The sequence below is a fragment of the Haliotis rufescens genome, unplaced genomic scaffold (assembly GCF_023055435.1).
Source record: "Haliotis rufescens isolate VD_foot unplaced genomic scaffold, xgHalRufe1.0.p SCAF_16, whole genome shotgun sequence".
Lineage (NCBI taxonomy): Eukaryota > Metazoa > Mollusca > Gastropoda > Lepetellida > Haliotidae > Haliotis > Haliotis rufescens.
Window position 1 is genome coordinate 33,820,813 of NW_025963846.1, and position 72,089 is coordinate 33,892,901.

The 72,089-nt window shown below is 41.9% G+C and overlaps 1 protein-coding gene and 1 long non-coding RNA gene across 2 annotated transcripts; both read right to left on the bottom strand.

Moving 5' to 3' along the window:
• Positions 1–4,996: 4,996 nt before the first annotated feature.
• Positions 4,997–19,155, bottom strand: LOC124133861 (prostaglandin reductase 1-like). The gene is made up of 9 exons (XM_046498449.2): positions 18,942–19,155; positions 13,574–13,619; positions 11,585–11,641; positions 10,554–10,733; positions 9,574–9,691; positions 8,260–8,412; positions 7,297–7,402; positions 6,911–7,029; positions 4,997–6,072 (listed from the first exon to the last, which is right to left on the bottom strand). The coding sequence occupies exons 1-9, from the start codon at positions 19,045–19,047 to the stop codon at positions 5,962–5,964; spliced, it is 996 nt and encodes a 331-aa protein (XP_046354405.2). The 5' UTR covers positions 19,048–19,155; the 3' UTR covers positions 4,997–5,961.
• A 29,045-nt stretch (positions 19,156–48,200) lies between these two features.
• LOC124133864 lies at positions 48,201–54,979 on the bottom strand. The gene is made up of 3 exons (XR_006860994.2): positions 54,918–54,979; positions 54,114–54,215; positions 48,201–48,273 (listed from the first exon to the last, which is right to left on the bottom strand). It is a non-coding gene; the product is annotated as an uncharacterized LOC124133864 (long non-coding RNA).
• Between the last annotated feature and the right edge of the window lie 17,110 nt (positions 54,980–72,089).

Below are 72,089 nucleotides of genomic sequence, written 5' to 3' on the forward strand. Positions count from 1 at the left end.
ACAAAATGATGATAAAAATATAAAGTTAGTGAGTGAGTTTAAATACCGATTTGAACAACATTCCATTTATATTTAATCAGGACTGGTGTATATAACAGTATTCCCGTTATATCACGGCGTGTCAGCTTAATGTGGGAGGATAGCCCGAAGTGATGCAGGTCTCAGACGTTTACCACTTCAGTGAAACCAACGAGCACGGGGATGGTGCTGACAAACCTAGAAACAATCGATTCGAACCCACAATCATAGATTTCTGGCGTGCCAAAGGGACGCAACTTTGCACAGCAAATCGCGGCGCCTTAGACGACTGGGCCACCCGTGCCCCCGGTAGCCTAGTGGTTAAAGCATTCGCTCGTTACGCCGATACAACTGGAATAATGTTAAAAGCGGTGTTAAACCCACTCACTCACTCTAAATAACACCAATATTACAATTTACTTCAGTAGAATTCTTATATTTTCAGCATCAAAGAGTTTTCACAAAGAGTATATCATATTAAGTAGTTATCCAAACCTGGCTCCCACAGGAGATATCGCTTGGGTGAGATCAAGCGATATCTACATTGTAGATATCGCTGCAATGAAATTTCATCACAATGCTTTGCAGACCATTGTGACGTCATGGTAACCAACCAAATGACATCACTAATTGCTCTGCTGCTGAAGCTATTAGCGGCACTTTTTACACTTTAAGACATTGCTTATTACTGTCTACAAACTGCAAAAGTTGGAAGAATGATGTTGGATGATAAATAAAATCTTAGGAGTGTTGATATATTTGATATCAAAAGACACGAGGGCGAAATTTCTCTATATACATACGTCAAGGGGGGATTGCTTATTGAATTTATAGGGTAAGTTCTTGGGTAGTTTTACAAATTCAAATTCACATTCCCCGTATTTTCAAACATATTTCGACTACAGAACGTCCTAATTTAAGCTAATATTAACTGAGGGGCAAAACAAAGTATACCGACTTTTATGTAATTAAAAATTGAATGAAATCGTTCAATTTGATTGTGTCTGTATAACAACCACTCTTTCTGCAACAAAATGAAAAAATAATCTGTGACTGGGCAATTTTGTGTCAAAATAAATTGGTTCAATGTAGACTGGCGTATTAAATGAATTTGCAACCATGACAAAAGCAAAGTGTTTGTTTTTCTGTTTGCTGTGAAAAAAACCTTTTCTTTATGAAAACCGACAGACAATGACGAAATATGAACTAATTTCTAAAGCAACGATGAACGATTTGTTTTCATTTTTAGAAAAGCAAACCACATTGCCTTTGCTACTTCGGTTTTAGAACAACTGTAACTAACAAAAGACCAGTGGAGTTTGAAAAGGCGTATAATAGTAGTGTTGGGTAGTATCGGGGGAGCAAAGCCAGTAGGAGTTATCTCCTCCTACCGTCAGAGTGCCCCAGCTACATCCACCAGAGGATAGGCTCCCCGTCGTCAACACCTGACCACCAAGGCTGCTCGTAAGAGCACCCAGCTACATCCATCAGAGGATAGGCTCCCCGTCGTCAACACCTGACCACCAAGAGGAAAGGCTACATGTGGTGGTGTTAAGATTCGTATAATGACCTACCCACCCAGTGAAGAATCAGAGACGATGTTTTCACCATCAGAGTGGCTCGAATCGTTGAACAACGAGATCAACCCAGAACCCCAGCCTTTGGTTGTTGGCCACCAAGGCTGCTCGTAAGAGCACCCCAGCTACATCCACCAGAGGATAGGTTCCCCGTCGTCAACACCTGACCACCAAGAGGAAAGGCTACATGTTGTGGTGTTAAGATTCGTATAATGACCTACCCACCCAGTGAAGAATCAGAGACGATGTTTTCACCATCAGAGTGGCTCGAATCGTTGAACAACGAGATCAACCCAGAACCCAAGCCTTTGGTTGTTGGCCACCATGCTGCTCCTACTACACTTTGTTTCGTTTCCAACGGTCCTAGGAAGCTAGGATGAAATCCCAGTTCCCTTTACCGTTACAGTTCCCGTTGCAGTTTTGGTACTTTTTTCCTCAACGGCCCTTTTCAGGGCTACCCAACTCTCCCGAAAGAAACACTTTGATCACTGCCAAACACAAACAAACCAACCCCAAAAGAACCCCTCACACCCACACCCTCCCAGCCGCCATCTTGGATGCGCACGCCCACCCGGAACCGGAAGTGACGCCATCTTGGATACACACGCCTCCCGGAAGTGGCGCCCTCTTCCGGTAGGATGAGAACACACTTCCGGTAGGGGGAGAAAACTCCTACTGGCTTTGCGCCCCCAGTACTACCCTATACTACTTATAAACATTTCGGCGCATGCGTAGATTAATTCACTTACTACGCATGCGCACCCTGAATCGAAAAGGGCGGCAATGCGAGAAGATATTTTATTGAAAACATTTGAGATAAAACGCATTATTACTGGCAATTTAAAGAAACTTAAAGAGGGATAACTCTAAAGTGTTCGGATGGGTTATTCAGGTTATCGTAACGCGTTGTCCTTTCCTGTCTAACTTTTAAAGCGAGCAGCACGTGAGTAACATTCTCGCTCGCGCAACAGTCCATATCGCCGCGTAACAGTAGCAGCATTACCAATAAAAGGAAGAGTGGGGTCTGTGAGGCGAGGCGTGACAGTAATCGGGGACCGCAGACAACTGAGCAAGCCGCCGCCGCCGCAGACATCCAGTGCAAGCCGTCCGCTCCCGTCCAAGATGGCGCCATATCGGGTGAGGTTATTCGTAACATAGTTTCAATTACTCCTCCCGAAACCCTAGGTATGTCTCAGGCCCATCTAACAACCCTCAGAACTTTCCTATATCTTTCGAAAGGTAGGTACCAGTCGCTCTTCCTTCCCGGCTCGTCGAACAACACGTCCAATGCAGCACTTATATGTTACGCTCCCCCGTCCATAGCGACATCCACCCAGCACACTGTCTCTGATATCAGCCAAATGTGTATTCCATTGGCTCAGGATGATTTGGGGGATATTGTCCCACAGAATATTAAAGAAAAGAATTGGAATCATTAGTATGCTGATTTAGCCATAATGCTCAAAACAACTTAGGGATCATCATAATTGTTATAGTGGTTTAGTAGGTGTAACGGGCCTAAATAATCGAGGCACTCTGCCCGCAGTCCAAAATTTACAATGTCAAAGAGTGGACATCAGCCTTTTTGGTTTTTACTAGCATTTATATTGAGAAATCTCCTGCTAGAGCTCAACAGTTGTTGAAGTACATGGACATCATATCACAGGCTAAAGGGGCGTGGCTGGAAACACTATGATCAGCAATTTATACTGCGGCTGTCGCGTTACCAACTAACGCCTTGGTCCAAGATTAACCAGGAATTATAGTTGTTATTCATGACCCCACAATCGTAAAACTCAGGCATGCCATATGAGCAGCATTCAGCTTACAAACCAAGATCTTCTGCACTCACAAGCATTTGGCACACGTCAAACCGGTACATGCTTTGACCAGCTAAGGTTTGCAAGGCACAATTGTCACAGCAAGCAAAAAACAAATCCCCAAACTGATTGAACCAGTAACTATCCAAAATAAAGGGACTTAACCAATAAATTTGCAAGTGTGAAAGTCCAATCTATCAGAATATCCTAGGTATAAGGAGGCATCCTACCTGTGGCAAGGTTTTAATGTTGGATTTAGCTTAGGCTGTACTGGAGTTTACACACCTTGCCCTGCAAAAAAACTGCCTGCCAATATTCACAACAGAAAGTAGACAAAGAGATAAGTTTAGGCCGGATGGCAGGACCCTATCTTAAAGCCCCATTTCAAGAATTTAGAATATCTCCCATAGGGCTGGTTCCCAAAAAAAACCCTGGCGAGTTCAGTTCACCACTTATCATATCCAGAAGGTTCATCCATAAATGACAATATTGATGACAATGTTGCCTCTGTCACATACACCCGCTTTGATGATGCGATCATTGGTACAGGGTTCAGGCAAAAAAGCACTTTGGGCCAAGGCAGATATATAAACATTTTCCCGAGGCAAGAGAGTTAACTGACTTTAAAAGTCCAGTTTCCACCCTTGCCGAACTAGGCTGGAATTACTGGGCTCGATCGTAGCGCCACCAGTGGCTATTACCAGTTATGTCCCTTCTAAGCCTCTCCTATTGACCAATCAGATTCCACTTCTCGTATCACTTGCGTTTGCTTCACACAAAATGATGGCGCCCAGTCAGGACGATCTGATCAATAATAAAGATCTATATTGTGATAAACCGGTTTTACATCGCGAAATGCATCAAATCACGTGAGCACCTTGATTAAAAACATGAAAATATTTGGAAAATATCTGCTGACAACGAGTTGGCGGTGCACATGCTTTGCAAATCCTGCAATCGACCGAAATCTCCACGATAGTTTACGAACCGGATTTCGATTTCAGTGCGCGATTTTGATTGGACTATGCATAGACTCGTTAGCCCAGCCAAAATGTAACTCCATAATTCTAGCCTAGTTCGGCAAGGGTTGAAACTGGTCTTTTATGGTCAGTTAACTCTCTTGCTTCGGGAAGATGTCCAAAGAAAGGTATATCAGAGTAAACGATCTGATTATTGTGAGACTGAAGCTAATATTAGACCATGATTTGGTGTGAACCATAAAGAGGCATGAAAGATATCTGCCGACGCCCAGTTGACGGTACACATCCTTTGCAAACCCTACAGTCGACCGACATCGGCACGTTGAAATCCATGTTGTTTGCGAGCCGGGTGTCTAATTCGTCACGCGATTTTGATGAGACTATGCATAGACTTCTTAGACCATCCAAAATGTAACTCCGAAATTGCAGCCTAGTTCGGCAAAGGTAGAAACTGGACTTTTTATAGTCAGTTAACGCCCTTGATTCGGGAATATGTGTATTGCTTTTAAAATCCCGTGTGTGACACGAGCGTACCGATTACCCTTGTCGAAACTTTATGTGTTCAATGTACTGCTTTTGCAATAATGACTTGATGTCCGGATCGGAAAACACATTTTATTGTATAAAGATATAATTCATTTGACAAATAATCCATTCTAATTTCTGATTGGCATCACAACAGATTGAATACAATAGCATACAAACTTATTCTGAAAACAATAACATAGAACGTGAGATACTCACAACAGATAGTGTACAATGACATACAAATATACTTCTGAAAACAACTTTGATAAACCATGTGAGATACTCACACATTAACACAAAAGATACTCTGAGAGTCTGGTCTGCCGTTTCTGGACCAGGCAATCCAGTGACTGACATTATGAGCAACGATACACACCGCCGGGTTACGGTGACACCAAGTCAACGATGTCACCGAGCATGACCACCCGATCCATTCGGTCGCCTCTTACAACCAGCATGGGTTGCTGGGACGTAATTCTAACCGTGAATACCCATGGGCTTCCGAGATACGAGGAATAACGCATTATGTGTACCAAGTGGATCATCTGAGTCTTGAATTCCAGTCTTGAACCTCGGAACATTAATTCATTGGAGACAGATTCTTAGTAAAATAGGGTGTATCATATTTACTACTTAACAGAAGTTACAGAACACTCATTTTTTTCTTATGACTCTAATTAATTTGTAATGGCCTGTAATATTTACTACTTTAAAGAAGTTAAAGAAGAACCGATTTTTTTCCATATGGCTATAGTCAGGCATGGCCTTTGTAAAGAAACACAGCAAAATATAACAACCTACAAGTATGTTCTTATTACATAATCGCTAGAATGGACAAGCAAGCAGTTACTTTGCAATAAGCATAAATCAGAACGGAATATATTTTCTCAGTGAAATCACTGAAGTACGCCACGTATTGCAATATTCCAGCAATTTCACGGGGTGGGTGGGGGGTGGGGGTGGGGTTGGACACTAGAAATGGGCTACACCATCGCACCCGTGCACATATTGGCAATGCTTATGCTGGGGTAGATAGGGCTAAACCTTCACGATCATCTTGCCGGTGTTAGCTCCTGAGAACAGGGACACGAATGCCTTTGGCATGTTGTCAAATCCGTTATGAACCGTCTCCCTGTACTTGAGCTTGCCCTGCAGCAGAAGAATGCATTTCAATATACATCAAGCTAGGATCCGAATCCATTAACTTCGTGGCCTTATGTGACATGATTGCAAAGGCCACCCTGACAGTAAACTTTCCAAGTGCTTTTCGCTAAGGGAAAAGTGATGAATAACTGCAACACTTAGAATCATGAACCCTGTGTTGACGTACATAAAGGGAGTCATGATAATTTGAACCCTGACGATCTGTTGCAATTTACTATGGTCTATGACTGCTATGTATAACAATGTGTCTATGACTGCTATGTATAACAATGTGTCTACGACTGCTATGTATAACAATGTGTCCATGACAGCTATGTATAACAATGTGTCCATAACTGCTATATATAACAGTATCTGTATGACTGCTTTGTATAACAATGTGTCCATGACTGCTATGTATAACAATGTGTCCATGACTGCTATGTATATCAATGTGTCTACGACTGCTATGTATAACAATGTGTCCATGACTGCTATGTATAACAATGTGTCCATGTTTGCTATGTATAACAATGTGTCTACGACTGCTATATACAACAATGTGTCTACGACTGCTATATACAACAATGTGTCTATGACTGCTATATATAAGAATGTGTCCATGCCTGCTATGTATAACAATGTGTCTATGACTGCTATGTATAACAATGTGCCTACGACTGCTATGTATAACAATGTGTCTACGACTGCTATGTATAACAATGTGTCTACGACTGCTATGTATAACAATGTGTCTACGACTGCTATGTATAACAATGTGTCTACGACTGCTATGTATAACAATGTGTCTACGACTGCTATGTATAACAATGTCAACACTTACCTCGTTTACCCATTTAAGAAGCTGGGTTCTGCTCTCCTGAAATTTGGAGTCCCAGTCGAATATGACGAATCCCTGTACTTTTAGTCTCTTTATGAGGATGGTGAGGAATGGTGACGGCACTGTAAAACATAGAGTAAATGAGTCAGAACTCCATATTAGAAGATTACATGTTACATAACACATTCATGCATGCATTAAAATGTTTTACTTCATTCACAGAGCGGTGTCTAAACTGCACATGACAAGCAAGCCGACCTGCGCTGATACGAGCGTCATCGTAGTTTGAAAGTTCGTTTTGGAGAAGCAGGTAAGAGTTACCTGCCCCTGTCCATGTATTGGGGAGGGTTTATCATGGACGTCATGTGTTCTATCTGTGCTAAACGTACCCAATGGTTCCTTGCCGGTGTTATAGGTGGAAATGGCCCCACCCACACACATCCGTCCGTAGTTGTTCATGTGCTCCAGCACGCGGTAGGCGTTTTCACCGCCGACCTGCAAAGACATGGCTATCATCATTGCGTTTCCCCCGTGAAGATTCCGGGAGAAAATATAGGTCCGAAGCAACATTTGCTTTTCATTTTGTTTGTTTGTTTGTTTGTTTGTTTGTTTGTTTAAAAGAAAACGTTTTACTCTGATACCTCCGAAAACATGTAAACACCATGATTAATATATATTTATTTTATTGTTGTTTAACGCGGTCTTTAAATAATCGAGTCTGGACCAGACAATCCAGTGATTGACATCATGAGCATCGATTTACGCAATCGGGATACGATGACATACATCAACCAAGCGAGCGAGCCTGACGACCCGCCTCTTACGACAAGCATAGTCACTTTTTACGACAAGCATGGGTTGCTGAAGACCTATTCTACCCCGGATCTTCACGGGTATTGCTTTTCGTACGAGGCGACTAAATGGCTCGGGTGGTCCGGTTAACTTGGTTAATTGCATTTCATCTTTACCTTCGAAAGATTGGGATACTAGTGAATCACTTGCTTATCTCGTCCAGACTCGAATACTTATATACTGTCATCATATAGCTGGCACATTGTTGATTTAAGACTTTAAACAAAACAATACACCACCATCATCATCACCATCATCATCATCATCCCCGACATCATACTGTTTTCCACAGCGTGGAACAGTGACACTCATTTCAATTAACATAAGATCACAGCTCATATCATTACTTCTCTGTATTAATGTTGCGTCCAAAATTAATATAGGCTTTAAAACTAATGAAGGATACACGGTATGTATTTATAGAACAGCGTTATACATGTAACCTGACAACTAATTAAAAACATTAGGCGTGTAAATGTAAATATTAACGTGTTACACACGTTGTCATAGAAACAGTCGATGCCCTTTGGTGCAGCAGCCTTGAGTGCGTCGTCCAGTTTCACTTCCTTATAGTTGAACACGTAGTCAAACCCAAGACTCTTCAGCCAATCACACTTCTGCTTGGATCCGGCAGACCCAATCACCCTGCAACCCTGCAAACAATTAAGAGTGAGTGAGTGAGTTGTGTTTAACGCCGCTTTTAACAGTTTTCCAGTCATATCACGGCGTGTCAGCTCAATGTGGGAGGAAAGCCCCAAGTGATGCAGGTGTCAGACGTTTACCACTTCGGTGAAACCCAAGAGCACGGATATGGTGCTGACAAACCTAGAAACATAATTCGAACCCACAATCATAGGTTTCTGGCGTGCCCAAGGGACGCAACTCTGCACAGCGAATTGCGGCGCCTTAGACGACTGGGCCATCCGTGACCCAGAATCTATTAGATTTTTGGTGACCTACAACAGAGTGTTGAGTGCTGAAAGAGATTCTCTTACTTTTAGGGTCGATTATATGACCCATCATATGAGAAGGGGCGGTTTGGTAGCCTAGTGGTTAAATCGTTTGCTCGTCACGCCGAAGACCCGGAGTCGATTCCTCAAAGGATGCAATGTGAGGTGAGGTGAAATTGGGTTTAACGTCGCGTCCAAGATTATTGCACTTATATAGCGACGTGCATGCACGTGTGTGTGTGTGGCTGCTTGTACTAGTCCGGACTGATGCCGATTTATAGTGCTAGTCCACTGAAATACCATGCCGCAGTTTAACATGAATACCCCACTCGGACACAGTATACAGACTCCGAGCCGACCAGTCCTTGTTTTAGCCCTTTATGCCGAGCTAGACAGGGTAACAACAAGTACCATCTTTTAACGTAATTTGGAATGACGCGGCCGGGGATCGAACCCCGCTCTCCGGGCGGACGCTCTACCACTAGACCACGGAGGCGGTCAAAGGGTGCAATGTGTGAAGCCCATTTGTGGTGTCCCCCGCCCCGATATTGCTTGAATATTGCTAAAAGCGACTTAAAACAATACAAACTCATGTAAGATAAAGATAATTCATATCATATATCGAACGCCGATGTGGTGTAGTTGATAGCGCGTCATTCTAAAACACTTTAAAAGATGGTACTTGTTCTGATGACAAAACAAGGACTGGTCAGCTCGGAGTCAGTATACTGTGTATGATCGGGGTATCCATGTCAAACTGCGGCATGGTATCTCAGTGGTCTAACACTGGAAAACCGACACTATTCCGGATTAGAACAAGCAGACACTGACAAGTATTCCCTGAATTGTGTTTCTCTATCCTACCTTGATCTTGGCGATCTGTCCAACCACACTGCCCACTGCCCCTGCTGCCCCGCTGACCAGCACCGTGTCCCCAGCTTTGGGCTGACACACCTCCAGGAAACCTAGATACGCCGTCACTCTGAAACAATGGCACCAGGACAATCTCATTAAAATCGGAACATTTACTCCGATATTATAACTCTCTGCGTGAATATCTGAGGGTGAGCCTTCTAACCAGCCAAACAGTGACCAGGCTTCTAAGCTCCCAGAACGGGTGAGCGAAGTATTCAGACAAGCATATTGGATTTTTGTATCTTGAAATTGAATATAATCGGCAAAGTGCGAATGCAAAACGATAAAGCAGCGCGAGTATTTTGTTGTGGACATTATATACATCGTATCTGAGCGCCATATCATCTGCACGAAAAGGGATATATTATAAGAGGGGATATTTGTGTTCGTTGCAAGGCTCGAAACTCTCAAATCGAGATTAGAATCTTGATTGTCTCCAGAACCCATCCTATATTTAGACCTGGGGATCAAAGTTAACTCAAGGATCACCTGACGCGACCGTCTGTATGTGGGTGTGGTCAGAATGTGACGGAGAGAGGAGTAAAAATCTGATTTTAGTGAGACCGGCACAAGAATGGTCTGGATACACAAAGTCGTGGAACACAACCAGGACTGCACAAAATAGCGCATCTATATAAAATGTCTGAATTAACTGACCGAACGGGCGCCCCGTAACCTAAGGCGCTACAATTCGCTATCAAGCGTTGCGTCCTTAGCCATGTAAGGATCAGCTGGTCCCGAGTTCGAATCCTGAATTCGCACAAATGACAATCTTTGGTCTGTCAGTTATAAACGTGTACGACTTGCGTCACTTTGGGCCCGTTACATCAGAACCTACAGGAAGACGTCGACATCAAATTGAATAAGAAAATACACTAAATTCTTGGTTACTTACATTAAAAGAGATATATTTTTTCACTCGCTCTTACCCTGTCATCCCAATGACTCCAAGAGCTATCGACGGGTCTTTGCCACCGAGGTTGGGCACTTTAAGAAGCTTGAGAGCCTCGGGGTTTTCTTTGGGGTTGACCAACGACCTGCTCCGCCACCCACTGTAACACTGGACGAGTGCTCCAACAGGGTACTCGCTGTTCTTGCTCTCAGTCACTCTGAAGGTTGAAGCAGCAATGGTTTCAAGACAATCATATACAGGCCACAATTAAAGGAGTTAGAAACGTGGTAATAGTTATTCAATCAGAATGTGTCATGTACTGCAGCCCGTGCCTTCCAGCACTGAACCATTTACTGACAGTTAAAATTATTCCCAGTCATCTTTGACTATCCAAGGCATAATATCTACAAATACTCTGGGCCTATTCTTTGTTTGTTTGTTTTGTTTGCTTCACGCCGCACTCAGCAATATTCCAGCTATATGACGGCGGTCTGTATATAATCGAGTCTGGACCAGACAATCCAGTGACTGACATCATGAGCATCGATCCACGCGATTGGGATAACATGACATGCATCAACCAAGTCAGCGAGTCTGACCACCCGATCCCGTTCGTCACCTTTTACGGCAAGCATGGGTTGCTGAAGACCTATTCCACCCCGGATCTTCACGGGCCTATTCACTATCATTAGATACATGTGGCTTGAATATTGAGACCAATTTGAAAGACACCACAAGAGGGTAACGGATCAGAGAAATACAACTGCAACGTCACTTCTTAAACAACGTTAACGTCATGGCAGTGATTATAGAAAATTTCGACACGGTGAACAATATTTATATACATATGTTGTTATATGTAGTTGTATTTATTGTATAATTCTTATTTGTTGTCGTTTTAAATGATGTGTTTTTAAACTGTTTTTGTTGTGTTTAATGTTGTGGTTATTTTTGTGTTATGTGGTGATTAACGGTGTGTTCACTGACGTGCTAATTATGATAAGTGTCATAACTATTGTTGTTAATGTGTTTAATGGTGTTTATTTTTGTGTTAATAATGTGTCCTACCTTGAGACTTGTTCTCCCATCAGCACTTTCCCTACAGCCAACCCAGCCATGCCAGTTCTTGACAACACAGAGATCATGAGTACATGTTACATAGAGAATCTCACCTGAGTGTCTTTTGATATCAAATATATCATCACGAGTTGTTAAAAGTGTAAAATCTCAGAGGTTTTGAAAGACCCGAGGGTGAAATTTTATTTTTCATCCAACATCATTCTTCCAACTTTTTCAGTCTGTAGACAGTAATAGCCAGTGTCCTTGGTTTAAAAAGTACTGCTAACAGCCTCAGTAGCAGAGCCATTAGTGATGTCATTTGACTGTGACGTCATGGTTACCAATGGTCTTGAAAGCATTGTGATGCAATTTCATTGCAGCGATAACTACAGTGTAGGTGTCGCTTGATCTCACCCAGTTTGGGATGACAAATTCTAATTAGTGAACCGTTCTATTGAATGAATTACCTGTATTTCAGAACAAATGTTCGAGAGAGTAGTGAGTGAGTTTGATTTAACGCCGCTTTGAACAGTGTTCAAGTTATTTGAGGGCGTGTCAGATTGATGTTCGAGGAAAGCCCGATGTGACGCAGGTCTTAGACGTTTACCACTTTCGTGAAACCCACGAGCGCTGATATGGTGCCAAGAAACCAACAAATATAATCGGGGTGAAGCATGATTCGAAACCATGAGACGCAACTCTGCACTGCGAATTGCGGCGCCTCCGGGAGAGTAAAAACTCCTGACAATGTATATGATTCAGTCGGCCATTTCCCCTCACTTATGAACTTAATCAGCAGTGTAACATGGATATGGTAGCTAATTACTTCACAACTTCGTTTTCAAACTATTAATAATTACCATTTAATAATTCGAAAGTATATTAATCTTATATATGTACTTCTACGCGTGCATGCACACTGACGCAAATATACAAATGCACGTGACTGACATTTTCTAATATACACGTGCATGTGACATGGACATTGTCTAATATACACTTGTACGTGAGATAGACATTGCCATATATACACCTGCATGTGACATATATTGTCAAAGTATACACGTGCATGTGACACGGACATAGTCAAAGTATACACGTGCATGTGAGATAGACATGGTCATATATACACGTGCATGTGAGATAGACATTGTCACATGTACACCTGCATGTGACAGATAGTGTCAATGTATGCACGTGGATGTTAGGTAGACATGGTCATATATACACGTGCATGTGAGATGGACATTGTCACATGTACACCTGCATGTGACAGATAGTGCCAAAGTATGCACGTGGATGTAAGGTAGACATGGTCATATATACACGTGCATGTGAGATAGACATTGTCACATACACACCTGCATGTGACAGATGTTGTCAAAGTTTTCACGTGCATGTGACATGGACATAGTCAGAGTGTACACGTGCATGTGACATGGACATGGTCAAATATGCACGCGCAAAACACATAGACGTCACGTGCATGTTTCATGTAAACTGTCAAACATCAACGTATATGTGACATGAAACACTGATATCCCTACTATGTGCACGTGTTATGAAACACTGTCAAACGCACACGTGCATGTGATATGGAACACTGTCAAACACACACGTGCATGTGAAATGAAATATTGTCAAACACATATGTGCATGTAATATGGAACACTGTCATACACACACGTGCATGTGAAATGAAATACTGTCAAACACACACGTGCATGTGATATGGAACACTGTCAAACACACACCTGCATGTGATATGAAATACTGTCAAACACCCACGTGCATGTGATATGGAACACTGCTAAACTCACACGTGCATGTGATACGGAACACTGTCAAACACACGTGCATGTGAAATGAAATAGTGACAAACACACACGTGCATGTGATATGAAACACTGTCAAACACACGCGTGCATATGATATGGAACACTGACGAATTAACAGGTGCATTTAGGTGCATATACAGAACAAAAAATAAACACAAACCTCATATATGGATCAACAGTCAGACATACTGCCTCAGTCACAAACTCTGAAACAAATTGTTAAATGTACGTGGTCGTGTGCGGTACACGAGCGATGGAACACATGTCCACGGGCACAACATGCAGGGAAACGGGAACGTAGAAATGGCTTGTCACAAACAAATATTATATCAAGCGTAGGAGGGATGCACTGAATTACAGATAAACCAGATATAATAAAATTATATTGTGGTCTCTGGATAAACTGATCAAAAATATTATTTCTTTCCGTAAACACGATGCAATGTACATTCATTTATCATACACGAAAGGCGGAGATTTTTAAAATTTGGAAAAGTGATATTTTCACAGCAGCGACAGAAAAGTACGGAAGCGTAGTAGGGCAACGGTGACATTTTTGTTGTCTAAGTAACTCGCACTGATCGGCTGATCGGGGAGTCACTCGGTGCAACGGAATAGCCTCGTTCACAGCCGTGAGTAACGAAGTTACCCGCCCGTGTGCCTGTTGCATAAGGCAGGATAGTCATATTGTTGAAACGCCGGACCCATATATACAAATACACAATGTACGTCACTCGCCATCTCGCCGAAGTTGAAATCTGCTGCATCGTTTGAATTCAATGGAAATGAACATATGTCATGTTCACAATACCTCCCCAACACAGATAAAATATATGTATACATTTATAAATACACTTAAAATCTGATAGTTTACCATTGCAATGTAACCATTCATAATATTATGACGAGCAAATTTTATCAATCATTGAATATTTCATTTATACATATTACATTTGTTAAAGACACGGGGGCACGGGTGGCCCTGCGGTCTAAGGCGCCGCGGTTCGCTGTGCAGAGTTGCGTCCCTTGGGCACGCCAGAAACCTTTGATTGTGGGTTGAAATCCCGGTTCGCATCGATTATGTTTCTAGGTTTGTCAGCACCATACCCGTGCTCGTTGATTTCACCGAAGTGGTAAACGTCTGAGACCTGCATCACTTCGGGCTTTCCTCCCACATTAAGCTGACACGCCGCGATATAACTGGAATACTGTTAAACTCACTCACTCACTGTTAAAGGCAACACGGCACGCATTCACGCACACGCATAGATACCCATGAAGCAATATGCTATTCGTCGTGCTAGTGACATTAATTTGCTATGAAGCATATGTGTCTGAAAAATAATTGGTTTGTAAATTTGTACCCATTTGCACTGATTAGTTACAGGCTGGACAAAAATTAAAAACGAGAAATGAATGAAATAACAACAGGCTTTTAGCATTATTTTTTATAACTTTTTAGCCACTTGCATTTTAATTTCACAGCTGCGCATATTACTTTCGCAAGGAAAAATGTTTCCTATAAAAAACCAAGGGGGGCAACTGCCCCCCCCCCCCCCCCCCCCCCCCCCCCTTTCCCCGGCTGGCTACGGCACTGTAGGTATGGTATGAAAATACCCATATAATAACCTTTTTATCATTTTTTACCCTAACATCAAATTGTAAAATGAATCCATTCAAAAATCATCTCTCAATTTCAGATGTGTCCGTAAAATCAACCTTGGTTGGAAGACATTGTCACCGGAAAATCAGCCGAGCAGACGACGCACCAAGGGACGTAACTCTAATTTCTTACGGCTGACATCGATCACCCATTCAAAATGCAACCCGTATTACGCCCCCTGCCGGGCTGATATGGCTTGATACGAATCTGTAATACAGGTCTGGTTATTACACCCCTGTGATATGACCGTCTCAATGTTGGCTCTATCGCACATGCAGTACCTCGTGTCATTGATGGGCATCTGATAAACATGCGTGTAGTGTATGTGGTTACTGGTTAGTACATATTATTGAATCAACTCCCGTTGAATTTCCTGGAATGTTACCACATTGTGTTGAATTCTTTTGTTAATTAAAAATGATTTCAGTACCAATATTAACTAGACCCGTGAAGATCCGGGGTAGAATAGGTCTTCAGCAACCCATGCTTGCCGTAAAAGGTGACTATGCTTGTCGTAAAAGGCGACTTACGGGATCGGGTGGTCAGGCTCGCTGACTTGGTTGATGCATGTCATCGTATCCCAATTGCGTGGATCGATGCTCATGATGTCAATCACTGATTCGATTATTTACAGACCGCCGCCATACAGCTTGAATATTGCTGAGTGCGGCATAAAAACAACAAATAAACAAAACAAAAAATGATAGAAAAAAACGTTTTCCCCTTTAAAACAAGATGGGATGTTTCACAGGCTGCTGCTATTGAAATATCGAGAAACTACCGATGTACCTACCTGTGGTTGATGCATGTCACCGATCCCAATTGCGTGGATCGATGCTCATGATATTGATCACTGGATTGTCTGGTCCAGACTCGATTATTTACAGACCGCGTTAAACAACAATAAAAAAATATATATATTAATTATGGTGTTTACATGATTGTTTTCGGGGGTATCAGAGTAAAACGTTTTCTTTTGAAATATGAATGTTTATTTGCCCTTTACTAAGAATCCAGAATTGAATATTCGGCCAGACCACATTTTGTACGCGGGTAATGGTTGATCATCATTAAAAACATACAGTAAACTACGGTTATAACGAACTCAAAGGGACTACTAATTTTAGTTCGTTATAACCGTAATTCGTTATAAGCATATATACAGCATAACCACAGCATATAGTCGGGACTAAAAAGTTCGTTCGTTATATCCGTTAGTTCGTTATAAGCGTGTTCGTTATAACCGTAGTTTACTGTACATGGCTGTGGAGAATACCGTATTGAGCGCAGACCTGGTCTCTACTTGCTTGGCAGACAGCCGCGGTTGAGCCAATATGTCGATCAAATCACCAGATATTAATAAATAAATTGCAAAATTGATGGTATGTGACACGCGTATGTGGAGGGAGGTGGGGAAGTATTGTAAACATGGCATGCGTCATTTCCATTTAATTTAAACGATAAAGCAAGATGGCGAGTGACCTTGTCTATGTGACGTCACGAGTTTGGCTTCCGCAGAAAGCCCGGCTTCAGGGGCGTGTCCTTCCGAACACTTGCATTTCTGTGTGGACGGTGAAACTTCACAACCAGTGACTGATTCACTGGATAACAATTGTTCCTGTAATTTGTTTGAAACTCATCTTATTTTAAAAGCTATGATTCAAATGTCGATATTTAATTCGATTCAAATTGCTTAGCGATCTCGCCTCCCTGCTTTTGTTCGGCGCCATGTTTGTTGTCTCAAAGTTGATGTTTTAATGGGCTTGTAGATCAGATTGAATAGAAGGCCTCGTCTGCGAGTTTGTTATTATATAATTTTTGTATTTTATTAGTTACATGATCCTGTGATTGAATACCTCAGGGCGTGAAATAAAATTAAAATAGTCAATTCAAATATTTTACGTAGTTTATTAATATTTTCAAATTAGCACTATATCTTGTTTGCGTGCAGGAAGCCATGTGTGAAAAGGTTCATGTGTACAGTAGGGAGAATTTAGATTTGCATTTTACTTGTTTTGGGTAATTTGTTGTTAAAAAGTCTGTCAACTACAAATGGAGTACATAAATAGGATATTGCATGTGAAATGTGATGTATCTCTCATCTAGTGACGCGGAAAGGGACATATCTTCACGAGTGGCGCACGTCACTGGATGTGAGATATATCATATTCTTAAAAGACATGACATATACTCAATATATTCTTTGTATAAACATGGACTTTTGACGTTGTTTCTTTGAAAATACCCCAAGGCAAAATTATAGTTGCAATGATCGTATAAGATTCTTCATAACTAAATTAAATAAATATTTGTCATGACAATGATTTGTTATCTCTTAACACTTAAAAAGACAGTGCAGGAGTTTGATGGGATGTTAATGTGGGGTAACAATAATTAAGTCATACCACAAAATGTACAGTTCTAATTTGGAGGACAATAACCAGACATTTCACCATGTAATGTAGGTCGTGCAAGGAAGACAAGTGCAGCACACGTGAGTGTATGCGTACGCGAGTACGTGCGTGCGTGAGCCACATTTGAGCATCTCCGCCGCCCCTCCTCACCCACTAGAAGCGAATACATGAACTTACATTTACAAGTGAGTATAGCCTGGGTTGCATACTCCCAAGGGAGCTGAGAATGATGAGTGCGCACTGATCCATCGACCGGGGTAATACTGTCTAAGCGCTTAGATCATGCTTGTGCATGGAGTACAGCGCAATACCATGAACTGATTTTCATTTGGTAGGTGACAAACTATGAAAACATACATGTAATTAGGGCGAACCGACATTTTAGCCATGGTCACAGATTTCGATGAGTGAGTGAGCGAGTTGGGTTTACCGCCGCTTTTAACATTAATATTCAAGTTACATTGCGGCGTGTCAGCTTAATGTGGGAGGAAAGCCCGAAGTGATGCAGGTCTCAGACGTTTACCACTTCGGTGAAACCCACGAGCATGGATATGGTGCTGACAAATCTAGAAACATAATCGGGGCGAACCGGGATTCCAACCCAGAATCATAGGCTTCTGGCCATAGACTGGGCCACCCGTGCCCCCAGATTTCGATCACGCCAATGGGACGAAACTGTTCAAATATTCAGTTAGCGTGCCATGGGTAAAGAGGGCAAAGCCGGGATTCAAACCTTCTTACATAAAAGAATTTAAACCTCATCCGGTACACTAGAGGGCACTGGTGGCCCAAATGACTAAGGCGCCCCAATACACGGTCCAAAGTTGCGTCCCACGGCTGTGTCAGGATCTGCTAATCGTGGGCTCGAATCTCAGATTCAACCCTGAGTATAATCTTTGGTTTGTCCTCACCATTTGCATGCTCGTGGGCGAACCAAATAGCTCAACGGACCTTCATTTCGAAATTGGGGGCACGGGTGGCCCAGTCGTCTAAGGCGCTGCGATTCGCTGTGCAGAGTTGCGTCCCTTGGGCACGCCAGAAACCTATGATTCTGGGTTCGAATCCCGGTTCGCCCCAATTATGTTTCTAGGTTTGTCAGCACCACACCCGTGCTCGTGCGTTTCACCGAAGTGGTAAACGTCTGAGACGTGCATCACTTCGGGCTTTCCTCCCACATAAAGCTGACACGCCGTGATATAACTGGAATACTGTTAAAAGCGGCGTTAAAAACCCAACTCACTCACACTCATTTCGAAATGTCATCTATGACTCGAAATAACTGTTAAAAGAAGTAAACCATGCAAGCTCACTCATCCCTGAACACACAATAAGCAATACTGCTGGGCGATATTAACTGCGCGGTCTCCATGACCAAGCCAGGTCTACAATCTCGACGACAACTGCATTAAGCATTATGTAAGTGCATCAAGCTGACTCCTAGCTCTCCCTACCTCCCTGCTTGGGGGCCGGAATCTCTTCCTCGATGAGGCGGAAATTGGCCTCCGTGGGCTCCCCCTCGAAATCCTTCGCCAACACCCATGCCTTTCCCTTCACCATGGTCGTGTATATCTTTACCCGGGGTAGATCTCCTGTGTTACCTTGGACTGCGCTGTCTCTCGATGTGGCAGATCTGCACGCCCGGAGACTTTATACAGACCGTTTCCCGTGAGTCAGCAAAATTCAGAGCGATTACGTTATGTGCGATGTGCATGTCATTGTTGACCTAATGCAGTGTTGATGTCGATTTGACTTATTACGCGTCATGATGACAGATCAGTTTTTAATTTATGGCAATCGGTTCTATCAAACACCCACAAGTTTGGCTCAGGTAAAGACAACAAAAATGTTAGCTGGACAAGCTGGAATTCCTGACAAAATGGTATTGACCTGAAACTGTGACCGTAAACATATTATGTCAGCTCATATGACCACCATAATTTTACACAAAAAAACAAAAAAATTGTTTGTGTATTTATGTGTGTGTATCAGTGCGTGCGTGCGTGCGTGCGTGCGTGCGTGCGTGCGTGCGTGCGTGCGAGCGAGCGAGTTACGTTTACACTTTGACTGCATCGTGTGCATATGTTAGGGTCAAATATGTAAGTTGACTCAGTTTTTACTTCGGCAATTTACAAAACGCCTAAATATTTCAATTATTTTTCGAATTGACTAGAAATCTGTTAATTTAGCTTATTATGGTAACGGATTCCAAACATTTTGATGTATAATTTCATTACCCAGTATCTGAAAATGTTACGATTAAAAGAGAACGAAAGTCAATGGATATTTTATATATTAGTATTCTTGGCTTCTTATCCTTGCATAATGAGTCTATTTTGATGTTTTTAAGCCATTTTAAAGTTCTTAATCAGTTTGAGCCAAGGGAATCACATTTTACACAGTGACTGTACCATATACACATCTACAAACGAAACGCTTGTGAACACAACGACTAAGTGTTGTCTGTCTGTCTGTCAACTTCCAAACGTTAAAGTAAAGGAACTAGAATGATTGTGTTCAAATACTGCAGCAAAAGAATGAAAACAGAATTTAAATATCGTAATTACAGACCACAAAAGTTATACTTTGTTGACCTTTGGTCTGAATGATGATGATATTGTCATATCTTGACTGCCTGATTGCATGAAAACTCTTGAGCTTGATATATGGGGCGAGTGAGTGAGTGAATGAGTTTGATTATACGCCTCTTTTAGCAATATTCCCCTAATATCACGGCGGGGGAAACCAGAAATGGGCTTCACACATTGTACCCATTTCGGGGATCGAACCCGGGTCTTCGGCATGACGAGCGAACGCTTTAACCACTAGGCTACCCGACAGCCCCTTATAGGGGACGGAACTATGTTACTAGTCTCTCCTTATGTTAATACGTGGCAGCATTTGTTCTTACCCCCTTCACTATGACATGTAACTACTTTGTTTAGATTGAATCTAATTCATGTATCTATCTTATAAAATGTATCTTCAATACTTGAGGAAATAAAGACAATCTATCCGTTGGTTTTACATATATGAGACCCGTGAAGCCCCGGGTAGAGAGTAGGTCTTCAGCAACCGATGCTTGCGGTGGTCAGGCTCGCTGACTTGGTTGAGGGCATGTCATCGTATCCCAATTGCGTGGATCGATGCTCGTGATGTCAATCACTGGATTGTCTGGTCGAGACTCGATTATTCACAGACCGCCGTCAAAGCTGAAATATTGCTGAGTGCGGCGTAATCAATACATATACAGTTTAGTCCCCTACTCGAGTAAACCTACATTTTATAAACGCTTACTTACTTACAAATCCACTGTGCAAGATAACAGTGATTAATCAATCAACTTATTATCGATCGATGTCTTTTGCAACCCAACAGATCATTCCTCTCTTGCTGTGCTGCCACGTGCATATTGCATAGCGTGTAATACATTCACCATATCAGACCTGGGTTCAAAACCCCAATCTTAGATTGACTAGTTACCCCGGACATGAGGAATGTCAAATGGGAATCACTGATTGTTTTATATCCTAGACAACCCAGAGGCAGGGATGAACGCTGTGCGGGTAGTTTGCACATTCTTAGTCAGGTAGTCAGGTAGTCAGGTAGGCTACGTGTTGTAGGAAGCAATGTTTACTAATCCCGAGTGATACCTGACTGAGAGTTACTTTCAATCAATTCAATCAGAAACCACAGGCACAAGCTCCGACCAACCCACACATCCAAGACCCTCACAACACCACAAAAACTTTTTTCATCCCCCAGAACCCCCCCCCCCCCCCCCCCCCCCCCTCATGGTTATCACACACACACACACACGCACGCACGCACGCACACACGTACGCACGCACGCACGCACGCACGCACACAGACACATACACACACAGAGACAGACAGACACACACACACACACACACAGAGACACACACACACAGACACACACCCACACCCACACAACCCTATTTTGACTACAACTTAAATCATGGAAATTTAAATCTGTCTTCTCACTGGGGTCACTGATCTAGTCTGTTCTATTTAAATCTTACTCACGACATCTTACATTATGTTTTGTCAGTCATAGTGGATCACATTTACACAAAAGGTAGAAGGTAAGTGTAAATGGCGGCAATGGACCATATCGGGTGTATTTTTAAAACCGTAGAAATGGGCCGCATGGCCAATGGGGACACCACCTCAGTTGTGTTACCACAAATTATACTCAGCTCGTCAAGGGCTCGATTCCCGACATGGGTACAATGTGTGAAGCCCATTTCTGGTGTCCCCCGCCGTGATATTGCTGGAATATTGCTAAAAGTGGCGTAAAACCATACGCACTCATTTTCTAATTTATGTTAAGTCGGGTAACCTCACAAGAACTCTCAACCTCCGCTCTTCTAGACGTCGATCGATCGGGTAATGTGTTCTAAGGTACAAAACGTGCCATTGACAGCGAGCCAATGCTACGTAAATGCGTGGAGAGAGCCTATGAACGTGGCACAGCAACCCATGTGTACACCACACATTCATACCGAGAATAGCGGTGTTTTGTCAACATTAACCCATCGCCCGTCAATATCAAGGCGATCCGACGCGCAAGGCGATCTGGCTCGTGGGACGGCTGAAATAAACATGTGTACAATTCTGTTTGCTCAGTCGCTGTCGAATCTTACGTCATACATGTTCTGACCTATCAGTGGTGTTACGATGTATAAACACACAGGCTTAACGAATGAGACAAGGAGAATGCCTGTTTCCTATACAAACACTACTACTATTTCGGTGATTCGTGCAGTGGAAAAACACAAGCCGAAGGTTGTTGATGTGCGGTGATGTAATGTTTAACAAACAGCGTTTTATGCAGCATGACGAGACGTATGCCGAAATGCAAAAGCTCTTACCTCATACAGTTAACTACGTTTATAACGAACACGCTTATAACAATTTGACGGATATAACGAAATGTTTTGATCCCCGTGCATTTGCTGTATATTTGCTGTATATATGCTTATAACGAACTACGGTTATAGCGAACTAAAAATAGTGGTCCCTTTGAGTTCGTTATAACCGAAGTTTACTGGATTCTGTTTCACGAAAACCTACCAACAGAAACTGTACTGTACTGGGCCGATTGCACAAAGCGATCTTAGCGCTAAGATGATCGTAACTCCCATACTTTAACATAGGCTTAAGATAATCTTAGCACTAAGATCGCTTTGTGCAAGTGGCCCCTGGTCTGAACAATCTGTTAAAAACATGGTCTAAGTGCTGGATGATTTAACTATGGAAGCCGTTTCATGCTAATGTGTGCACTACCTTATTCACTCCTGCATTATCGTCATCAACATACAACAGCCAGCCCCTCCTAAAGGCGAGTGCAACAAAAGTATTTCACTGAACACCCACGTGAGACGATGTTATCACTTAAGTACTACCGGAAATGATAGAAAAAATGCCGTAAAAGGTGACTATGCTTGACGTAAGAGGCGATTAACGGGATCGGGTGGTCAGGCGCGCTGACTTGGTTGATACATGTAATCGTATCCCAATTTCGTGGATCGATGCTCATGATGTCAATAACTGATTTGATTATTTACCGACCGCCGCCATACAGCTGGAATATTGCTGAGTGCGGCGTAAAACCAACAAATAAACAAAACAAAAAATGATAGAAAAAAACGTTTTGCCCCTTTAAACAAGATGGGATGTTTCACAGGCTGCTGCTAATAAAATATCGAGAAACTAATGAGGTACCTACCTGTGGTCTGAAGTATTTTAGTCACAAGAAGATTCAAGTCCAGTTGGGGAAGTCTGAAACGGACCATAGAAATATACGTATCTAACTCCGTTATAGTAATATTAATGTAGTCTTCATAAAACATCTAATCCACACAAAAACCAACATGTCAATTGGAAAAAAACAAAATTTGTGTTGTCAACACTGCTCCCACGACGCATACCTGCATTACACCTGTATGGCCACAGAGACGGTATCTGAGGTAGGAAATGTCTACAAGTTCTTTACACTTGAGAGAGATAGTGGGAAACCATTTATTAGTTTAGATAGGGTGTAGTACCGAACTGCACAAGCTCTGGGGCTTTCATATCAACAAGGGGCGGTCGGGTAGCCTAGTGGTTAAAGCGTGCGCTCGTCACGCCGAAGACCCGGGTTCGATTCCCCACATGGGTACAATGTGTGAAGCCCATTTCTGGTGTCCCCCGCCGTGATATTGCTGGAATATTGCTAAAAGCGGCGTAAAACCATACTCACTCACTCACTCATATCAACAAGTCTATGGTATGGTAAATAACACAAAGACGGTAGGGGTCGTCTCAAAACCCCAAAAGGTATTAGACAGCTTTGATAAAGGGGTGATCAGGAGAACAGCGTACATGTGTAGAATTCGGGAGGAAACTAAAGACACAATTAATGTTTCCCGTACTACATTACATATTGCTGTCAAAGAGTGAGTAAGTTAAGATTTAACGTCACATCGGCAATATTTCAGCCATATCGTGACGAAACAAAATTGACATTAACAGTATATAGTAAGTAGTACAAAATTCTGCCGACGAAGGGCAGTATAAAAACTAGCATAGCACAGATTGTCGTAAAACTAGTTTGACTATGTTAAAAGAGGTAACTAACAGAATCATTTGACAACACATTATAAAAACGGGCTATAGATCGCCACCAACTGAAGGTTGATCACCGCGCTGGGGACCATGGGGACTTACAGTACTTTTGCTACCTGCATGGACCCCGGCAGGATTTACATCATCCCTCCAGTTTGCTGTCAAAGAGATAAGATTTCGATACACTGCACGTGACGATGACGGAGCATTTTTCAGGGGTAAATATTCCATTCCTATGTCATATATTCTCCGCACCATCCATAACTGTTACAGTCAGTTTGTTCAGCTCATTCCGCTGACTACATGTGGCTACCGTCAGATGGACGAAAAGCACCCATGGTACCATCAGGTAAAGGTAATCGTGTCATTGTTTTGCACGCCGGAACCCGTGATCTGAGGCTGATCGATGGAAGTGAGCAAGTGTTCGAGGCGAAAAAGAAATCTGGTGATTATCATTAGGATGTGAATGGTGATGTGTTTATTATCTGGCTGGAACATCAGCTGGACTTAATAGGCTGGGCTGTAGGGTGGGTGATTTAACTGTACAGCCCAGACCTAGCCCTCAGTGACTATTTCCTGTTCCGGCAAATGAAATCTGCCCTACGTGGAAGACGCTTCCGGGATGACGAGGACATAAAGGCTGCCACATAGGCGTGGTTAGAGTGCCAATCTGCGGATTGCTATAAAAGTGGTATTAAAAGCTTGAAGGACAAATGGAATAAGTGTATTGAGGTGAATGGAGATTATATTGAAAAATAAAAGTGCAAAAGATATTCGGCGACTTGGTCGTATATTGAAGTTTCAAAACTTATTGAACGCTCTCGTAGTTTACACTTTAAAACAGAGGACAAAGGAAGGGAAAACAGAAGGTGGCGAAAAACAGCATATAACCCGAGTTATAGGCGTATAGTAACGGTATGGTACCGAGCTAATGCCGAGCTAAGTCTTTGCACGCAGCACTTCAAACACCCTTATCACTTCACCACCCGCCTCATCCTTCATGAAAATCGATAGTCTTTGATGGTGGAATGTTAGAATGGTCTTTGGAATAATTGGACGCGGCAAAGACCTCCAGGTTAGCTTGACTGAGCTCACAGGGGTGTCGGTAAAATACGCTGTTCGTGTCCTTCATCATTAGGTCAGTTGATCGCCATATTGTTTCACCATGAGGTCACAGTGAAAAGCTAAGAGAATCTGTTTGATATGTTATAAAATGGCGAAGCCAACAGACACGGACTGATTTCATGTTACCGATCGATACTTGATCCATATTCATTGCCACTAAATCGCCTGAAAACGTTTTAAAGTTTTTGAAATTTGTTTTTGAACCGTATCGTCCCAGTCTGTCCTCGTTCGTCATGGTTTTAACCTCTTTTTAATATTTTTCAATTTCAGAGTAGATTAAATGAGTATGGTTTTACGCCGCTTTTAGCAGTATTCCAGCAATATCACGGCGGGGGACACCAGAAATGGGCTTCACACATTGTACCCATGTCGGGAATCGAACCTGGGTCTTCGGCGTGACGAGCGAACGCATTAACCACTAGGCTACCCCACCGCCCCAGAGTAGATTAAATAAATGTTTCGAAAAATCCTTGAAAAGGTCGATGAAAGGTGCCATCCATATCTTTTTCGAAAATGTCATGACTTCATCAATTTGGGGGAGTTTGAAGGCTCTAATGTTTCATAGTGGATGACATGGTTTGTTTTGTCTTTCAACGCCGGAAAGAGTTTGGAACGGGAAGGTTTTTCTCCTTTCACCCAAAGTTCTGTCAACAAAGCTTTGAAATGTGCAGAGAACTCAGTGTAGGGTATTCCCTCTCGTGATGGGGCAACGGGTAGAGTAGCACGAGGGTAAATACAGATCAACCTCTAAAAAGTACCCGTGAGGTCTCTCAGAGTGGAGCGACAGCCAATCGATGTCTGTCTCTTGCTCCGACAACTATTCAAAGTTGCCACGTGGTATCGGTTGAGACATGGCTGCTCCGTACGCAATTGTTGACGTGATAATGCATGAAATATGACTAGTCCTTGTTAGAGAGATAAAATCAGACATGTACTTTTTGTTGGCCTTCACGTGACGATAACTTATCATGGCCACGCGTCCACGTGTACATGTGCCTCAATGACATGGGTCACAATGAGCGTCTCCCGGCCCGTATTGTTTCTTGAAGTGTTTTATCGACTGAACATGTATAGGAAATACATCCCAGAGCTGGCGCGCAAAGGTGTATTCTACCCTGAAGACTGTTTCCTAGCCCCAACTAGGTAATTTAGTTTCATCCAATACAGCAAAACCCGACACGTATTCATAGAAGTAGGGTAGTTTTCGGGTCGATGCGTCTACTTGATGAGGAAAAGAGACTAGAAACAGTAGATTATCTTTGCGAAACACGAGAAACGGTTCTGAGTTATGCGGAATGCAGGATCTTCGATCGTAAACAGTTTTGCAAATGTTAGTTTCATTGGAAAACATCTGAATTATCTTGAAATTTAGGACATGCTTAGCTGCGTTCTCGCCACGGAACATTTTCAACGGTTTCGAATATTCTCAACCCTATATACAATTTTGTCAGGGTATCAACATGGCACGTGATGTTGAATGCGTCGAGAACCCCCAGGGCCAGATTGAGAATACAGATGGTTACCAAGGCCGTAGTTAACATTTTTTGACACGGGGGGGGGGGGGGGGGGGGGGGGGGGGGGCATATTTGTACAAGTATCACTTGTCCCCAACTTGATTAAAAAAAACCTGTTTTCTATACAAAATCTAGGGGGGGGGGGGGGGGCAACTGCTTTCCTTTAACCCATGAAACGTTCGATATGTGTCATTTAAATCCATTGTAATATCATTGGATGATAAGGGTTAACATTATGACAAAACCATTTGCTACTAACGAGACAAGAGTCTATGTGCTTAGCCGGTCACCAATTCAACCTAGAGAATGTTTGCACATTTAGATAAACCTATTAAGAGTGACTTTGCACTTCGCTCAGCCATTTAACATCGAAAAAAGTTTGGAGTTTGGACAATCTTGTCACAGTGACATTCCAGTTCGATTAAACTTGGTTTAAACAATTTTCAAAATGATACAACTTCTCAAGAAATACACCCTTAACGGTTCTCCCAATCCAGCAGCCTATGTAGACACACTGTTTGGGAATGTCCTGAGTAAATATGTGTGTTCGACTAGCTACTAAGTTACAGCGAGTGTACCTGCCACTCGCATAGTAGTTTGGGATGACATTAGCTGTCGAAAGTCTATCCACATGTTTTCATTCAAAAGGTGAGGTGAAATGTAGGTTTAACGTCGCGTCCAAGATTATTGCTCTTATATAGCGACGTGCATGCACGTGTGTGTGTGTGCGTGTGGCTGCTTGTACTAGTCCGGACAGATGCCGATTTATAGAGCTAGCTCGCTGAGATACCATGCCGCAGGTTAACATGAATAGCCCACTCAGACACAGTATACTGACTCCGAGCCGACCATTCCTTGTTTTAGCCCCTTAATGCCGAGCGCCGGACAGGGTAACAACACATACCATCTTTTAACGTCTTTTGGTATGACGCGGCTGGGGATCGAACCCCGGACCTTCCGCTCTCCGGGCGGCCGCTCTACCATTAGACCACAGAGGCGGTCTCATCCATAAGGAGGAGTAGCTACTGGAGCATTACCTCTAAACACGGTCAATGGGATGCAAGCTCCTCGTTTCAATAGGTTTTCGTAAGGGGACGATTATTGTTATGAGATTCCTTATGGTATACTGACATTATGGTTGAGGTGAGTAGACGGATGACAATAAACTTACAAATACTTTCAACGAATGAGACAAGGTCTCAAGTCATTGGACATATGCTATACGGTAGATATGTGTTTCCTGAATTTCACTGTTCCAGATTTGGATAAACCTTTGAAAGTATGACTTTATGTAATGTTTGTCAAGTATTTGAATAAAAACTTATGTTTTCATTGAAAACAAACTATTTTGATGTTAAACCTTCATGAGTGAGTGAGTAAGTATGGAGTATATTCCAGCAATATCACGGCGGAGGGCACCAGAAATGGGCTTCACACATTGTACCCACGTTTGGTACCCACGGCGTGACTTTAACCAAGAGTAGAACAGACCGTTTTACAATTACATATATCACGCCGCGAAGAAAACAGAGAATTATTTCTTGAAACTATGTTATTTCTCTCTATTGTTTCGTGTGAAAATGGTTGTTGATATCGGTCGAACAAGATTTGTTCTATCCAAAATAAAAGGTTCGCCTATAAGCAAAAAAAATATCATTGAAAAGATAGTTTTCCTATCAGTCGCCTGTGATGATCAACGGCGTCTGAGGACATTCCCCTCAAAGTCTCGATGGCGACATTCTACGTAGTCATTGAGTAGCTATATACTAGTTTTTATCTACGGACAAAAGAATTTAACCCGACTGAACCCCAATAGATTCGCAAGGCACCTTTGCTTATTAAATATATTCCACGCATGACGGAGTTCGACGTACCTTACACAGTTAGGCACTGTGGGAAAATTCCACAGTTGCACCTATGCGAAGCCCCGTCGGGAATGGTGAACAGAGGAGAGTATTCATTCTTTATATGAAATGTTTTGTAGATGCTGTAGATGTGCTCTATTAAGTTTGAGAATGTTGAGTTTCAAATGCATACTTCCATAGCTCGTGGTGTTGTGGGGGGTGTCGTTCAGGCGTAGTAGATTCCGCCACGACTGTAATATTCATATGTACTATAGTGGTTGTGGTGTTTCTTTGACCGGATTCTGCATATGCGTGTTTCTATAGTTGGTTGGTTGGTTGGTTGGTTTGTTGTTTAACGCCGCACTCAGCAATATTCCAGCTATAATACGGCGGTCTGTAAATAATCGAGTCTGGACCGGACAATCCAGTGATTAATATCATGAGCATCGATCCACGCAATTGGGATTGATGACATGCATCAACCAAGTCAGCGCGCCTGACCACCCGATTCCGTTAGTCGCCTTTTACGCAAGTTTCTATAGAGGTATTATAAATCATTAATGCAGCAGGTCGTATTTTGTACTACGGCATCCTCGTCGTATACCGTGCAGTCGGAATGCGTTTAACAAACCTTAAACAAACTTAAACAGGGAAAACAGAAATGGAACAAACACATTCCGTCCCAGCCAGCTGTCATCCACAGTCTTGTTGCCCTTCATTGAAAGTTTGTAGTTGTTCTCACTGACAAGGCCTCAAATAACATAATCATTATATGTAAGCATCACTACATTACTTCTTTGATCAAAGAACTTCGTATAATATCAGCGTTCGAAATACCTGCCTGCCCGACCGTCCGAGACGGGTTGATTTCAACTCGGGCTGCCAGATTTTCAAATCCCCCTGCACGACGGTCGGGTCATATTTCATAGGTGAAAATATTCTAAATATTCCCCGATGATAAGCATTAATTCACATGTAAAGAAGAATGATAAAATGTAACCAAAAAAAAATCCCGTTAGCTTTTAGACAACCTAACATTTAGCGATGCGCTTATGCTACAAGCAATCAGTTTTCATATTTTTAATTAAATTATCCTGAGAAACATATGATTATAGTGGGCAGGCAGGTTTTGGTCAGGGCTGGCAAGTATTTCAGCTAGCCAGTCCTGTGGTCTGGCTGAATTTTTTGGGAGTTTCATACCCTGATAATATATCATTTGTTTGTTTGTTTGGTTGTTTGTTTGTACTTTTTTGTACTCAGCAATATTCCAGCTTTATGACGACGGTCTGTAAATAAACGAGTCTGGACCAGACAATCCAGTGATTGACATCATGGGCATATCGAATAATGCCACTTATAAGGCCAGTAAGTTAACTGAGCAAGAAATCTGCCCAAACCATGCATCAGGACTATCAACTTTTGACGTGACTCTAAAACCAGAAGACATGTCCATTCCTCCGTTATACTGGCTTCCAAAGCGCCATAAAATCAGTACAAAGAGAGATATGAAACCGGTTTCAGAAAATGAACTACCAAATCCCTGTCTCAGAGATTAACCAAAACCCTTAATACAATCAAGGTGAGGTGAAGGTGAGGTGAAATGGGGTTTAACGTCGCGTCCAAGATTATTGCTCTTATATAGCGACGTGCATGTACGTGTATGTGTGTGTGTGGCTGCTTGTACTAGTCCGGACTGATGCCGATTTATAGTGCTAGCTCACTGAGATACCATGCCGCAGTTTTAACATGAATACCCCACTCAGACTCAGTTTACTGACCCCGAGCCGACAAGTCCTTGTTTTAGCCCATTAATGCCGAGCGCCAGACAGGGTAACAACAAGTACCATCTTTTAAAGTCTTTTGGTATAAAGCGGGGATCGAACCCCGGACCTTCCGCTATCCGGGCGGACGCTCTACCACTAGACCACGGAGCCGGTTAATACAATCAAGGAAGGACTTTCTATATATTAACAACGCGTTGGTGCACGTGCGTTGCAGACACACGTGACGCTGCTAATGAATAATTTGCAAGGGGTAGCTGAATGGTTCTCAGTAGGAAGTGACAACTTGGAGACGATGGCTTGCTGTATATACAATTTTACTTTATACATGTAGATAGATATATACATACATTTAAGGGTAAGACCTTTCTTTTCACTCTCTCTTGCACATCTCGTTCAGAAAGGCAGACAGTTGGTGTAAAATACAGTGGGGATTAACAATTATGATTAGCATCTTATAAATAACCGCGATTAAGTGTTTCAGGGCATATAGATGACATGGCTCCAGGATAATGAGCCTTTGGAATTAAATGTTCATTCAGACAATGGTTGTCGTAAATCAGTCACTGAGACAATATTCACAGAACGTATTAGAAACAAGTGGAATTAATACCATGTGGATTCTCAAAACTCAATGGATTTGCATGACCTTTTACAATCTCAGAAAAGAACCAGGTTCAATTCTATTAAAACATGTGATTATATGACGAGTGCCAGGCAGGGTAACAACAAGTAATCTTTTAACGTCTTTTGGTATGATGCGGCCGGGGATCGAAACACGGACCTTCCGCTCTCCGGACAACTACCACTAGACCAGGCGGTCGATAGAGTGAAGCCACCTTTATTAATAAAGGTGTATGTCCTAAAATAAATACCGTGATTGGACAATTGCTATCTTGCTGCTATTGACTGATGTCACACTATGACTAACGATCAAGACGTGACTCGAAAACAGTGTGATCACGTTCTCGATCACACCTTCAAAAAATGGAGCATCTACCACAGCCTGCTGTATATATAGAAACGCAGGTATGCTGTGCAAGTCAAGGCTATGCTCTCCATGTATAAGGCGTCACTAATCAGCAGGTCTCTTTACATACCCCCCACAAGCATATCATGTTTGTTTTACGTGTGGAACATTTGGAACTTCATGGAATAAATCATGTTTGAACCAATATAACGGGGAAGACAACAAATTGAAGTGTGACAGTAACATAAGGACTATATCTGAATGTAACTTTTTTTAAGTCTTAAAACATTTAAATCAAATTATATTTTAAAACCTAAAACCTGTAGAAGTATTCTTTGAGTGTTGTCTAAGTACAGTTCATTGTTTTATTCAATATCGCTAACATGAGATATTTCCAATTGAAATTCAAACTTATATGAATCAACTGAGAGGTATATTAGTTTCTTTTGCTCCTCAGTTTATTTAATGGATAATCTTAAAAAATGTAGGAGATACCCGGAAATAACTTTCAATTTCTAGAATTTTAAGAGATATTAGTTTCTAGTAATACTTGTATGATAATAATGAACGAATTGGAAAAACATTGCAACCGGTAGTGAAGTGTGTCGGTAGATGTTATGGCCGCCAATGATCGTGAAGGACGATAGGGGTAAGATGGGAAATTTCAAAGTTCACTCGATTGACACGCCTTGCAAACAGGACAACAAAGGGTGTCTGTGTGTTGTCATGATAGTACTATCCAGTGATCCTCCCTTGCACGATATGGAGTGGGGTTCGCTCAGTCATAGTTATATCAACCCACACCATAACGATCCAGCGCCAAATCTGTCAGAGGTCTCATTGGCTTGACATTCATTTCGACGTTGCCAGACACGACCACGCCTGTAAAGGAAGCACAATTCGAATCGGGACTTATATGATTACCCCAGTTTCGACGTTGTGTACACCATTTGCGTCTGTTGGTAAGGGGCGGCACAACACGTTGCCGTCGAGCATGGAAATGAGCTGCACATGGACAATTACTAATCGTCTGACCTGTACTCCTGGAGGCCTGATAAACGATTGCAGCAATTTGATTCGCCGTTTGAGCTCAATTTCGGGGAGCCTGGTTTCGAATCAATCGATCCTGAACTCTTGTCTATATCGTTGACCTGGGAAGCCCTAGACGGGGTCGATCATCAACATTTTGCTAATCACAGTACTTTGTATGTGTGTTTGTTTGTTTGTTTATTTGTTGTTTAACGCCACACTCAGCAATATGACTGTGGTCTAAAAATCAAATCTTGACCAGACAAACCTGTCAGGAGCCATATATCTGATAGATTGACAGTGACGGTAGTTAGCCTGGAGGAGCCATACATCTAATAGATTGACAGTGACGGTAGTCAGCCTGGAGGAGCCATACATCTGATACATTGACAGTGACGATAGTTAGCCTGGAGGAGCCATACATCTGAGACATAGACAGTGACGATAGTTAGCCTGGAGGAGCATTACATCTGAAACATTGACAGTGACGGTAGCTAGCCTGGAGGAGCCATACATCTGATGCATTGACAGTGACGGTAGTCAGCCTGGAGGAGCCATACATCTGATACATTGACAGTGACGGTAGTTAGCCTGGAGGAGCCATACATCTGATACATAGACAGTGACGGTAGTTAGCCTGGAGGAGCCATACATCTGATACATTGACAGTGACGGTAGTTAGCCTGGAGGAGAAATACATCTGATACATTGATAGTGACGGTAGTTAGCCTGGAGGAGTCATACATCTGATACATTGACAGTGACGGTAGTTAGCCTGGAGGAGCCATACATCTGATACATGCACAGTGACAGTAGTTAGCCTGGAGGAGCCATACATCTGAGACATAGACAGTGACGGTAGTTAGCCTGGAGGAGCCATACATCTGATACATTGACAGTGACGGTAGTTAGCCTGGAGGAGCCATACATCTGATACATTGACAGTGACGGTAGTTAGCCTGGGGGAGCCATACATCTGATACATTGACAGTGACGGTAGTTAGCCTGGGGGAGCCATACATCTGATACATTGACAGTGACGGTAGTCAGTCTGGAGGAGCCATACATCTGATACATTGACAGTGACGGTAGTTAGCCTGGAGGAGAAATACACCTGATACATTGACAGTGACGGTAGTTAGCCTGGGGGAGCCATACATCTGATACATTGACAGTGACGGTAGTTAGCCTGGAGGAGCCATAGATCGGATACATTGATAGTGACGATAGTTAGCCTGGAGGAGCCATACATCTGATACATTGACAGTGACGATAGTTAGCCTGGAGGAGCCATACATCTGAGACATAGACAGTGACGGTAGTCAGTCTGGAGGAGCCATACATCTGAGACATAGACAGTGACGGTAGTCAGTCTGGAGGAGCCATACATCTGAGACATAGACAGTGACGGTAGTCAGTCTGGAGGAGCCATACATCTGATACATTGACAGTGACGGTAGTAAGCCTGGAGGAGCCATACACCTGCTACATTGACAGTGACGGTAGTTAGCCTGGAGGAGCCATACATCTGATACATGCAGAGTGACGGTAGTCAGCCTGGAGGAGCCATACATCTGATACATTGACAGTGACGGTAGTTAGCCTAGAGGAGCCATACATCTGATACATGCACAGTGACAGTAGTTAGCCTGGAGGAGCCATACATCTGATACATTGACAGTGACGGTAGTTAGCCTGGAGGAGAAATATATCTGATACATTGACAGTGACGGTAGTTAGCCTGGAGGAGCCATACATCTGATACATTGACAGTGACTGTAGTTAGCCTAGAGGAGCCATACATCTGATACATGCACAGTGACGGTAGTTAGCCTGGAGGAGCCATACATCTGATACATGCACAGTGACGGTAGTTAGCCTGGAGGAGCCATACATCTGATACATTGACAGTGACGGTAGTTAGCCTGGCGGAGCCATACATCTGATACATGCACAGTGACAGTAGTTAGCCTGGAGGAGCCATACATCTGATACATTGATAGTGACGGTAGTTAGCCTGGAGGAGCCATACATCTGATACATTGACAGTGACTGTAGTTAGTCTGGAGGAGCCATACATCTGATACATTGACAGTGACGGTAGTTAGCCTGGAGGAGCCATACATCTGATACATTGACAGTGACGTAAAGAAACGTCATCCGCATATAATGTAATATTAGACCGAATATCATTGATATCGTTTATAATTACCAAAAATAATAATGGCCCTAAAACCAAACCTTGAGGACCTCCTGCAAGAAATGGCTTAAAATTAAAATTATAGCCATTAATTACAGTTTACTGTTTTCTTTTGCTTCAATAACTTCCAAAAAATATCAAAAGAGAATCCCTTAATCCACATACTCTTCATTTATGTAATAGTTTGTTTAAGATAACTTCTCGCAAAACGCCATCATGTGTTGCTATCAAAGTCTGTATTAACGATATTATCTAGTTTTTCTGTGTGTTTTAACATTCACGTATTACTTTTCGATTCTCTTCTAAATTAGTCCAGGTAAACGAGGAATGTTTACGTTTGGACTTCTGATAATGTTCCTCTCATGCATCAGTTATAATTACCTTTTTACTTGGAATGTTTGATTTACATGAATTCTTTAAACCATCCGCTAATTTTGCAGAAGATTCATCAATATCTTCTTTGTTTATACCATTTGACCAATCTACTTTTTTCGTATATACTCTTAATAATGGTATGTCTATACCAGTAAAATTATACATTATTCTAGTGATGAAGATGAAAAGACAGTTCAGCGTTACAGGGACAACATTCTGATGGTCGATGAGAAGGGACGTTATTCTGGCTGGTTAAAGAAAGACCGCGTCGGTAGAGTAAAAAATAACGCGAAAGCGGCAGCCCTTGGAGTTTAATATTTGAAGCAATAGTGCAGTGAGGGGAAGGCCCAGCTAACGATGCATGCAGGTCACCACTCGAAAAGCTGTCTTTATGACACAGTTGTCACACATTTAAGTAAGCTGGCATGACATTGCATATCTCATATAGTTTGCTTGTCCCGTTTTCAGTAAAGAGCAGGTACTAGCGTGTTATCAGTGGTGATGTCCATGGTCCATGCAACACAAATGAACCCCTTCTGCCTTTGGCATGGCAGATTAAGTTTATATTGTTTTTGTTTGTTGGTTTGTTGTTTAATGCCGCACTCAGCAATATGCCAGCTATATGACGGTGGTCTGTAAATAATCGAGTCTGGACCAGACAACCCAGTGGTTGACAAAATGAGCATCGACCCAGGCAACTGGGATACGATGACTTACATCAACCAAGTCAGCGAGTCTGACCACCCAATCCCGTTAGTCGCCTCCTACGACAAGCATAGTCGCCTTTTACGGCAAGCATGGTTTGCTGAAGACATATTCTACTCCTCATCTTCACGGGTCTCTGGCTCATGTCAGCGTCTTGATCCAACAATAGGCAAATATGAAACACATAGACATAACTTCTGATTAGATTCCATATGTGTAATTGACAGCCATAACATATATTTAAATTCAACATTCAAAACTTCCACATAAGTTCATTTAAAACGATATCATTTTAAGACGCTCCGGTGGCCAAGCCGAAGTCCCTAATAGTTCTTATCAGGGTCGTGTCTTCTCTTGTGTACAAAACCTCTTTTGTAAACATTGAATCTCTGCGATGCTTATTATTACATTCTTATGTTTGCATTATTTCGTCTTTCTTCTTGAGGGTCGTCATACAGCTGGAATAGTGCTGCGTTAAACAACAAACAAGCAGACATACTACTTTCTTCTTGGGGAGTGAAATTGTCAATGTCTACATTGTGTTATGTCTTCATTGTGTTATGTCTACATTGTGTTATGTCTTCATTGTGTTATGTCTTCATTGTGTTATGTCTACATTGTGTTATGTCTTCATTGTGTTATGTCTTCATTGTGTTATGTCTACATTGTGTTATGTCTTCATTGTGTTATGTCTACATTGTCTTCACGGCTTCCGATCGTGTTTCTTCTCCATTATTTTCTGCTTTTGTTTTAAAGTGTCAACACTTGCTAGCACAATAACTAAGGTTGCCCTGTGTGTTCTTTTGTGTTACGCTGACAATCTTAACATCATGGAGCGTCAAACCGTCTTTGAGCAAACCTAACACTATATTCTGAGTAATGGTTGGGTTTTAGATTTCATCTGCATGTTCAGGTATATACTTTATCACCACAGTTCTTGAGTGGTCTAGGGGCGGTCGGGTAGCCTAGTGGTTAAAGCGTTCGCTCGTCACGCCAAAGACCCGGGTTCGATTCCCGACATGGGTACAATGTGTGTAGAGTGTGTCTGGTGTCCCCCGCCGTGATATTGCTGGAATATTGCTAAAAGCGGCGTAAAACCATACTCAGTCAGTCAGTCAGTCTTGAGTGGTCTCGTTCTGTTTTCTGCTTTTTTCTACTGACCTCTCACCTGTCTTACAGCCTCTGTCCTCAAATGTATCTCGTCAATTCTGAATGGCTTCTTTAAGTTATTATATTTCTGATTTTACTCGCGCTTCAATAAGCTCCGATAGTTTTTCTGTGATGTCTACACTCTCGATCTCGATCACATCACCACCATGAAGTTGAGCTCTGATTTTCTTATCACAAATTGTTTCACCACTCCCCCAATGTGTATATTTTCTTCTTGAAGAATTCTGTGACTGCTCACTCGCGTCCTTGCTTAACATGACGACGTGTACGGGTGTGACGGGCAAAGATGACGCCATTACAGAGTCAACAAAAATTCGCCAGTGTTTACAGACATATCTTGACAAGGTGATATTTGTGAAGTGAAGTATCATTCTAGTGACATTGCAATTTCAATTCACCCAGCACTGCAACTTAAAGTGAGAAATAAACTGTCACAGCAGCAACGCCTGGTTTTTGCATGCAGAACAAAGCAACGAATGTGAATACTGATCACTGGAGTGTCAGAACTTGATCTCCTCCATGTGCTGTGAACATATGCTTTTGTTGGTGTTGTGGTTTTACTCTGCTTTTCATTGGCTGACAACTGGAACTCGAACGTCCCGCGAAGCAATGATAAACGAAGGGACGTTATAGTCCAACTGTCCATCCATAAATCGATACTTGTGACAGACTGTGCTATCCCGGGCGGCTACTTTAAGATTTATCTCGTGTTGATCTATCCGAACTTGACTTGTGAATGGCACATATGCATTGACATTTGACATCGTGACGAATCACTCACACAATCATACATAACCTTTTGAAAATAATCTACTATATCATTAATTATGTTATTTGTATTATTTACGCTCACAAACTAAATCTTGAAGTTACCCATCCCCGGTATGTAAGCAGCTTGTCTGTCCGTCAGTAATCATTTTGTGTCGGGACCATATCTCTAAAACTAAATGGTATTCTTTCAGGAAACTTTGCACATACAAAGTCCAGCTGCAGGTTGTCAACTGGTGCCTCTTGCTATTTAGGGATTTTTAGAATCTATTTTCTCCGCTTCCACGGCAACAAGTACTCAAGACGAGAACGAGAACTGGTCAGAAAGAAATCTGGATGGATTATCTTAAAACGTTCAACAGCTGGATTCCAGAGACCAATAAATAGTGAGTGATTGAGTGAGTTGGGTTTTACGCCGCTTTTATCAGTATTCCAGTTATATCGAGGCGTGTCAGCTTAATGTGGGCGGAAAGCCCGAAGTGATGCAGGTCTCAGACGCTTACCACTTCGGTGAAACCCACGAGCACGGGTATGGTGCTGACGAACCTAGACACATAAACTGGGATTCGAACCCACAATCATAGGTTTCTGGCGTGCCCAAGGGACGCAACTCTGCAAAGCGAATCGCGGCGCCTCAGACGACTGCCCCCCCTATTTTTGTAAACTAAGCAGTGTCGCAAATGAGATTGACATGAGCTTAATACAATTATTGTATTACTTTCATCGCGGATTTCTTTTATGTCCCACCCGTGAAGATCCGGAGTAGAATAGGTCTTCAGCAACCCATGCTTCCGTAAAAGGCGACTAACAGGATCGGGTGGTCAGGCTCGCTGATTTGGTTGATGCATGTCATCGTATCCAAATTGCCTGGATCGATGCTCATTTTATCAATCACTGGGTTGTCTGGTCCAGACTCGATTAGTTACAGACCGCTATCATATAGCTGGAATATAGTGTGGCGTTAAACAGCAAACAAACAAACAACTTCATTTATGTCTTATTCTTACTCAAGTAGTGAGGACTTAAAATAGGTGCAGAAGATAAGTTGTTGTGTAAGGTTGTTGAACTGTTCAATAAGACATGACTTCAAATCTGCCGTGAAGGTCCGGGGTAGAATAGGTCTTCAGCAACCCGTGCTTGCAGTAAAAGGCGACTATGCTTGTCGTAAGAGGCGACTGACGGGATCGGGTGGTCAGGCTCGCTGACTTGGTTAATGCATGTCATCGATCCCAATTGCGTGGATAGATGCTCATGATATCAATCTCTAGATTGTCTGGTCCAGACTCGATGATTTACAGATCACCGTCATATAGCTGGAATACTGCCGAGTGCGGCGTTAAACAACAAACCAACAAAAACAAACAAACATAAATCTGCCACGCCAATTGTGGTCAAGGCAGAAGGGGTTCATTTATGTTCTAATACCATTGACATCACCACTGATAACATGCTAGTACCTGCTCTTTACTGAAAACGGGACAGGCAAACTATATTAGATATGCAATGTCATGCCAGCTTACTGTATCATAGAAAACACCCCTGTCGTATGGTCCCGACCGATCGCTTACTTCTGTGTAAATGTGTGACACCAGTGTAAATACAGGCAGCTTCTCGAGTGGTGACCTGCATGCATCGTTAGCTGGGCCTTCCCCTCACTGCACTACTGCTTCAAATATTAAACTCCAACGGCTGCCGCTTTCGAGTTATTTTTTACTCTACCGACCTTTCTTTAACCAGCCAGAATAACGTCCCTTCTCATCGACCATCAGAATGTTGTCCCTGTAACGCTAAACTGTCTTTTCTCCTACATCACTAGAATAATGTATAATTTTACTGGTATAGACATACCATTATTAAGAGTATATACGAACAAAGTAGATTGTCCAATGTTAAAAACAAAGAAGATATTGATGAATCATTCACAGAAGGTCAAACGTAAACATTCCTCGTGCACCTGGACTAATTCAGAAGAGAATCGAAAAGAAATACGAAAATTTTGAAACACACAGAAAAACTGGATAATATTGTTAATACAGACTTTATGTATAAGAAGATAAAGTTAATATGTTAAATGACCACTTTGTTGAATTGGCAACAGTTGACAATCCAAATGAGGAAAGTAAATGTCTTATCTAAATCTTGCCTTGGTTGGATAAGTTTGCAAACGTCTGAAATTAGATATATCATTGTGTTACCAGATGCTTCAAAAGCAACTGGGCCAAATAATATTAGCAATCTGTTTTCAAATTAGTAGCGGATCAGCTGTGAGAACCATTGAATAATGTAAACTGGGCGGCAAAAGAAAGTATAGGTCGAGTTCCATGATCGATAAAAAAAATAACAAGAAGAGGTTTTGTTGTGAGTTATGACATAATCTAGGGAGGGGTAACAAATGATTGATCAACCACAGTTTGAATAGAATTGTGACGGTTATGCGCGCGCATCCTAACCTTCTGGCGACGTCGCGGTGCGTAGCTCCCTGTTGGAGCATTCCTACGGCTCTCTCTCTCTCTCAATCGCTGTCAAACGTGGCATTTCTTTTGTGTGCTTTTTGTTGCTGTGATCCCAACGTGTCGGGTCAGCAGTTTTATACAGAAGATATGCACGTGCATTTCGTGTTACGGGACGGAACGTCATTTGGGCAAATTGCACGCTTTTTTCTCAATTGATCAAATGTTCCCGGTTTTATCGACCGAATACGTTTGGTTTGGAACGTAAGATACGCAAAAGTACCCTTTCAGACGAAAATTAACTCTTCATAATAAAATATTTAGAAAAATGTGTGGTATCGTTTCTTTTGGACATAAGTTTATTATCAGCCAATCGGGGAAACAGTAGTCCTGAATTGGGCTTAATATTTTTTCAGTTCATGGAAAAAAATAACATAAGAGTATCGCTCAGCCAATCAAATGCCACGGATTAGCTGTCATTTTATATGTTAAATTAAATGGTGAAATATCTTCACCCAAACTATTTTACCGCAAGTTATGAGGTGCACAGGCGACCTGATAATCTACGTACCAGTCTCTCAGCCGATCGAAGATCCGCTCTGATTATGATACTTAGATTGTCAGCAGCACCAAACAATTGAGTATTTAAATATACATAACTATTAATTAATTTGACCGCTGAGATATTGACCACTTTTGATATGATTGAGGAAGTGAAAATGCATTATTTCTTACCAAAACGATAAGAATTAATCATGCTTATCTATTCAATAATTTACTCCCAATTCTATTATTACTAAACTCAATAATAATAATCAATAATTGTCAATTCTATAAAAAGGCTATTTGTAATAACATATCTTCAGATATAAACTGGGCGGCAAAAGAAAAAATAGGTCGAGTTCAATGATCGATAAAAAAATAACCAGAAGAGGTTTTGTTGTGAATTATAATATAATTTAGGAAGGGGTAACAAATGATTGATCAACCACAGTTTGAATGAAATTGTGCAATCACAGGTAATGTAAGCTCAAGGTAAACAATGGTGGGGTAAGAAATTTCATTTTCAAAAGTTGTCTGAAATGTCACCAAAAACTTGTCAGACACACTACAAGTTCATTGTCGACACAGTTGCCTTCAATAGCGTGTATGACGTCCAGCTGCTTCCATGCTTGCTGTGATACGCCGCCTCACTGATGATGTCAGTCTTCTGATGATCTGGACTGGAATCCGTTGCCACTCGTCTCTCAGGGCCTGCTGCAATTCTTGTCTGTTGACGGGAGGCTGATGGCGTGCTCTAATCTGTCTGTCAAGATGGTCCCACAGATGTTCAATAGGATTCATATCGAGTGAGTGGGCAGGCCAGGGCAAAGCGTCAACGTTCTGCTGGTTCAGAAAGTTCCGAGTCAGTCTTGCAGTATGGGGCCTGGCATTGTCGTGTTGAAATAATGTCCCCTGCTGTTGGTTTTGTAAGAAAGGAAGCACAACTGGCTGAAACACTTGGTCGCTGTACTGCACAGCGTTCAGGTTTCCCTGTATAATCCCCAAATCAGTCTTCTGATCTCCACAAATACCGCCCCACACCATGACACCTCCCCCGCCAAATGGATGACCCTCTCGAATACACGCCGGAGCCAAACGTTCACCTCTGCGTCGATAAACTCGTTCTCTGCCGTCATTTCGAAACAAGTTAAACCGACTTTCATCAGTAAACAGCACCAGACGCCAATTTCTCACTTGCCAGCGTCGAACCTGCCTCGCCCATCGCAGTCTCAGGCGTTGATGTTGAGCAGTCAGTACCATTCCTCGGAAAGGACGATACGCTCGGATTCCAGCAGCACGAAGTCGTCGTAGTACTGTACGTTGGCTAATGGGATGTCCCAACGCTGTTGCTGCCGTCGCCGTCGCCGTTACGAATCTGTTTCGCAGGTGCATGAGCCGTATCTGACCGTCTTCCAGTGGTGTTGTCACTCGGGGTCGTCCGGTTCTAGGCATGTCCTGTGTCCTCCCTGTCTGCCTGTACCGTTGAATCAGCCTGGCTACTGTCAATGGTGTACAACCAAACCTTCTGGCAATTTGGACCTGTGTTGCCCCATTTCGGCCCCTCCATTGGCTCTCTCTGCTCCTGTGGCAGTCGTGGCATTTCTTTTGTGTGCTTTTATCACGTGTGGTTATACCCTGCAGACGAACGCATTTATACAGCTAACATGCACGTGCAGTTTATGCCATAGGCGGGAAAACTGTTTCACCATTTTTTTGTCACCGCACGAGCGCCGTCAAAGGTGGCGCGTTCGGGTGAAGTGTTTTTTGGTACCTGTTCCTGGGCAGTCATATTCACAATACCAAATTTCCACTAGTTATCGCTGTTTTTAGGAAAATTACAAATTGCCAACTTACACTTTCTTTTGCCGCTTAGTGTATTTAATATTTCCTCATCAAATTCAATCTTTCCTAATGTTTGGGAAGTTTCTCTTATAGTGCCAATACACAAAAATAACGATGTTCATGGTTGCACAAATTATGGACCTGTAACCCTTACTGATTGGTTGTCCAAAGTCATTGAGAAGTGTGTTTAAACATGTCTGGAATTTCGTTTTAGAGGCAACAATTACTTCATTGCAATCTTGATTTACAACGGAGGATTCAACATCACATCAACATACTGATTTCTATTATTGTATAGCTAAGGGACTTATTGGTGGTAAACAGGTCAGAGCAGTCTTTTGGGGTATCATTAAGGCCTTCGATAGAGTGTGGCATAAGGGATTATCCCATAAATTGGATTGAGGGAGTCTCTTTTGTTATTGTTTGGAAGTTATTGAAGCAATAGTAAACAGTATACTGTAATTAATGGCTAAACCAGTTCTTGCAGGAGTTCCTCAAGGTTTGGTTTTAGGACCTAATTATTTTTTGGTAATTATAAACGATATAGGTGATGATATTCGGTCTAATATTACATTTTTTGCGGATGACGTTTCTTTATATGCTTTTATCGATGAGCCTATATCATCAGGTATATATCTAAATGTAGACTTACAAACGATAGCTAACATGGTCCCAATTTGGAAAGTACATTGTAACCCCAGTAAACAATTTTTTTTTTTTTCTAGAAATTGATCTAAAACTGCTTTACCTGACATTTTAATGAATGATATCAATACGTTTAAGCAGCATGGGGTAACTTTTCGGGGTTACTGTCAGTTGCAGGTCCACGTCAACTATATTCTCTCTTCACTTAGCCAATGACTAATTGTTAAGGAGTTTTAAGTATCGCCTACAAAGAGATAGCCTTGATATATTGTGAAACCCTTTTATATTACCTATATTTGATTATATTGTGATTGTATTCGGAATTCCTATCCAAAGAACTTAAAACATGAAACTGGTTAGATATTGTTAAGTAATCGTCCACAGAATGCTTATTCAGAAAACGCCAGCAAATCTATGAGACCTAATTCACCCAACATATACTCTAGAATCCTCTTTGCCACATTGAATTATCCAAAAAATCGTTTTCCCCTTCTGCTATTTTTGACTAGAATAGTTTGAATAATCAATATCGATGTAAGGAATCTTTCACAGACTTTAGAAAATCAGAGTATGTTGCTAAATACAATGTGCATAGATTATTTAAATAATTTGGCAACAGTGTAAATCAAATTATTCAGGTCGGTAATGTATATCACGTTTGCACCACCCATCGGCTCTTTAAAACAGGTCGGTATGTCACGTTTGCACCATCCATCAGCTGCATAAAACAGGTCAGAAATTTATGTCACGTTTGCGCCACCCATCAGCTGTATAGAACGGGTCAGAAATGTATGTCACATTTGCACCACCCATCAGCTGTATAGAACGGGTCAGAAATGTATGTCACATTTGCACCACCCATCAGCTGTATAAAAACAGGTCAGTAATGTATGTCATCTTTCCACAACCAAGCAGCTGTATAAAACAGGTGAGTAATGTATGTCACGCTTGCACTATCCATCAGCTGTATAAAACAGGTGAGAAATGTATGTCACGCTTGCACCACCAATCAGCTGTATAAAACAGGTCAGTAATGTATGTTGTGTTTGCACTACCCATCAGCTGTATAAAACAGGTGAGTAATGTATGTTGTGTTTGCACAACCCATCAGCTGTATAAAACAAGTCAGTAATGTATGTTGTGTTTGCACAACCCATCAGCTGTATAAAACAAGTCAGTAATGTATGTTGTGTTTGCACAACCCATCAGCTGTATAAAATAGGTCAGTAATGTATGTCACGCTTGCCCCATTCATCAGCTGTATAAAACAGGTCAGTAATGTATGTTGTGTTTGCACCACCAAGCAGCTGTATAAAACAGGTCAGTAATGTATGTTGTGTTTGCACCACCCATCAGCTGTATAAAACAGGTCAGTAATGTATGTTGTGTTTGCACAACCCATCAGCTGTATAAAACAAGTCAGTAATGTATGTTGTGTTTGCACAACCCATCAGCTGTATAAAACAAGTCAGTAATGTATGTTGTGTTTGCACAACCCATCAGCTGTATAAAATAGGTCAGTAATGTATGTCACGCTTGCCCCATTCATCAGCTGTATAAAACAGGTCAGAAATGTATGTTGTGTTTGCACAACCAATCAGCTGTATAAAACAGGTCAGTAATGTATGTCACGCTTGCACCACCAATCAGCTGTATAAAACAGGTCAGTAATGTATGTTGTGTTTGCACTACCCATCAGCTGTATAAAACAGGTGAGTAATGTATGTTGTGTTTGCACAACCCATCAGCTGTATAAAACAAGTCAGTAATGTATGTTGTGTTTGCACAACCCATCAGCTGTATAAAACAAGTCAGTAATGTATGTTGTGTTTGCACAACCCATCAGCTGTATAAAATAGGTCAGTAATGTATGTCACGCTTGCCCCATTCATCAGCTGTATAAAACAGGTCAGTAATGTATGTTGTGTTTGCACAACCCATCAGCTGTATAAAACAGGTCAGTAATGTATGTTGTGTTTGCACCACCAAGCAGCTGTATAAAACAGGTCAGTAATGTATGTTGTGTTTGCACCACCCATCAGCTGTATAAAACAGGTCAGTAATGTATGTTGTGTTTGCACAACCCATCAGCTGTATAAAACAGGTCAGTAATGTATGTTGTGTTTGCACCACCAAGCAGCTGTATAAAACAGGTCAGTAATGTATGTTGTGTTTGCACTACCCATCAGCTGTATAAAACAAATCAGTAATGTATGTTGTGTTTGCACTACCCATCAGCTGTATAAAACAGGTGAGTAATGTATATCATGTTTGCACTACCCATCAGCTGTATAAAACAGGTCAGTAATGTATGTTGTGTTTGCACTACCCATCAGCTGTATAAAACAGGTCAGTAATGTATGTTGTGTTTGCACTACCCATCAGCTGTATAAAACAGGTCAGTAATGTATGTCACGTTTGCACTGCCCATCAGCTGTATAAAAGGGGTCAATACTCTGTGTCATTTTTGGACTACCCACTAACACGGGTCATTCTTGTGTGTCGTGTTACGTCATGTCACTATGTCCTTGTGTGAGTAATGTCACTATGTCCTTGTGTGAGTAATGTCACTATGTCCTTGTGGGAGTAATGTCACTATGTCCTTGTGGGAGTAATGTCACTATGTCCTTGTGGGAGTACATGTAATGTCACTATGTCCTTGTGTGAGTAATGTCACTATGTCCTTGTGGGAGTACATGTAATGTAACTATGGCCTTGTGTGAGTACATGTAATGTCACTATGGCCTTGTGTGAGTACATGTAATGTCACAATGGCCTTGTGGGAGTAATGTCACTATGTCTTTGTGTGAGTAATGTCACTATGTCCTTGTGTGAGTTCATGTAATGTCACTATGGCCTTGTGTGAATTCATGTAATGTCACTATGGCCTTGTGTGAGTACATGTAATGTCACTATGGCCTTGTGTGAGTAATGTCACTATGTCCTTGTGTGAGTAATGTCACTATGTCCTTGTGTGAGTTCATGTAATGTCACTATGTCCTTGTGTGAGTAATGTCACTATGTCCTTGTGGGAGTAATGTCACTATGGCCTTGTGTGAGTTCATGTAATGTCACTATGTCCTTGTGGGAGTACATGTAATGTCACTATGTCCTTGTGTGAGTAATGTCACTATGTCCTTGTGGGAGTAATGTCACTATGTCCTTGTGGGAGTAGTGTCACTATGTCCTTGTGGGAGTAATGTCACTATGTCCTTGTGGGAGTAATGTCACTATGTCCTTGTGTGAGTATATGTAATGTCACTATGTCCTTGTGTGAGTAATGTCACTATGTCCTTGTGGGAGTAATGTCACTATGTCCTTGTGTGAGTACATGTAATGTCACTATGTCCTTGTGTGAGTAATGTCACTATGTCCTTGTGGTAGTAATGTCACTATGTCCTTGTGGGAGTAATGTCACTATGTCCTTGTGGTAGTAATGTCACTATGTCCTTGTGGGAGTAATGTCACTATGTCCTTGTGGGAGTAATGTCACTATGGCCTTGTGGTAGTAATGTCACTATGTCCTTGTGGGAGTACATGTAATGTCACTATGTCTTTGTGTGAGTAATGTCACTATGTCCTTGTGGTAGTAATGTCACTATGTCCTTGTGGGAGTAATGTCACTATGTCCTTGTGGTAGTAATGTCACTATGTCCTTGTGGGAGTAATGTCACTATGTCCTTGTGGGAGTAATGTCACTATGGCCTTGTGGTAGTAATGTCACTATGTCCTTGTGGGAGTACATGTAATGTCACTATGTCCTTGTGGTAGTAATGTCACTATGTCCTTGTGGGAGTAATGTCACTATGTCCTTGTGGGAGTAATGTCACTATGGCCTTGTGGTAGTAATGTCACTATGTCCTTGTGGGAGTAATGTCACTATGTCCTTGTGGGAGTACATGTAATGTCACTATGTCCTTGTGTGAGTAATGTCACTATGGCCTTGTGGGAGTACATGTAATGTCACTATGGCCTTGTGGGAGTACATGTAATGTCACTATGTCCTTGTGTGAGTAATGTCACTATGTCCTTGTGGGAGTACATGTAATGTCACTATGGCCTTGTGTGAGTACATGTAATGTCACTATGGCCTTGTGTGAGTACATGTAATGTCACTATGGCCTTGTGGGAGTAATGTCACTATTTCTTTGTGTGAGTAATGTCACTATGTCCTTGTGGGAGTACATGTAATGTCACTATGTCCTTGTGGGAGTACATGTAATGTCACTATGTCCTTGTGGGAGTACATGTAATGTCACTATGGCCTTGTGTGAGTACATGTAATGTCACTATGGCCTTGTGGGAGTAATGTCACTATGTCTTTGTGTGAGTAATGTCACTATGTCCTTGTGGGAGTACATGTAATGTCACTATGTCCTTGTGGGAGTACATGTAATGTCACTATGTCCTTGTGGGAGTACATGTAATGTCACTATGGCCTTGTGTGAGTACATGTAATGTCACTATGGCCTTGTGTGAGTACATGTAATGTCAGTATGGCCTTGTGGGAGTAATGTCACTATGTCTTTGTGGGAGTAATATCACTATGGCCTTGTTGGAGTAATGACACCATGACCTTGTGGGAGTAATGTCACTATGGCCTTGTGGGAGTAATGTCACTATGGCCTTGAGAGAGGGGGTTGGTGGCAGCTTAGTGTGGAAGAGAAGACCAAGATGATTTGACGTTTACCCCCATGGTAACATTGCTGGACAATAATCCTAGAGTCACTGATTATGATCCTTGGTTTGTCGTAAACGTCTATCATTAGCGTTACTCAGACCGTTACCCCTCGCACCAAGATATAATACTACGAATAACATCACACAGAGATCGGACCCATGATGATCCGGGGTAGATATGATGTTCAGCATCCAATACTTGTCGTAAGATGCGACTAATTATATAACGGGGTCGAGATGGGGTGGTCAGGCTCGCTGACGTGGTTGATGCATGTCATCTTATCCCTGTTGTGTAGATCGATGCTCATGGCGCCAATCATTGAAACGTCTGGTCCAGACCTCGGACAGAAAGCTGGTATATTGCTAAATGTGGCGTTAATTTAAAATTCAATCAAAGTAAGAGAATAAACATGGTAAACAAAACAATGAACACAGAATACTGATTTTACAAAGCATGCTTTATTGATTGCATAGATCTGGACGTTTTCATGGTGGAATGCCAATCCGTCAGTCTGAAAAATAAGTAGCTATTGTAAGGTCTTCCGGCCCATAACAACACAGAGGTACGAACACAAGACGTTTACTTGACAAGGACAATAAAGAGACTGGTTACAATCGAAATCGGATCACACATCATAGTCTATGATTCCACGTGCAGCCGTTGCTGTTGGGGACCGTTGCGTTCGGGCGAAGCTGTCCAGTACCGGGAACAACCTCACACAATCAAATGCACATGCTATATACGGCAATAAAAGTGACAAAATATTTCAATAATCAAAGGAAATCTTTGCTTAAAGCAGAATCCATTCTACGATTCAGACTATAGGTTGTGTTTATGAATCACTATCAAATAGCGATGTTACCAGGTGAACAGGTGAGCGTATCCTGCCCAACGGTGTCACCCGTCACAAAGACATGCAAAGGCATGTCAAGTGTTCACCGGAAAAAAATACGTGGACATATGCTACAAGTCAAAACGTCACTGTGGGCTTGTGCTGCCCTGTATAATTGTGGGGGAGTAGTGTCACTACGACTTCTGACCGAGTCGTGACAGCTTGCACTTATGGGCTAGTGCTGCCCTGTATAATTGTGGGGGAGAAGTTTCACTATGTACTTCTGAGCGAGTCGTGACAGCTTGCACTTATGGGCTAGTGCTGCCCTGTATAATTGTGGGGGAGTAGTGTCACTATGCACTTCTGAGCGAGTCGTGACAGCTTGCACTTATGGGCTAGTGCTGCCCTGTATAATTGTGGGGGAGTAGTGTCACTATGCACTTCTGAGCGAGTCGTGACAGCTTGCACTTATTGGCTAGTGCTGCCCTGTATAATTGTGGGGGAGTAGTGTCACTATGTACTTCTGAGCGAGTCGTGACAGCTTGCACTTATGGGCTAGTAGCTACACCAAATAATTGTTGAAACAGCAATGTCGCCATGTACTTGTGAAGGAGTAGTGGCACAAGAACTTGTGAGGGAGCAGTGTTGCAATTAACTGGTGGACGAGTAGTGTCACCAAATATTTGTGGGCGAATAGTGTCACCAAGTATGTATGGGCGAGTAGTGTCGCCATGCTCTTACAGGCAAGTTGTGTCACAATGCTGCTATAGGCGAGTAGTGTCACCATGCTCTTATAGGCGAGTAGTGTCACCATACTATTATGGGTGAGTATTGTCACCATGCACTTATAGGCAAGTAGTGTTACCATGCTCTTATAGGCGAGTAGTGTCACCGTGCTATTATAGACGAGTAGTGTCACTAAGTATCTGTGGGCGAATAGTGTCACCATGCTCTTATAGGCGAGTAGTGTCGCAAGCTCTTAAATGCAAGTAGTGTCACAATGCTACTATAGGCGAGTAGTGTCACCATGCTCCTATAGGCGAGAAGTGTCACCATGCACTTACAGGCAAGTAGTGTCACAATGCTACTATAGGCGAGTTGTGTCGCCAAGTATTTATGGGCAAGTAGTGTCACAATGCTACTATAGGCGAGTAGTGTCGCCATTCTATTATAGGTGAGTAGTGTCACCATGCACTTATAGGCGAGTAGTTTCACCATGCTTTTATAGACGAGCAGTGTCACCATGCTGTTATAGTCGAGTAGTGTCACAATGCTACTATAGGCGAGTTGTGTCGCCAAGTATTTATGGGCAAGTAGTGCAACAATGCTACTATAGGCGAGTAGCGTCGCCATACTATTATAGGTGAGAAGTGTCACCATGCACTTATAGGCGAGTAGTTTCACCATGCTTTTATAGACGAGCAGTGTCACCATGCTCTTATACGCGAGTTGTGTCACCATGCTCATATAGGTGAGTAGTGTCGGCATACTATTATAGGCGAGTAGTGTCACCATGCTATTACAGACGAGTAGTGTTACCAAGTATCTGTGGGCGAATAGTGTCACCATGCTCTTATGGTCGAGAAGTGTCACCAAGTATCTGTGGGCGATGTGTCATCATGCTCTCATAGACGAGTAGTCTCACCAAGTATTTTGGGGCGAGTAGTGTCACCATGCTCTTATAAGCGAGTAGTGTCACCATGCTCTTATAAGCGAGTAGGGTTACCATGCTCTTATAGGCGAGTGGTGTCACCATACTATTATAGGCGAGTAGTGTCACAATGCTACTATAGGCGAGCTGTGTCGCCAAGTATTTATGGGCAAGTAGTGTCACAATGATACTATAGGCGAGTAGTGTCGCCATACTATTATAGGTGAGTAGTGTCACCATGCTCTTATAGGCAAGTAGTGTAGCATGCTCATATAGGCGAGTAGTGTCAGCATACTATAATAGGTGAGTAGTGTCACCATGCTATTATAGACGAGTAGCGTTACCAAGTATCTGTGGGCGAATAGTGTCACCATGCTCTTATAGTCAAGTAGTGTCACCAAGTATCTGTGGGCGATGTGTGTCATCATGCTCTCATAGACGAGTAATCTCACCAAGTATTTTGGGGCGAGTAGTGTCACCATGCTCGTATAGGCAAGTAGTGTCACCATACTATTATAGGCGAGTAGTGTCACCATGCACTTATAGGCGAGTAGTGTCAACATACTTTTATAGACGAGTAGTGTTACCATGCTATTATAGTCGAGTAGTGTCACCAAGTATCTGTGGGCGAATATTGTCATCATGCTCTTATAGGCGAGTAGTGTCGCCATGCGCTCATGGACGAGTAGTCTCACCAATACTTTTTGGTCGTGTAGTGTCACTTTGTTGTTATAAGCGAGTAGTCTCACCAAGTATATGTAGGCGATTAGTGTCACCATCCTCATATAGGCGAGTAGTGTCGGCATACTATAATAGGTGAGTAGTGTCACCATGCATTTATAGGCGTGTAGTGTTACCATGATATTAAAAACGAGTAGTGTCACATAGTATTTGTGGGCAATGAGTGTCCCCATGCTCTTGTAAGCGAGTATTGTCACCATGCTCTTATAGGCGAGTAATGTCACCATGCTCTCATAGACGAGTAGTTTCACCAAGTACTTTTGGGCGAGTAGTGTCACCATGATCTTATAAGCGAGTAGTGTCAGCAATTATTTATGAGTAAGTAATGTCACTATGCTCTTCTAGTCATGTAGTGTCACACTGCTCTTATAGGCGAGCAGTGTCATCATGCTCTTATAGGCGAGTAGTGTCACCATGCTTTTATAGGCAAGCCGTGTGTTCATGCTCTCATAGGCGAGTAGTGTCACCATGTTCTTGTAGACGAGTAGTGTCACCATGCACTTGAAGAGGAGTAGTTTCACCATGCCCCTATAGACGAGTAGTGTCATCATGCTCTCAGAGACGAGTAGTCTCACCAAGTATTTGTGGGAGAGTAGTGTCACCATGCTCTTATAGTCGAAACGTGTCACCAAGTATGTGTGGGCGAATAGTGTCACCATGCTCTTTTTGGCAAGTAGTGTCACCATGCTCTTATAGACGAGGAGTGTCACCAAGTATTTGTGGGCGAATAGTGTCATCATGCACTTATAGGCGAGTTGTGTCGCCATGCTCTCATGGACGAGTAGTCTGACCATCCTGTCATAGACAAGTAGTCTTACCAAGTATTTGTGTGCGAGTAGTGTCACCATACTCTTATAAGCGAGTATTATCACCAACTGTTGTGAGTAAGTAGTGTTACCATGCTCTTGTAAGCGAGTAGTGTCACTATGCTCTTATAAGCGAGTAGTGTCACCATGCTCTTATAGGCGAGTAGTGTCACCATACTTTTATAGGCGAGTAGTGTCACCATACTATTATAGGTGAGTAGTGTCACCATGCACTTATAGGCAATAGTGTTACAATGCTCTTATCGGAGAGTAGTGTCACCTTGCTATTATAGACGAGTTGTCTTACCAAGTATTTGTGGGCGAGCAGTGTCACCATGCTCTTATAGGCGAGTAGTGTCACCATACTTTTATAGGCGAGTAGTGTCACCATACTATTATAGGTGAGTAGTGTCACCATGCACTTATAGGCAAATAGTGTTACAATGCTCTTATCGGAGAGTAGTGTCACCGTGCTATTATAGACGAGTTGTGTCGCCAAGTATTTATGGGCGAGTAGTGTCACGTTGCTCTTATAGGCGAGTAGTGTCGCCATACTATTATAGGTGAGTAGTGTCACCATGCACTTATAGGCGAGTAGTGTCAACATACTTTTATAGACTAGTAGTGTCACCATGCTATTATAGTCGAGTAGTGTTACCAAGTATCTGTGGGCGAATATTGTCATCATGCTCTTATAGGCGAGTAGTGTCGCCATGCGCTCATGGACGAGTAGTCTCACCAATACTTTTTGGTCGAGTAGTGTCACTTTGTTGTTATAAGCGAGTAGTCTCACCAAGTATATGTAGGCGATTAGTGTCATCATGCTCGTATAGGCGAGGTGAGTAAGTAGTGTTACCATGCTCTTATAGGCGTCTAGTGTCGCCATCCTGTCATAGACGAGTAGTCTTACCATATATTTGTGGGCGAGTAGTGTCACCATGCTCTTATAAGCGAGTATTATCACCAACTGTTGTGATTAAGTAATGTTACCATGCTCTTATAGGCGTGTAGTGTCACAATGCTCTCATAGACGTGTTGTCTCACCAAGTGTTTGTGGGCGAATAGTGTCACCATGCTCTTATAGGCGAGTAGTGTCACCTCGCTCTAATAGGCGTGTAGTGTCACCGTTCTCTTATAGGCGAGTAGTGTCATCATGCTCTCAGAGGCGAGGACTGTCACCATGCTTTTATAGGCAAGTAGTGTCACCATGCTCATATAGGCGAGTAGTGTCGGCATACTATAATAGGTGAGTAGTGTCACCATGCATTTATAGGCGTATAGTGTTACCATGCTATTAAAAACGAGTAGTGTCACATAGTATTTGTGGGCGAGGAGTGTCACCATGCTCTTGTAAGCGAGTAGTGTCACCATGCTCTTATAGGCGAGTAATGTCACCATGCTCTCATAGACGAGTAGTTTCACCAAGTACTTTTGGGCGAGTAGTGTCACCATGATCTTATAAGCGAGTAGTGTCACCAATTATTTAAGAATAAATAATGTCACTATGCTCTTCTAGTCATGTAGTGTCACAATGCTCTTATAGTCGAGCAGTGTCATAATGCTCTCATAGGCGAGTAGTGTCACCATGCTCTTATAGGCGAGTAATGTCACCATGCTCTCATAGACGAGTAGTTTCACCAAGTATGTTTGGGCGAGTAGTGTCACCATGATCTTATAAGCGAGTAGTGTCAGCAATTATTTATGAGTAAGTAATGTCACTATGCTCTTCTAGTCATGTAGTGTCACACTGCTCTTATAGGCGAGCAGTGTCATCATGCTCTTATAGGCGAGTAGTGTCACCATGCTTTTATAGGCAAGCCGTGTGTTCATGCTCTCATAGGCGAGTAGTGTCACCATGTTCTTGTAGACGAGTAGTGTCACCATGCACTTGAAGAGGAGTAGTTTCACCATGCCCCTATAGACGAGTAGTGTCATCATGCTCTCATAGACGAGTAGTCTCACCAAGTATTTGTGGGAGAGTAGTGTCACCATGCTCTTATAGGCGAGTAATGTCCCCATGCCCTTATAGTCGAAACGTGTCACCAAGTATGTGTGGGCGAATAGTGTCACCATGCTCTTTTTGGCAAGTAGTGTCACCATGCTCTTATAGACGAGGAGTGTCACCAAGTATTTGTGGGCGAATAGTGTCACCATGCTCTTTTTTGCACGTAGTGTCACCATGCTCTTATAGACGAGGAGTGTCACCAAGTATTTGTGGGCGAATAGTGTCACCATGCTCTTTTTGGCAAGTAGTGTCAACCTGCTTTTATGGGCGAGTAGCGTCACCAAGTATTTGTGAGTGAGTAGTGGAAAATGATTACCTTAACCTCCGCCAGGAGCTGGGGTAGGAGCTGTGGTAGGAGCTGGGGTAGTATCGGAGCTGCTATCGGAGCTGCTGCTGGAACTTGAACGTGCTGTCAGACCTGAGAAGTAAAGTGGATATTGAACGGAACAGGCCATATTATCTTCCTCGGTTCTTTCTGTAAAATTGCTTGCTGTAATATGCGACTATGCTTGTCGTAAGAGGCAACTAACGGGTGGTCAGTCTCTCTGACTTGGTTGATGCATTATCCCAATTGCGTGGATCGATGACCATGATGTCAATCACTGAATTATAGATAATATTCACTCGAATATTTACGGACCGCCGTCATATAGCTGGAATATTGTTGAGTGCGGCGTTAAACAACAAACACAGAAACAAACAATCTGTCTGTAAGTGATACCGAAAATTCTCAGAAGCAATGTATCCCCTCAAAATAAAAAGTCAACATTGAAGTGACACTATTTTCTGTAGCATGTGGAATGATGTATCATGTAAATGTGATTATGCATACGTTTGACAGAATAACACTTATACGTCCTGTATTTGTATGAACGATAAAGGGCCGTCGGGTAGCCTAGTGGTTAAAGCGTTCGCTCGTCACGCCGAAGACCCGGGTTCGATTCCCGACATGGGTACAATGTGTGAAGCCCATTTCTGGTGGCCCCCGCCGTGATATTGCTGGAATATTGCTAAAAGCGGCGTAAAACCATACTCACTCACTCACTCACTATGAACGATAAAGTACAAAACAACACCGATTACAGTTCAGAGTACACAGACACTAGTCCTTTCATCTTACGCCTCGCAAGGACTGCCTCTTCTCTCCAATATGCGTGGACTTTAGACATGTCCCCTGAAACAGTTTAAGAAACGAACGCATCAGAAAACATAATTTGTCATGTTCGGGTTAGACAAGAGCAAAAGATTAGCAGTATGAGTAGAAGACAAATGTTTGCCTTTGCATGTGTTTGAGACGGATGCCACCGCTGGGCCAGTTGTACTTTTGTGCATTGAAAATAAAAGGGACGAGGGAAAAACAGTTTGCATTTACTTTTCTCAACAAGAATACTAACGGGGCACACACTGTCGGTTTCCATGAGCCAAGAATTAGCCAGGCAGGGTAAAAACAAGTATTATCTTTCAGCATATTTTAGTATGACACGATAGGGATCGAGCCACCGACTTTCGGCTCTCTGGGCAGGCGCTCTATCTGCTACACCTCGGAGGCGTTCCGTAATAGGCATAGGGATGTAGAACCAAGTACAATGTATATAACGCCAAACAGGTCTCGATTATCCGACGGAACAGATTCAACTGTGCGTTAAAAACAAAATAACGGCGAAAATTAGTCCAAGCAAATTCAACCATGATGTAACAGATACACTACCACTCGTCATTGATACAGGCAAGTTATGTCATAATACAACAGTTGCATCATCATTCGTAACAGACACAGGGATGTGAAACCAAGCAGGTTCAGTCATGATACAAGAGTTAAATTATCGCTCGTAATAGAGAGAAGGATATAAATCCAACAGGTTTTATCAACAAGTCTCGATTATTTCCATTGGGCGTAAAAGGCAAAAGTTTTGTGTAAATTCGTCCAAGCAGATTCTGCCATGATGTAACAAAAACACTATCACTCGTCCTTGATGCAGGGTTGTCAAACCGAGCTGGTTTGACAGAATACACAAGATTCACACTGTCAATCGTAAATGGATCCCAAACTAAACAAAACGATAAAACAACAAATACACTATCAACTATAATAAGGCAAAGGGTCTCATGCTAAGTACTGCCATAATATAATGTATAAATATATGCACCTTATTCAGCAAACGTTTGAGCTTAGTTTTCACGAATTTCATATTCTTCACCTGTTTGACTTGTGGCAGGCATTTTATGATAAACATATCCACGGCTAGATCACTAGTGTAAACATACAGTCTTGCACTTCTGGTCACTAATAATACAAAGGTCAACATCACTTCAAAACGAAATAGATATCCGTTTATACTTTTTAAACCAGCTTCGCGATCGGACTCACATGTTTACTTTCTGCGCGGTATTTGACGAACTCTTCGGAAGATAAATGCAAAATGCTGAACAAGTTCTTCACAAAATGTGATCTTCTGCAAGATAGGTACATCAGCAAAATATTCCACGACCGAGGTGAGTGTGAGTGAGTATGGATTTACGCCGCTTTTAGCAATATTCCAGCAATATCACGGCGGGGGGACACCAGAAATGGGCTTCACACATTGTACCCATGTCGGGAATCGAACCCGGGTCTTCAGCGTGACGAGCGAACGCTTTAACCACTAGGCTACCCGACCGCCCCCCACGACCGAGGTATCTCGGAATACAGTGGAGACTGATAAAGAAGCAAATGCCGCCATGATACAGGGACATATACAAACCAACTGCAGAGGATGCGGCCACGAAGAACACCAGGAACAGCGCATTGAGACACACGACGTTCGTCATCTGAAGGTAACAGTCGAAACAAATACTCTTCAAAAAAAGAAACTTGACATAGATGTAAAACCACTTTTGCCAAATATCTAAAATAATTACATTAAATGAGAACCAAATAAGTCAAACAGAAAGATGATGTGTCTATAATCCGCGAAAACACATGCAAAGCACATAAACGTAGCGTTTGGGGATCAGTTTTACAGCTTCATCCAAACGCAACCGCCTGTAAAAAACGTGCAGCACAGGATCCTGCATTTAGGCATGCAGGCCCCCCTGCTGAATGGATAGAAAAATCCGCATCAACGGCTGTTCATACACTCCTTATAACGGCAGTAGAGGCAGTGACAGAATGCCAAGACTGAATGCAGCTCAACGGAAGAACGCCATTGGGAGATTACAAGCTGGAGCAACTCAGCAAGGAAGTGGCCAGGCACTTTGGCGTATCCAGACAGACAATCTCCGCACTGTGGACCCGATACAACAACACCAACAGAGTTGACGACAGACCAAGGTCAGGAAGACCAAGGGTCACAACCCAAGCACAAGATCGATACATCCGGCTGCGACACCTCCGAGACCGCACTACCACATCCACGTCTACAACCACACATATCCCTGGGGTACGCGGAATATCAGATCAAACGGTACGCAACAGACTGAGGGAGGCTGGACTTTTTGCACGAAGACCTGTTCGAAGTCATGTATTGACCCCACGTCATCTGGCGGACCGTCTGCTTTGGTGCCAACAGAGGTTTAGATGGGCACGTGCAAGGTGGAGAAATGTACTGTTTACTGACGAGTCCCGTTTCCTACTCACACGTGCTGATGGGCGCGCACGTGTCTACAGACGTCGGGGTGAACGTTACGCCCCAAACTGTGTGCAGCAGGTTGTCCCATTTTGCGGCGGGAGTGTCATGGTATGAGCCGGAATTCATCACGGTGGTAGGACGCCCCTCGTGCATGTGGCAGGTGCATTGACAAGTGTGCGTTACAGAGACTTGATCCTACAGCCTTACGTTCTTCCTCACGTCAACGTTCATGGCGGACAGTTCCAGCAGGACAACGCTCGACCGCATATTGCACGTGTTTGTCAGGACTTCTTACACCACAACAGCATCCAGACATTACCTTGGCCAACCCGGTCACCAGATTTGCCCCCGATTGAGCATCTGTGGGACGAGTTAGATCGATGCGATCGCAGAAGGAATCCACCGCCCCAAACACTTCCGGCGCTTCTTGATGCACTTCAGCATGAATGGCAGCACATCCGACAGCGTGTTATTAACAACTTGATTGCATCTATGGGTCGTCGGTGTCAAGCGGTCTTTGATGCACGTGGTGGGCACAACCGATACTGACATTTTCTGTACCCCTGTGACATTAACTGTATCGTGTACGTGTGTCTGTCTAGGTGACACGATTACTGTTTTGAACATTGTGTACATTGATCTTCAAACAGTGTTTCAATTATGGTTTCTGTGTCCTATTTTGAAACAATCGCATCATATTACATTTTGAAAGTCAGTGTCAAGTTTCTTTTTTTGAAGAGTATATATTCATACTGTATTGCACCATCATTGTTTTTTGTCTAAAAATATCGTAATCGTTTGTGTGATAACACTTGATAGTTCACATGCACTACGTGTATGTACAAAAACACTGTTCTCATGAAATGTACAAACAATGAACTTGGATGTAACATTGTTCTCATGAAATGTGACCGCCTCCGTGGTCTTGTGGTACAGCGTCCGCCCGGAGAGCGGAAGGTCCAGGGTTCGATCCCGGGCCGCGTCATACAAAAAGACGTTAAAAGATTGTACTTGTTGTTACCCTGTCTTGTCTGGCGCTCGGCATTAAGGGGCTAAAACAAGGACTGGTCGGCTCGGAGTCAGTATACTGTGTCTGAGTGGGGTATTCATGTTAAACTGCGGCATGGTATTTTCAGTGAGCTAGCACTATAAATCGGCATCAGTCCGGACTAGTACAAGCAGCCACACACACACATACACGTGCATGCACGTCGCTATATAAGTGCAATAATCTTGGACGCGACGTTAAACCCAATTTCACCTCACCTCATCTCATGAAATGTACAAACAATGAACTTGGATGTAACATTGTTCTCATAAAATGTGCAAACAATGAACTTAGTTGCAATTTTGTTGTCATACATAAAGAAACAATGAACTTGGTTGCAACATTGTTCTCATGAAAAGTACAAACAATGAACTTGGATGTAACATTGTTCTCATAAAATGTGCAAACAATGAACTTAGTTGCAATGTTGTTGTCATACATAAAAAACAAACAATGAACTTGGTTGCAACATTGTTCTAATGAAATGTACAAACAATGAACTAGGTTGCAACATTGTTCTCATGAAATGTACAAACAATGAACCAAGTTGCAATGTTGTTGTCATACATATAGAAACAATGAACTTGGTTGCAACATTGTTCAAATGAAATGTACAAACAATGAACTAGGTTGCAACATTGTTCTCATGAAAAGTACAAACAATGAACTTGGATGTAACATTGTTCTCATAAAATGTGCAAACAATGAACTTAGTTGCAATGTTGTTGTCATACATAAAAAACAAACAATGAACTTGGTTGCAACATTGTTCTAATGAAATGTACAAACAATGAACTAGGTTGCAACATTGTTCTCATGAAATGTACAAACAATGAACCAAGTTGCAATGTTGTTGTCATACATATAGAAACAATGAACTTGGTTGCAACATTGTTCTCATGAAATGTAGAAACAATGAACAAACAACATTGTTCTGATACCCAGTAGATCATTGTTATAACGAATTATTTAGTATGTGTGATAACACATGCTTTTTCCTTGTACTTCGTACTTGTATGTAAACAATCTTAGTTTGTAGCAACATTATTCGTTTACATGTTACACAATGCTATTTTTACAACACTGTCTTCATTAATTCCACAAACAATAAACTTTTTTGTAATATTGTTCCAATATATGTACTATACTATATCGGGGTAGAATAGGTCTTCAGCAACCCATGCTTGCCATAAAAAGCGACTATGCTTGTCGTAAGAAGCGACTAACGGGATTGGGTGGTCAGGCTCGCTGACTTGGTTCATGCATGTCATCGATCCCAATTGCGTGCATCGATGCTCATAATGTCAAACATTGGATTGTCTGGCCCAGACTCGATTATTTTCAGACCGCCGTCATATAGCTGCATATTGCTGAGTGAGGCGTAAAAAAAATAAAAAATCTAATATATATACAAACAATGACAAGTTTTCCAACATCCTTCTCATGAACAAGCAATGGACTGTCAACATTGTTTTGATATACAGTAGAACATTGCTACAACAAATAATTTTAAAATATCGACTGTTCTACTATATGTTATCACATACAATTTAGGTGATTAACGAATTCTGTAAATTAATCACTGACGGCTATTGAAAATTGACTTTTTTAGACCCGTGAAGATCCGTGGTGGATAGGTCTTCAGCAGCCCCTGCTTGCCGTAACAGGCGACTATGCTTATCGTAAGAGGCGACTAACGGGATCGGGTGGTCAGGCTCGCTGAGTTGGTTCATGCATGTCATCGCATGTCATTGCGTGGATCGATGCTCATGGAATTAATCACTGGATTGTCTGGCCCAGACTCGATTATTTACAGACCGCCGTCATATAGCTGGAATATTGCTGAGCGCGGCGTTTAACAACAAACAAACACTATGTCCTAAGTGCGCCGATGACGCAAAGATAATCATTATCCATAAGCCGACCGATAATGAAGTGTTTTGTTATATGAACAAGCAAGCAATAAATTTTCATACGAATCGCAATGACGATCAATCATTTACTTGCATTCCCAGAAGGGTCTTAGGCCCACAGCATAAATTACATTACAATAGTGAGTTGGATTTGACACCGAGAGAGAGAGAGAGAGAGAGAGAGAGAGAGAGAGAGAGAGTGTGTGTGTGTGTGTGTGTGTGTGTGTGTGTGTGTGTGTGTGTGTGTGTGTGTGTGTGTGTGTTTTATAGTGCGAGCCGCAGTTCAACATGAATACTCCACTCCGACACAATCTACTGACTCCGAGCCGACAAGTCCTTGTTTTAGCCCCTTAATGCCGAGCGCCAATCAGGGTATACAACTGCCATCTTTTAACGTCTTTTGGTATGATGCGGCCGGTGATCGAACCCGGACCTTCTGCTATCCGGAAGAACGCTCTACCACTAGGCCACGGCGACTGTTTGTTCTGGCATTAACTGGCATGACAGATATACATAGTTTGTGCCAATTTATGTTACACATTTACACATTTTTGGGTTTACATATTTTTATTTCTCAATATTTTTACGACTGATCTTGTTACATACACATTTTGTTTATCCACTTTCTACATTACAAAGCATTTTTAAACTACATGTAAACTTGACTTATGCGACATATGACATATGCAAAGATCGTTGAAGTGTTCAGTACAGCTTGTTGACTGATGCACTGATTATTCTTTGATATGACGCACAGAGAATACTACACTCATTCTCGTTAGATACCATTTTTACGAAACCAGTGGACTTTCTATGGTATCTGGCCGAGCGAAAGCGAATTTATATCATGTCCGTACCATTTTGGGAGAGGGAAATCAGAGTGTTCGCCAAAGGCTTTCGTGTCAACTGTACGACCCTATACTGAAGACGTGAAAATCAACAAACTCAAGTCTGCTTGCATGTCAGTGACAGCTTCGAACGAAGGGCAAGGTCACCACCGGAATAAGAAGCGACAACAGTGATCCACTCACAGCGTTTGACGCTCGAGATCGGAAATGTTCGCTTTGAGTGATCTGGTCGTGCAGTCGTGAACAAACAACTCCCGAAACAGTGCCACAAAATACGCTTCGAAGGGGACACTGATGGCACAACCGGACCATCCCTAGTAAGTCTAGATATCTGTCCAGATAGTTTAAACAGACATCATTTCGCCACGCTTATCCTTTTACGTGAAATCAAATGGAAAGTTGCGAAAGTGGTCGGGTGCGTCACGCTCATGGGGACCCTAGATCGATTGATTGTAAATGGATATAGCTCCATGATATGTCTGTAGAAGCTCTATGCGTAACTTATATAGACTGAAAACCGACATTGATGCATGTGACTGTCTTGTTTGGTTTAATAAAGTGCAAATATCTCTCACTCTCTCGAGATTGCTTCAGTTCTGCCTTGTAGAATGAATGATGCCTCGCGATTTTTTATGAATGAAAAAAGTAGTCCCGATGTGACGTTGGTCACAGTTATCCCATTAAAACGAATAAAACGAGGTCAACCTTGTACGACACAGGTGCGACGTACTTATTCATTATCTTACCACCTGTATCTTCACTACGTGGGTAATAAACATATTTACGACTACCATATTATTGGTACATCATATGATAATATTACCTTAGTAGCCTAGTACATGACATTTATAAAGGTCCAACCAATACCTTAATGTATTACATGTATATTTGAGTATATAGGGAATCGTCCAATTCTCCATTAACCAAAACGTTTGGACATCTTGCGCCCACTCACACTCACACACACACGTTGCTCTCTTAATTGTACAAAAGACAGTCATAACAAAATAGCATTCTAAGTTAATAATATGCAATAACAACATGTCTTATAAATGAAGAATTGTATGCACACTCCTCGTGTTCATCTGAAGGATGACTAAAACTGAACGTTATAACAACATTCCTCTTTGAACTGACTATATCATAGGTATAAATCGTTACAGAAATACATGCAGTCATAATCTTGTCTAAAACAGGCAATTGCTTGAAAGAAGTCACACATACAAATCCTTTCCATATTCATAAGTAATCTCTGCCCAAATCAGAATGTGGTGATACCAGGCGCCATCAAAAGAACTTACCAACATGAATTATTAACAACATAATATTGAAATTGAAGAACAATGTCGTAGATGATTAAGTTCAATGGAATACATCAAAGCACAGATATATATGTGATTGCGAATGTGATTTAGTTACCGAACTCCTTGATTGCCAAAGAGAATACAAGTTAAGTATTATCTGGGCATGTCAGCTACATGTATAAAGTTGTAAGAAAGACTACGTGGCCGCTCTTTTTGGTGCTGTCAGACCAAGGATACTTATCAGCACAAAGGGCATAACTTACAAAACGTATCATCCACAATAAGACTACAAAACACAACACATGCCTACTCACCTTGAACAGCTTCTTGCTTTACCTCCAGGAAAGCATCAGCGTTGAGGTAGTATCGGCCTGTTGAATTTATGCGAACATATTCAAACCACGTGAACACTCCAAATATCCATTCAGTGCATTTGTCAACCAACAGATGTTTAATCAATTGAATACGTTTAGGCAAAACAAATTGGTTATGTTAGACAATCGGTTTAACAACAACTTTAGAAGCATTAATGGGCAATGAAAGCAGATATAATAGCAAAATGTTTACAAGCAGGTGTCCTGAATGTCTCCTTAACTGTCTCTTTAGATATATCCTATAGATATAGATATACGCCATATTGGAGTTATGTGAGTTTTTGTGACATCACATTTTTTTCAGATTTCAATATTTCTGCTTTATCTGCTTTAAAGGTTAGGTTAGGTATAGTAGAGCAATAGAAATCATATTACATTTTTGTCTTCTATTTGACACATGAATAGTATGGACGGAGCATAAAGGACAGAAAGGAAGAGTATTTCCATAATCCACTTATGCTGGACTCCAACTCGAGGTCTATATTAGACATGCTTGAGCCACATGTAAATCTTGTCAAAAATGATAGCAAATGTCACTGTAGTTTACTGAGGAAAGATGACGTGAAATGCTGGATTTCATCATAGATGATATGTAGCTAAAATTTAAGGGGTAAGCCATTTTGACAAGAAGAAGGCAAACCCACAGGCAATAAATGTTCTTCCCACCTTGCTGTACTGTTTCTTTATGGATATGAATCGGAATTTCTGCTCGGATTGGCAAAATCGAAACAAGGTAATTTGGCCAAGGCGTGTAACTTACGCTGCAGATATATCGATGGTTTAATACTGTTTATTGATGGTCAAATAGCCAATTCCCTTCCACTGATTAACCACCTGAGCTGGAAATAAAAGAGATCAGCAAAACTGGATCATCCGTTTCAAATAAAGAATATTACATAAAAACTAAGAATGACAAAAACATATCCACAAGACTATGACCAGAGAGAAGACGTCGACTTTCCAAATGTCAACTTGCCCTTTAATGCTGCGAAATATTCTAGCAGCTTTGTGCCTACATTCAATACATTTTAAGATACAATCTTTCTATTTTCCAATCTTTTGGAAACATTGAAAGGGTTACATTGGCTATCCAACTGTGTTAAAATAACCACAATGGTGTCGCGCATGCGTGTGCGGTAGCACCCTAACAGAGGCCTCTGACGTTAAATTGGACACCTTCAAACAGTTGTATTTCCCTAACGACCCCTTATAGGTATGTCGGATGTGGAATCAAACGTCTTAGAATGTTAAGAGCTTTCCAACGAGCCATCATGCACGAAAATCGCTTAATATACGAGAAAAGTGTGTTTTCACCTCTCCAGCAAAAGTACTTTCAAGCCAGCAAACGGAAAAGTCTTTGTTCTACCTTGTGTGTTTGAGAAACGCGCCAACTTTCGTTTTTGGAGTAAATGTGCATGTCTTTTGAAGCACTTTGCAGTGACCAAACATTGAAAGTGTTACATTGGCTATCCAACTATGTTAAAATAACCACAATGGTGACGCGCATGCGCGTGCGGTAGCACCCTAACAGAGGCCTCTGACGTCAATTTGGACACTTTCAAACAGTTGTATATCCCTAACGACCCCTTATAGGTGTGTCGGATGTGGTATCAAACGTCTTAGAATTTCAAGAGCTTTCCAACGAGCCATCATGCACTAAAATCGCTTAATATTTAAGAAAAATGTGTTTTTCACCTCTCCAGCAAAAGGACTTCCAAGTCAGCAAATGGAAAAGACATTGTTCTACCTGGAGTGTTGAGAAACGAGCCAATTTTCGTTCCAGGAGTAAAGGTGCATGTCTTTTGAAACACTTTGCATTGACCAAATCTTTTCAAAGCTTTTGGAAACATTGAAAGGGTTACATTGGCTATCCAACTGTGTTAAAATAACCACAATGGTGTCGCGCATGCGCGTGCGGTAGCACCCTAACAGAGGCCTCTGACGTCAATTTGGACACCTTCAAACAGTTGTATTTCCCTAACGACCCCTTATAGGTGTGTCGGATGTGGCATCAAACGTCTTAGAATTTCAAGAGCTTTCCAACGAGCCATCATGCACTAAAATCGCTTAATATTTAACAATAATGTGTTTTTCACCTCTCCAGCAAAAGGACTTCCAAGTCAGCAAATGAACAAGACATTGTTCTACCTTGAGTGTTAGAGAAACGCGCCAATTTTCGTTTTAGGAGTAAATGTGCATGTCTTTTGAAACACTTTGCAATGACCAAATCTTTTCAAAACTTTTGGAAACATTGAAAGGGTTACATTGGCTGTCAAACTGTGTTAAAATAACCACGATGGTGTCGCGCATGCGCGTGCGGTAGCACCCTAACAGAGGCCTCTGACATCAATTTGGACACCTTCAAACGGTGTATTTCCCAAGCGACCCCTTATAGGTGTGTCGGATGTGGTATCAAACGTCTTAGAATTTCAAGAGCTTTCCAACGAGTCATCATGCACTAAAATCGCTTAATATATAAGAAAAATGTGTTTTTCACCTCTCCAGTCAAAGGACTTCCAAGTCAGCAAATGGAAAAGACATGGTTCTACCTTGAGTGTTAGAGAAACGAGCCAATTTTCGTTTTAGGAGTAAATGTGCATGTCTCTTAAAACACTTTGCAGTGACCAAATCTTTTCAAAGCTTTTGGAAACATTGAAAGGGTTACATTGGCTATCCAACTGTGTTAAAATAACCACTATGGTGTCGCGCATGCGCGTGCGGTAGCACCCTAACAGAGGCCTCTGACGTCAATTTGGACACCTTCAAACAGTTGTATTTCCCTAACGACCCCTTATAGGTGTGTCGGATGTAATATCAAACGTCTTAGAATGTTAAGAGCTTTCCAACGAGCCATCATGCACTAAAATCGCTTAATATATAAGAAAAATGTGTTTTTCACCTCTTCAGTAAAAGGACTTCCAAGTCAGCAAATGGAAAAGACATGGTTCTACCTTGAGTGTTAGAGAAACGAGCCAATTTTCGTTTTAGGAGTAAATGTGCATGTCTTTTGAAACACTTTGCAGTGACCAAATTTTTTCAAAGCTTTTGGAAACATTGAAAGGGTTACATTGGCTGTCAAACTGTGTTAAAATAACCACTATGGTGTCGCGCATGCACGTGCGGTAGCACCCTAACAGAGGCCTCTGACGTCAATTTGGACACCTTCAAACAGTTGTATTTCCCTAACGACCCCTTATAGGTGTGTCGGATGTGGTATCAAACGTCTTAGAATTTCAAGAGCTTTCCAACGAGTCATCATGCACTAAAATCGCTTAATATATAAGAAAAATGTGTTTTTCACCTCTCCAGTCAAAGGACTTCCAAGTCAGCAAATGGAAAAGACATGGTTCTACCTTGAGTGTTAGAGAAACGAGCCAATTTTCGTTTTAGGAGTAAATGTGCATGTCTTTTGAAACACTTTGCAGTGACCAAATCTTTTCAAAGCTTTTGGAAACATTGAAAGGGTTACATTGGCTGTCAAACTGTGTTAAAATAACCACTATGGTGTCGCGCATGCACGTGCGGTAGCACCCTAACAGAGGCCTCTGGCGTCAATTTGGACACCTTCAAACAGTTGTATTTCCCTAACGACCCCTTATAGGTGTGTCGGATGTGGTATCAAACGTCTTAGAATTTCACGAGCTTTCCAACGAGCCATCATGCACTAAAATCGCTTAATATTTAAGAAAAATGTATTTTTCACCTCTCCAGTAAAAGGACTTCCAAGTCAGCAAATGGAAAAAACATGGTTCTACCTGGAGTGTTAGAGAAACGAGCCAATTTTCGTTTTAGGAGTAAATGTGCATGTCTCTTAAAACACTTTGCAGTGACCAAATCTTTTCAAAGCTTTTGGAAACATTGAAAGGGTTACATTGGCTATCCAACTGTGTTAAAATAACCACTATGGTGTCGCGCATGCGCGTGCGGTAGCACCCTAACAGAGGCCTCTGACGTCAATTTGGACACCTTCAAACAGTTGTATTTCCCTAACGACCCCTTATAGGTGTGTCGGATGTAATATCAAACGTCTTAGAATGTTAAGAGCTTTCCAACGAGCCATCATGCACTAAAATCGCTTAATATATAAGAAAAATGTGTTTTTCACCTCTTCAGTAAAAGGACTTCCAAGTCAGCAAATGGAAAAGACATGGTTCTACCTTGAGTGTTAGAGAAACGAGCCAATTTTCGTTTTAGGAGTAAATGTGCATGTCTTTTGAAACACTTTGCAGTGACCAAATTTTTTCAAAGCTTTTGGAAACATTGAAAGGGTTACATTGGCTGTCAAACTGTGTTAAAATAACCACTATGGTGTCGCGCATGCACGTGCGGTAGCACCCTAACAGAGGCCTCTGACGTCAATTTGGACACCTTCAAACAGTTGTATTTCCCTAACGACCCCTTATAGGTGTGTCGGATGTGGTATCAAACGTCTTAGAATTTCAAGAGCTTTCCAACGAGCCATCATGCACTAAAATCGCTTAATATTTAAGAAAAAATGTCTTTTTCACCTCTCCAGTAAAAGGACTTCCAAGTCAGCAAATGGAAAAAAACATGGTTCTACCTTGAGTGTTAGAGAAACGAGCCAATTTTCGTTTTAGGAGTAAATGTGCATGTCTTTTGAAACACTTTGCAGTGACCAAATTTTTTCAAAGCTTTTGGAAACATTGAAAGGGTTACATTGGCTGTCAAACTGTGTTAAAATAACCACTATGGTGTCGCGCATGCACGTGCGGTAGCACCCTAACAGAGGCCTCTGACGTCAATTTGGACACCTTCAAACAGTTGTATTTCCCTAACGACCCCTTATAGGTGTGTCGGATGTGGTATCAAACGTCTTAGAATTTCAAGAGCTTTCCAACGAGCCATCATGCACTAAAATCGCTTAATATTTAAGAAAAAATGTCTTTTTCACCTCTCCAGTAAAAGGACTTCCAAGTCAGCAAATGGAAAAAAACATGGTTCTACCTTGAGTGTTAGAGAAACGAGCCAATTTTCGTTTTAGGAGTAAATGTGCATGTCTCTTAAAACACTTTGCAGTGACCAAATCTTTTCAAAGCTTTTGGAAACATTGAAAGGGTTACATTGGCTATCCAACTGTGTTAAAATAACCACTATGGTGTCGCGCATGCGCGTGCGGTAGCACCCTAACAGAGGCCTCTGACATCAATTTGGACACCTTCAAACAGTTGTATTTCCCTAACGACCCCTTATAGGTGTGTCGGATGTAATATCAAACGTCTTAGAATGTTAAGAGCTTTCCAACGAGCCATCATGCACTAAAATCGCTTAATATTTAAGAAAAATGTGTTTTTCACCTCTTCAGTAAAAGGACTTCCAAGTCAGCAAATGGAAAAGACATGGTTCTACCTTGAGTGTTAGAGAAACGAGCCAATTTTCGTTTTAGGAGTAAATGTGCATGTCTTTTGAAACACTTTGCAGTGACCAAATTTTTTCAAAGCTTTTGGAAACATTGAAAGGGTTACATTGGCTGTCAAACTGTGTTAAAATAACCACTATGGTGTCGCGCATGCACGTGCGGTAGCACCCTAACAGAGGCCTCTGACGTCAATTTGGACACCTTCAAACAGTTGTATTTCCCTAACGACCCCTTATAGGTGTGTCGGATGTGGTATCAAACGTCTTAGAATTTCAAGAGCTTTCCAACGAGCCATCATGCACTAAAATCGCTTAATATTTAAGAAAAAATGTCTTTTTCACCTCTCCAGTAAAAGGACTTCCAAGTCAGCAAATGGAAAAAAACATGGTTCTACCTGGAGTGTTAGAGAAACGAGCCAATTTTCGTTTTAGGAGTAAATGTGCATGTCTCTTAAAACACTTTGCAGTGACCAAATCTTTTCAAAGCTTTTGGAAACATTGAAAGGGTTACATTGGCTATCCAACTGTGTTAAAATAACCACTATGGTGTCGCGCATGCGCGTGCGGTAGCACCCTAACAGAGGCCTCTGACATCAATTTGGACACCTTCAAACAGTTGTATTTCCCTAACGACCCCTTATAGGTGTGTCAGATGTAATATCAAACGTCTTAGAATGTTAAGAGCTTTCCAACGAGCCATCATGCACTAAAATCGCTTAATATTTAAGAAAAATGTGTTTTCCACCTCTTCAGTAAAAGGACTTCCAAGTCAGCAAATGGAAAAGACATGGTTCTACCTTGAGTGTTAGAGAAACGAGCCAATTTTCGTTTTAGGAGTAAATGTGCATGTCTTTTGAAACACTTTGCAGTGACCAAATTTTTTCAAAGCTTTTGGAAACATTGAAAGGGTTACATTGGCTGTCAAACTGTGTTAAAATAACCACGATGGTGTCGCGCATGCACGTGCGGTAGCACCCTAACAGAGGCCTCTGACGTCAATTTGGACACCTTCAAACAGTTGTATTTCCCTAACGACCCCTTATAGGTGTGTCGGATGTGGTATCAAACGTCTTAGAATTTCAAGAGCTTTCCAACGAGCCATCATGCACTAAAATCGCTTAATATATAAGAAAAATGTGTTTTTCACCTCTCCAGTCAAAGGACTTCCAAGTCAGCAAATGGAAAAGACATGGTTCTACCTTGAGTGTTAGAGAAACGAGCCAATTTTCGTTTTAGGAGTAAATGTGCATGTCTTTTGAAACACTTTGCAGTGACCAAATCTTTTCAAAGCTTTTGGAAACATTGAAAGGGTTACATTGGCTGTCAAACTGTGTTAAAATAACCACTATGGTGTCGCGCATGCACGTGCGGTAGCACCCTAACAGAGGCCTCTGACGTCAATTTGGACACCTTCAAACAGTTGTATTTCCCTAACGACCCCTTATAGGTGTGTCGGATGTGGTATCAAACGTCTTAGAATTTCACGAGCTTTCCAACGAGCCATCATGCACTAAAATCGCTTAATATTTAAGAAAAATGTGTTTTTCACCTCTCCAGTAAAAGGACTTCGAAGTCAGCAAATGGAAAAAACATGGTTCTACCTGGAGTGTTAGAGAAACGAGCCAATTTTCGTTTTAGGAGTAAATGTGCATGTCTCTTAAAACACTTTGCAGTGACCAAATCTTTTCAAAGCTTTTGGAAACATTGAAAGGGTTACATTGGCTATCCAACTGTGTTAAAATAACCACTATGGTGTCGCGCATGCGCGTGCGGTAGCACCCTAACAGAGGCCTCTGACGTCAATTTGGACACCTTCAAACAGTTGTATTTCCCTAACGACCCCTTATAGGTGTGTCGGATGTGGTATCAAACGTCTTAGAATGTTAAGAGCTTTCCAACGAGCCATCATGCACTAAAATCGCTTAATATTTAAGAAAAATGTGTTTTTCACCTCTTCAGTAAAAGGACTTCCAAGTCAGCAAATGGAAAAGACATGGTTCTACCTTGAGTGTTAGAGAAACGAGCCAATTTTCGTTTTAGGAGTAAATGTGCATGTCTTTTGAAACACTTTGCAGTGACCAAATTTTTTCAAAGCTTTTGGAAACATTGAAAGGGTTACATTGGCTGTCAAACTGTGTTAAAATAACCACTATGGTGTCGCGCATGCACGTGCGGTAGCACCCTAACAGAGGCCTCTGACATCAATTTGGACACCTTCAAACAGTTGTATTCCCCTAACGACCCCTTATAGGTGTGTCGGATGTGGTATCAAACGTCTTAGAATTTCACGAGCTTTCCAACGAGCCATCATGCACTAAAATCGCTTAATATTTAAGAAAAATGTGTTTTCACCTCTCCAGCAAAAGGACTTCCAAGTCAGCAAATGGAAAAGACATGGTTCTACCTTGAGTGTTAGAGAAACGAGCCAATTTTCGTTTTAGGAGTAAATGTGCATGTCTTTTAAAACACTTTGCAGTGATCAAATCTTTTCAAAGCTTTTGGAAACATTGAAAGGGTTACATTGGCTATCTAACTGTGTTAAAATAACCACAATGGTGTCGCGCATGCGCGTGCGGTACCACCCTAACAGAGGCCTCTGACGTCAATTTGGACACTTTCAAACAGTTGTATATCCCTAACGACCCCTTATAGGTGTGTCGGATGTGGTATCAAACGTCTTAGAATTTCAAGAGCTTTCCAACGAGTCATCATGCACTAAAATCGCTTAATATTTAAGAAAAAATATGGGTTTTTCACCTCTCTAGTAAAAGGACTTCCAAGCCAGCAAATGGAAAAGACATGGTTCTGTCTTGAGTGTTAGAGAAACGAGCCAATTTTCGTTTTAGGAGTAAATGTGCATGTCTTTTGAAACACTTTTCAATGACCAAATCTTTTCAAAGCTTTTGGAAACATTGAAAGGGTTACATTGGCTATCCAACTGTGTTAAAATAACCACAATGGTGTCGCGCATGCGCGTGCGGTAGCACCCTAACAGAGGCCTCTGACATCAATTTGGACACCTTCAAACAGTTGTATTTCCCTAATGACCCCTTATAGGTGTGTCGGATGTGGTATCAAACGTCTTAGAATTTCAAGAGCTTTCCAACGAGCCATCATCCACAAAAATCGCTTAATATTTAAGAAAAATGTGTTTTTCACCTCTCCAGTAAAAGGACTTCCAAGTCAGCAAATGGAAAAGACATTGTTCTAACTTGAGTGTTACGAGCCAATTTTCGTTTTAGGAGTAAATGTGCATGTCTTTTGAAACACTTTGCAATGACCAAATCTTTTCAAAGCTTTTGGAAACATTGAAAGGGTTACATTGGCTATCCAACTGTGTTAAAATAACCACTATGGTGTCGCGCATGCGCGTGCGGTAGCACCCTAACAGAGGCCTCTGACGTCAATTTGGACACCTTCAAACAGTTGTATATCCCTAATGACCCCTTATAGGTGTGTCGGATGTGGTATCAAACGTCTTAGAATTTCAAGAGCTTTCCAACGAGCCATCATCCACAAAAATCGCTTAATATTTAAGAAAAATGTGTTTTTCACCTCTCCAGTAAAAGGACTTCCAAACCAGCAAATGGAAAAGACATGGTTCTACCTTGAGTGTTACGAGCCAATTTTCGTTTTAGGAGTAAATGTGCATGTCTTTTGAAACACTTTGCAATGACCAAATCTTTTCAAAGCTTTTGGAAACATTGAAAGGGTTACATTGGCTATCCAACTGTGTTAAAATAACAACAATGGTGTCGCGCATGCACGTGCGGTAGCACCCTAACAGAGGCCTCTGACGTCAATTTGGACACCTTCAAACA

Bases quoted from the DNA above. Each gene is read 5' to 3' on its own strand.
- LOC124133861 (XM_046498449.2), bottom strand. From the start codon at position 19,047: ATGGTGAAGGGAAAGGCATGGGTGTTGGCGAAGGATTTCGAGGGGGAG. The intron at 13,620-18,941 runs GTAGGGAGAGCT...AATTTGTTTCAG, and splicing joins TCCGGCCCCCAAGCAGGGAG to AGTTTGTGACTGAGGCAGTA. The intron at 9,692-10,553 runs GTAAGAGCGAGT...CCATTGTTTCAG, and splicing joins GGAGTCATTGGGATGACAGG to AGTGACGGCGTATCTAGGTT.